Source organism: Melospiza melodia, chromosome 2, assembly GCF_035770615.1.
Source record: "Melospiza melodia melodia isolate bMelMel2 chromosome 2, bMelMel2.pri, whole genome shotgun sequence".
Classification (NCBI taxonomy): domain Eukaryota; kingdom Metazoa; phylum Chordata; class Aves; order Passeriformes; family Passerellidae; genus Melospiza; species Melospiza melodia.
In genome coordinates, this window is record NC_086195.1 from 129,281,402 (window position 1) to 129,337,112 (window position 55,711).

Genomic DNA, 55,711 nt, shown 5'->3' on the forward strand with positions numbered 1-55,711 from the left:
TGCTGAGGTACCTGTGGACATCTGAGCACCACCGTGATCACTGAACTGGCTGACCTTTGCATATGGAGGATCCACGTCATGGCCAAAAAATTGTCCAATCCCCCAGCCCATGGCTTGAATTTTCAGCCAATTTGTGCTTTACACCCTTCCTGTTCAAAGAATTTGCTTGGAAGGGGATGTTTGCATGACAGAGCTTTGCAGACCCTGTTCTCTAGAGGGATTTCTGCAGCTGTGGGCACCTTAGGAGTACAGTGACACATAAAATCACAGAATCACAGAATGATTTAGGTTGGAAGTGACCTTAAAGATCACCCAATTCCAACCCTCTGCCGTGGGTAGGGACACTTTCCACCAGACCAGGTTGTTCAAAACCCCTATCAAAACATCTCTGGGACTTTTGCATCCTGGGACATCCCCAGGAAAGAAACCAAGGAAGTGCAAGCATTTATTTAGCTGGTGGGGCAAAGCAAAAAAAAAAGTGTGTTAAAAGCAAATTTGACTGATGAGCAGACCACTGATGCAAGAAATTGACAAGCAGAGGGTAAAACCCCAATGAGCATGGAATCACAGAATCATTTGAGATGAAGAAGCCCTCTAAGATCATCATGTCCAACTGTTAAACCAGCACTGCCACTAAACCCTGTTCCCTGTGCCACATCCACATGCCTTTCAAACACTTCCAGAGATGGTGATTCCATCACTTCTCTGGGCAGCCTATTATAATGCCAGACAACTCTCTCAGGGAAGAAATTTTCTCTTATAACCAACCCAAACCACACCTGGGGCAAATTGAAGCTGCTTCCTATCGTCCTGTCACTTGTTCCCTGGGAGCAGAGCCTGACCCCCACCTGGCTCCACCCTCCTGTCAGGGAGTTGGGGAGAGTGAAAAAGTCCCCCCAGCTCCCTCAGATGCTCCTGGGGCTCCAGACCCTTTCCCAGCTCTGTTCCTTTCTCTGGGCACACTCCAGCCCCTCAGTGTCTTTGTTGGAGTGAGGGGCCCAGAACACCCCCAGCACTGGAGGTGCCTCAGCAGTGCCCAGCACGGGAGGAAATGCCACATTTCTTCTGTCCTCCTGCTGAATACTGGTCCTGGCTCCTTTCTGATGCCACACCACCTATTAGGTATTGTCTGGGGTAGGTATTGTCTGCAAACCTCCATGCTCAGTGTACAGAGCCACTATTTTTGTAGTATTGGAGCAAAGAGCATTTCCTCAGCAACTCACTGGTTAATTGTGCATCCACTTCAGAGCCCAAAGCTGGCATCAGCTGTTTTCATAGCACTTGCCTTTTTTGTTCAGGTAGTTAAGTTATTTAACATTTACAGAGGCTTTGAAATGGAGCCATTTCTTCCCCTCCCAAGCTGCACTTACACCTCCTCTTTTTCACAAGTGGAAGCAAACTTCAGGCCAAAACTGCAAGAGAGACACTTCACAGTGAGCTTTGTGTTAAAGGGCATTAATTTATTTTTTATTTTAAAGTCTCACCCTCATTTTTCCCCAGCAGACAGATAGGAAGATTTATGCAAGTCAGGGAGCAAAGATTTTGGCTGTTGGCAGCAAGTCATGGTAGAGCTGCCTAGCTGCAGTCTAAAATTAGAGCACCTAAAAATTAACTGTATGTCCAAAGAACTTTGGTCTCTGTGCTGAATGAGCACTACTTCAGCACAGGAGACAGACCAGGTGGAGAATTACTAACAGACAGTTGAGCAGCTCCACTTCTAATCCAATTGCAGGGTGTTCTGCAAAACAAGAATTAGCACATGAACTAAACAGGACCAGGAGACTTCTCCTTTTTAATGCCTTTATTAAAAGTGGTCGGCTCATGATTAGGCGGCTCGACGGGTCTGCAGTACACGTCGTCTCTCCCAAGGCGACTTAGAGCAGAAGGATAAGCGCAGCTTTGTCCACAAGGGGTAGAACCGGGGATCATTCCCTCATGCAAACCTTTGCAGCCTGCTGATCCCTTTCCCGTTGTGAGCTCTCCCAGCCAAGTCGGCCCGGTCCCACCGCCGGGGACGACTCTTGTGGTCAGGGCGAGAGGGACTCCGAAGGTGTTCCGCATCTCTGCAGGCTCAGCACTCGGCTCCTCACGTCCACACATCACTCCAGTCTCTCAACTCTTATTTGGCTCGTTGTTTTTGGGGTTCCTGCACGTTTGGAGTAGGGGTCCCACAGCATGCTGGTCCTTGGAGTCACTTTGCATAGCCCCCCCCACCCTCTCAGGTCTCTTCACCCTAGGAAAAGTACACCTTGGCCTCGGGAAGGTCCCCACCCGTTACAGGCTCAGGAGAAGGGCCATTAACTCGCCCCAGCCAGGGCTTTTACTAATACAAAAACAACCATTAACGACAACGACCCGTGATTACAACAACAAAACGCGCAGAACTTGGGCAGGGCCAGTGATCTGGCTGCCTCTTTGTAACTTTTTTCTCACAAAAAAATATTAACCGAATTTTTGTTCATAACAGCACACGCAGACCAAAAGAGGTGATTTTAGTGTTTTTCTTAAATAGATTTGCTTTCTTTGCTAAGAGGGGTGTGGGAGAATGAGACATTGGAAAGTGGTTAAATATAATAGGGAAAAAAGTTATTATGAAGGGTGGGAGACTTTAATGATCTTTTAGGAAGCATCTCGCTGTACTTCTTTAAAAATGAGCATTTTCAGCCCTTGCCCATGATGAAGATTGCATTTTTATAAAGCCTTCCCTGAAAAATCCACAAACCTTTGTGGTTTTTTTCTGTGTTTGCAACCAGACAGCCATGGGACAGCACCGGTGGGGAAACTGAGGCACAAATCTTGGAAAGGTGACCAGGCACACACAGACCATGCATTTCTGGTGAAGCCAAGGCAAGTGCTCCTCTGCATCTCCCTGTTTCCATCCCAGCTCCCAGCCAGACAAATTCCTAGCAGAAGCACCCTCCATCCCCTGGGCACAGCAAGGGCCAATGCAAGGGCCAATGAGCAAGGCCTTAAAGCTATTAGCCAAGGTTGTCCTTCCCCCACTGACCTTTCAGCCAGCCAAGCCTCTCAAGGGCTCTCCACCACCCTGGGCAGAACAGGAGTGGCCCCAAATCCTGTGGAGGATCCATCAGTCCCAAGATCACAAAGAAAAAATGGATTTAAAAAAGTAGAAATTTACCCAACAGATGACTTGCAGTTTGCAAGGACATATCCAAGAATTGCCTCATGGAATTAGCACATCCTGTGCCTTCCAGCTTCCAAGGATTTTACCGATTGCAGCAAACCTCCCTGAGCACTTTGGGGGCCCTCCAGCACCAGCACCCTTTGCAGAGAAAAGCAGAGACTGGGAAATCCTCCCTTTGCCCCAGACTCCTGCAATCCTCCCTGCAGGTTTCAGCCATGCATAGAGCACAGGATGACTTAGAGCAGGGAAGCAGGAAAGATGCGCCCACCCTTGCAAAGCAGCCTGGTGGTATAGATGGATAATGAGAAGATCAGCTCTCACAATTAAAACATAACTATTGTGTGAATATTAAGAGAAGCTTTAGTGATGTACAGATATGTTACTGTAGTTTAGATGCCCTCTGCTCTCCCCACAGTTCCCTTTCCCCCTGTATTGCTGCCATCACACAGCCGGGGCTGTCCAGGACAGGTACAAAGAAGCTGCACAGGTGTCCCTGGCATGGGGCAGTGGGGAATGGAAAAGCTCAGGGGTTGCTCAGGGGGTGCAGCACGGCAACACCTGACCTCCAATCCAGTTACAAGAGAGCAATCTCCACTGAAATGGCAAAGAAGAGCTGAGTGACAGACTTTGGGAGGGCTGGGCTGGCTGATGCAGCCCCCAGGGGTGTAAAAGGCTGAGCATCCATCTTGAAGAGGAACTGGCCATGTGGTATCCATGAGGGGCAGATCCCAGCACTGCAGCTTTTTCCTTAGGTAGTCCTTTGTTTTATTTTTGTTAAGGTTTAATAAACCTTTTTAAACTTTCAAAGTGAGCAGTTGTTTCTCATACTGGTGAGAAGAGACCACCTTGCTACATGACAGAGAGACAAGTTCCCCACTGCTCACAGGCACTTGGTTCCTCAAGGCTGTAGCATAACATGTTTTGGGTACATCTGCTCCATGAGAAGCAGCTGTGGGCTGTTTCTTAGGAGACTGTCTCCCTTAAGCTGCAGTCTTTCTGCTCCATGTTGTTGGCTGCTTGTCTCTTCCCTCCACTGAAGAAAAGATGTAGGTTTTTAGAATGGGAGGATGGATCTCTCCTATGGGAGGATGCTTGTAGCCTTTTTAAGAGGTTAGGAAGGTTTCCCTAGGACTGCAAACTGGGCGGTGTAGTTTGGAGGCAACAGACTGATAAAAAATTTCAATAGCCAAAGCAAATTTTATTTCTATATCTTTTATTGTAAAGAAAGCAAGCAAGCAGTGCTGGTGGCTGGGGAGTCACCGCTCCACTCACAGCACACACCACTACAAGTTCACCAAAGTATATATACTGGTTTTAAGCCTACAGAACATTTTCCAATGTGCTTGGTTAGTCCGAATCAGCAAATATCAATAAGCTGGGATCAGCAATTTCACAATCTTTTCAGGTGGTCGTTGGCTTCCTGTCCTTCTTGTGGTCATCTGGAGGGAGGCCTTACACTGCTGTCTGCTACATGATTTTGTCAAGTGCATCAAGCTTTTTATTCTACATAAGCATTTAGTCACTTTGTTACAATATTTCTTAGCTTTACCGCAACTTATTTTATTCTAAGCATCAGTCGTCTTGCTACCTCATGTCTTTTGCTCTACTATAATTCTTTTATTTGATGCTTTATTTGGCTATTCGATCAGAAAGTTTCAAAACAGTTCTTTGTGTCTATTTTCAACACAGCAGATACAAGCATTTGCTGATTCCATTGCCAATTGACACGAATCACAAAAACACTTTTCACACGGACATTGGTTTGTTATTAAGTTCATGTCTACGTTTAGGGTTTTCCTCAGTGGGAGGAGAAGAGGTGAAGACTGCACATGGATGACCCCCAGCATGTGGATCTCAAAGGAGAAGAGGAAGGGGATGTGCATGGGAGTACAGAGACAGGGGAGATCTTCCAACAGTGAAGGGGACCTACAAGAGAGGTGGAGAGGGGCTTTGGCCAAGGGCTTGGAGTGATACAACAAGAGGGAATGGTTTCCCACTTGTGGGGGGTTGGGTTTTTTCTTATCTTTCCTTGTTACTTGTGGAATTTTTTCCCATTGAGTTGCAAAGTAGCGCTGATGGCTGGGTGCTTAAGGCTGCTGGGTGGGGGAACTCCTTTGGTTTTTGGGAGTTTCTCTCGAGGTGGGGGGCGGAAACAGAGATACTGCAAGAATAGAAAGAGGCACATAAAAAGACGAGGGCTGGAGAGTTGGGAATGCTCTCTCTCTGCTGGGCTTCGAAGGAGGACGGTCAGACCTGCGGCTTGGGGAAAGGAGTTCGCTGCCACCACCATAACCCAGCGGGGAACCTTTCTTCTGCTGCTGAGCCCCGCATCCCCCGGCCCTGCCAGGACATCCCACAGGCTCCAGCTCTTTGCCGTGGAATTTCTGCTACATCTGATATGTCCACCGCCCCGGGATCTTCTGCTCATCCCTGCGGTTCCAGCCTGCTGCTTCCGACAGCCCAGCTGGGGCACCAGGACCGGCTGCCCCAGGGTTTGGGGATCAAAGCCTCTCCTCCACGCTTTCCCCAGGGCGTGTGGATTAAAGCCTCTCCTCCACGCCTTCCCCCGGGTGTGTGGATCAAAGCCTCTCGTCCACCCCTTCCCGAGGGTTTGTGGGTCAGAGTCTCTCCCCCTGCCCTTCCGCAGGGTGTGTGGATCAAAGCCTCTCCTCCGCCGCTCCCCGCGTGGGACGAGCCGCCATTGCCCCGCGCTGCCCGCGCCGCAGCGCCCCCTGCAGGCCCGGGGGGGATCCCCGCCCCTGCCCCGCCCACCGGGAGCCGCCAGCGCCCCTGCTGGCCGTGAGCGGAACTGCAGCCAAGGGCAAGGCGCCGCGGCCGGGAGTGGGTTCGGGTTCTGTTTGCTGTGAGCGCCGCGCTTGTGGTTGTTTGTTTGCTTTATTATACATTCTAGTAAAGAACTGCTATTCCTGTTCTATATCTTTGCCTGAGAGCCCCTTAATTTCAAAATTCTAATAATTCAGAGGGAGGGGATTTACATTCTCCATTCCAAGGGAGCCTTTCTGCCTTCCCTAGCAGACACCCGTCCGGTAAACCAAGACACCGATGCCAAAGGACAGGGTTAGATGGGATATTGGGAGGAAATTCTTGGCGGTGAGGGTGGTGAGGCACAGGTTTCCCACAGAAGCTGTGGCTGCTCCATGCCTGGAAGTGTTCAAGACCAGGTTGCATGGGGTTTGGACCTGGTCTAGTGGAAAGTGTCCCTGCCCATATCAGGGGGATGGAATGAGATGAGGTGTAAAGTCTCTTCCAACCCAAGCTATTCTATGAGCCCATGATTCTTTGATCCCGAAAACTTCTTCCAGTCTGAGCTGCCCTGGCCCATCCTTGGTCTGCAGGACCAGAACTTCCGTGAGCTTTGTGCTGGGGAAAGGTGCAAGAGAAAACACACGTGGCCATCTGCTGCACCATTTTCCCCATTGTGTGAGATGTGGCTCTGCCCGCAGGCTTGGGAACACACTGTCACCCACCTACTTGTGCTTTATGGATAGTGCAGAGGCCCACGTTAGTCTGTCCAAGCTGCCTTTGAGGTCTTGAACAAAATGGTTTCTGCTGAAGAGGGGCTGGAAGCAAAACAAGGGGACTCAGGAGGGTCTCAGTCTCAGTGAGTCTCCTTCCCAAGAATGCTCTTCCTCCCCAGGCATGTTGGAAGGCTAATTTCACCATTTCTACCAAAAATTTTACCTTTTTCCCCCTGTATTTTCACAGATTTCTCCCCTTGGCAAAGTCTGGCTGCAACTTCCAGCTACAAGACAGGATTGTGATACCAAATCAAACCCCTTGGACCACACATAAGGAGCTCTTGCAACACAAATCAGTAATAATGATATGAAATTTAGCAGGACATTCAAAAGAGGCCCCAGATCTGCTGCAGATGCTCATTTGGAAGCCTTCACCCTTGTGAACAGCTGCAGTGAAACCCCTGCTTGCTAATTATGCCTTGCAAAGATTATTTTGCCTCCTTTCACCCTGTCCCAGAGCTCTCTCCTCTGAATGCAGGACAGCATCACTGTCAGTGGTCTGGGAGACACAAATGCTCTTGCCCTGAAGTACCTCTATTTATTCTCTATGCTACAGAAATGGATGGAGAAAGGTTTTAGGGCTTGTTTGCAATGCTTTAGTTTGCTGTTTTAGAGCAAATGCGCTCACCAGCCACCACAGCAATTAAAATGGAGGGATATTTTAGCACAGAAAAAAAGTTAAATGTTCAATTACAAAATTAGAAATGCAGATGCAAAGAGACAAAGCATAGGACTCTTAGGGCAAAGTGTCAGGACCTACCCGATTTTCTCCTGATGCTCCTTCTGCAGCCTGGTTTCTTCTTAGGCACTTAGAGTCCTAGAGTCATAGAATCCTTCAGGTGGGAAAAGCTCTCTAAGATTATTGAGTCAAACCAATCCCCTGGCACTGCCAAGTCCAACACAAGTCCCCAAGTGCCACATCCACACACCTTTCAGTTTCAGGAATGGTGATTCCACCACCTGTTCCAATGTCCAACTGCCCTTTTGGTGAAGACATTTTCCCTGACATCCAACTTAAACCTCCACAACTTTAAACTGTTTCTCTTGTGCTGTCACTTGTTCCCTGGGAGCAGAGCCCAACCTCCACCTGGCTCCATCCTCCTGTCAGGGAGCTGTAGAGAGTGAGATGGTCCCCCCTGAGCCTCCTTTTCTCCAGGCTGAGCCCCCCCAAGTCCTCCATACACTCCTCATAGGACCTGTGCTCCAGTTCCTTACCCAGCTCCATTGTCCTTCTCTGGACACCCTCCAGCACCCCTTGCTGCTAAAAGAACCCCAAAGACCCTGACTGGCAGGGCTTTGGTGCCAAAACACCTTTTTCTCTGAGTCTTTGACTCATGCATGGTTGGATATTCTATGCTGGCTCTTGAATTTCAAAGCACATCTCTAGAAGCCATGCATGGTTGAGAATACCTCTTCATTATAAATGAAAAAGGATCTTGCAATAGGAATTCCTTTCCTTCCCTCAGGAAGGCAGCTAACACACCATCCCCACTGCACTTTGCATGTTGCATGGCAGAAAGGGTTTGTGGACAACCTGAGGGAGGCTGAATCTTAATTACTCCTGGGTCAGCCAATCTGAGTAATAATCTGAGCCCTCCCAGTGTGTTAGAATAGCTTGAAATGTGGAAGGCATATTATTTCTATAATATTTTTACAGCCCTGCTACTGCAGGAATTGATGTACAGATTACGTGTGATGGACTACAGCTGCCTGAGTGCACCATGCTGTTAAATTTAGCAGGTTGCATCACAATCAAATATAAAACTATAAAAAACTAAGAATCAACAAAGTCCGCAGGAAGAGGTGCCAGCTTTATTTCCCAACTCCTGCAAATCCCAATAGGGTTGTTCCACACATGCATGTGGGCTGTAGGCACCAGACAGACTCAGTCTCGCAAGCCTTTATTCAGCAGGCAGCCAGACTGTTTCTGCTCCCTGTGCACTCCACAGCTGCAGGAACAGGGTAGGAAGAGCAGAATAAGAGTGGTACTTGGTGTCATTAAGGGCTCAAGGACAAAAAACTAACCTGGTCACCTGAGGTTGTCTTTATTCTCTACAGAACCTTTCAATGACTCTTCATCTCATCCTGCATTTCTGGAATGTTCTCAGAAAAGTTTATTGTAGAATCAGAGAATGGCTTGGGCTGGAAGGAACCTTGAAGTATCATCTATTCCAACTCCCACTTCTTCCATGGGCAGGGACATTTTCAACTAGACCTTGTTGCAGGTCTTTGCAGTGATCTGTCACATGAGAAATTTCTTGGCCAAATATGGACCGGTGTTTTGAGGACACCCAAAACCAGATCAACATCTTTGGGGTATAAATGGGAAGAAGGGAAATCCTCCTTTTACAGGCCATTTTTTATCAGCTTTTTTGTGCTGGAGTACTTTCAGACTCATGGAAGTCCTCATAACCCTGTGTTGTCCAATTCCAGAAGTTGAGATGATCATCAAAATATACGAGTCTGTGTACATGCAAGCAACCGTTCTGACAGCTATTTTTACGGAGATTTTAGTGGATCCAACTCATCAAATAAACTTGGTTTAGCCTGAAAAACTGGATTGAGAAGACATGACATGTGATGACATGAAGACAGAGAAGGGAATAACCTTATCTTATTCACATACTGGATGGGGGTAAAAAGCCATGAGCCAAAGTACATCCTTGAGAATTTGAGTTACAATTTGTGTTAGGTATAAATTCTCTGGGAAGGTTGTGGCATCTTTATCATAGAAAGTCTTCAAGAGCATATTAACACCACGTCTGCCTGGTGACATATGACATGGATGGACTTGATCCTTCCTTGAGATAAAGGGCATGCCCCCACTGACCTCTTAATACCCCTTCCCAGCCCTGTTCCTCTGTGACTGCAGTCCTGGGAACTGTAACATCAGCTGCATTGTCACCTCCACTGCTCTAAGAGGATTTCCCTCAGGATGTGCCTCAGCTAATAGGCTTCGGAAGATCTTTCTTGAGGCCAGTTTTAGCATGACCTGCTAGGATGTGATGAATATTTCTTTGTTCTTAACAGACACCAGTGTCCAATGGCTTTGCTTGTTACTGGGTTTCATTACTTCTAATGCTTCTAACACTCCTAATGCTCTGCACTGGTCAATACAAATGAAAGTGAAGTGGGAGATGGCCTCCTTACCCAAATAAAGCTTTCAACAACGATTAACCTTTCCTGCTGCTCCAGCCACAGCCAGCCCTAAAGTTTGGCAAGGGAGAACCAGCAGCACATCCTGTTATCATCAGTGTGGTGACCTCTGTGCTGCTGCACACATGCGAGATGTGAAATCCATTCCATCTCATCTTTGGCCAAAGGATGGGGACATCCCAGACACAAGGAGGTCTGATGCAACACGATTGCAAGAGTTTCTGCAAGGGAACTGAGGCCAAATAGAGTAGCAGGCTAAGAAGGAAGGAGAAGAGAAATAGAGACTAACAGAGATGGCCACTGAAAGAGCAGGTGGGGCTGTCGGGACTCCTGAGACATGGGGCTAATGTGGAGAGGACTTTTCCTGTGTCATATGGACTTTCCAAGGAAGGGAATAATTTTTGTACCTAAATCGCTGTCAAATCTGGTCATCGCTTCTTTATTTCTAATTTTTAAATAATAATTTAGCAATTCTTCTTTTCTTCCTTTAAAATAATTGTAATTTCAACTTGTTTGGCCTTTTTCTTCCTAGATTTATATTATTTTTTCTTCTCCTCTATGCTTAACTATAAGTATTCATAGAAAAGAGAATCGATTCAGATTAGATATAAAGAAGAAGTTTTTTACAATGAGGGTGGTGAGCTATTCTATGATTCAGGAGGATCTGGGTCTCAGCTTTGCTATAGTCTTCCTCTGACCAGCCACAAATCACATGGAACAAGATGATCTAGGAATCTGGGCCACAGGTCATGTTTATTCTTGCTCTCTGGCCTTGTGACGTTCATGGTCTTGGGTTGACAGTAGCCCAGCATCAACAGAGGGGTTAAAGTAGCTCCTGTTCTACCTCTCCAGGGATTATGGATCCTATTTACTTGTAAAGTGCTTGGCAGTTCCTGGAAGCAAGGCACACTGTGGGATTTGTTGGTAATGTCAAAAACACAGCATGGAAAAACCTGGCACCCAGCTCATTCCCTCCTCTGAGGGACACACTGATCCTATCAAGTGAGCATCTCCAGATTTTGAGGTTGCTGATAAAGAAAATGAGGTGCTTAGCCTTCCTTGGAGATCCTGCCAAATGGCTTCTTAGAGGATCTCCCCCTCAGAAGGTACAAGCTAAGCACTTTGTAAATAATTCTGAAATCCTGACCTCACAGCCTGTTTCCATGCTCTTGACAATGCAACACTGCTCTCTCCCAGTTCAGAGCGCTCTGTGATGTGGAGGTGAGTTCCTCAGCACCCTTGTCCATGAAGCTTTTGTTTGCAATGAGCAGCCAAGTTCTGTCCTTGCTGGCAGTGATGAAAACAAAAGCACTGCTTGCTAGCACTTGTTCCCTTTCAATTCTAGGGGATCTGAAAACTTTCTTTACCAAGAAGAAAGCATGAATTTTTTTTCTTTACGTTATTTTTCTTCTGTTCATGCACAATTTTCTGTGAATACATGATGTTCTTTGCATTCATAGTTTTCATAAACCCAAGTGATTTCAAATGCTTTCTATAGTGCTTTCTGTATGTAATCTTCTGTGTGTCTTGAATTGCTCATTAAAATGATGTTTGAGCTGTATTTTGTTGGCTTCTTATAATCTAATGAAATATGAATCCCTTTAGCTCACAGGAATTATTTTGTATCCTGACACCCAAGATGCTGGCTCACAACTACCTGATTTTATAGGTGCTTTCCCACCTGACAAGTGCATTCTCTGTTCTGAAGGTCACATGTTGCCTGAAACACACAAACCCCCTGTGCCCCACAGAGGTGGTGGCTCAGTAGGCTGCCAGCGCAAATTTAATGGCTTAGCATCTCCAAGGGGGCTGGGATCAGGACATGGGTAGGAGTAAAACCAAGCACAAGCTTGAAAAATTGATAAATCATACCAAATAATTTCTTAAATACAGGATATACCCTCCTGCCTTGTTGGTCATTGTAGATTGTTTCTTCACTGATGGGTTTTTATAATCTGAACAGGGGTGGTTTGCCAAAATCCTGTATCAGATGTTTACTCCAAGAAAGATTGTGTCAAGAGGTGAGTTCACATGATGGGAGATGCAGAAGAGAGTTAATTGGTTGCAAGTCAGACAGAACTAACAGATTATTCCAAAAATAAGTGTCGATATTCATGAGGAGACCCACACTTTCTTAATGTTTTAAATGTAATTTTTCCAAATGTTTAAATTGAAAAGGAAAAAAAAAAAAGTAATTTCTTGATTTGGTTTTGTGTTTCTTTCTTTGTTTTTTTGGTTTTTTTTTTTTTTTTTTAATGCAAAGTGATGGGTTTCAGATGCCTTTGCAATTTTATTTTATTGAAAGGTATGCCATAAGAGAGGGATGTTTAGCATACCATGTTTTGGGACTTTATTGAACTAAAGGCAGCAAATCTTTCCCTAAGCAGAAAACCACACATTTTTCTGCAACAGCAGAAAACCTTTTAATTTTGTTTGCAACAGCAGGCAATTTTTTAATCCCATTCTCAGGGCAGTAAAACAATTTTGCAGCACTAGAGCTGCAAAAGGGCAAAAAAGCAATTTTGCTTGGCTTTCCTGCTCTTGGAGAATTAGTCCATATTTTGTATTCATCAGTCATCAGAGGTTTTCTTCTGAGCCTCATGATCTGAACCTGCTAAGTAAGGCAAATCCAGATTAGAGCCTCTCACAACAGAAATACAGGAGAGATCAGGAGGGAAGAGGTGGGAGGAAGAGGCAGGCAGGAGGGGAATACCGAATCACCACACTTTTATTTCTTACTGTATTTTCCAATTCAGAATTTCCACAGAAGTCCCAAAAAGGGTAACATTTGACATTTCTGCAAGAAAGGCAATTGGATATATCTCTTCTCCTTGAGCTTGTTTCTCAGATCAAAACCAGCTGAGTAAGTAGGGAGTGGACATGCTGGAAGGAAACATACAGTATTGTTTTAGCTTTAAGTGGTCCTTATTTGTGACAGCTTGAAGGTCTCTCAGTTGAGAGTGCCTTGGAGGTAACTCCAATTAAGCCAGTTTCAAACTGAAGAGTCAAATCTAAACATTGTTTGGTTTGGTTGATCTGAGCATTTTTCCTTCCTTTAGGCTTCTCCTGCCTTGTGTAGCATCAGAGGAGTTTTAATCCTCCAGACAGCTCTGTGTGAAATATTCACCCCTTTTTGTGCTGAAATAGCAGAAAAGCTTCTTGGCTTACAGTGTTTTGCTCAGAGACAGCTCTGGCTTCTTGAGATGGGTCCTCTCATTGTGCTGAGCTCCCTGAATAGTCCTGGCTGCAAGGATGCCTATGAATTATTGTTCTTATTGTTATATTTAACACAAGCCCAGGCACTGACCTCTCCCTCCTGGGTTATATAGGTCCCTGGGGCATCAAGGGTATTTTCCTGTCTGTGAGATAAAACTGGCCTTGAAGGAAGCCTATTATGTACAGCCAACACTCTCCTCTAACTCCTCCTCTCCAGCACTGTGGTCTTTCTCCACCTTTGGATCTCTCTGACCACCCCAACAACTTTCAGACAGCTCCAGCATCCTCCTTCCCATGCCTCCCTGAGATTTTTTCCTGACCAGCCATTTTCTTCCATTTCTCTCTTTCAGAATGGGCTCACAAGCCAGGAAGGTGATGGGCCAGCCCACCTCTCAGGTAGGTGTGTCTCTGGCACAAGGGCCATCACTTCAACAGCCCCAAAAGGGTAAGACTGAGGCCTCTGTGGCCAACTGGGAACACTCAGTGGGGTAGAAGTCTCTCCTACTGACCAAACCCCTCTTGCCAGTACCAATTTCTGCCATCCTTATCTGTGACCTTGCATCCTCCCCTCTCCATTTCCTACAACCCCAAAATATCACCACATCTCCACAAATCCTCGCCCTCCCCTCACTGCTGATTTCCACCCCAACAGCAACACCTTCACTCTTCTTCCCCTTGCATTGAGATCTCATCTCCTCATCCTCACCTCTGGAGACTTCCCCATCCCCACAGCACACCATGCTGTGACTCTGGAGACATCTCCATCGCTTCCCTCTGGCACTGATCTCCTCTGGGATGTTTCCATAAGGTCATGGCAACATTCCTGAGATCTCTGTGTGGATGGCCACGTAAAAGGAAAGGCAGAAGAAAGGATAAAGAAAAAAACCTGGAGCTAGGGTAAAGCTTGGATGGTGATGAACTCCAAGAGAAAAGGGTGAGAGACACATTTCTTTTTGTTTCTGGTGCAGAAAATCTTCCTCCTGCTTGGGCACCTCTGTCCTTAACTAAGAACAAAAGAAAAAGAAAAATAGAATTCATAGCATGTGACCTGTTTTATTGGACTGGATTAAGTGTGGGATTACAGGAGTGTTTATAGTGTTGAGCAGGGTTCCATTAAATTCTTCCTTGATGCTGCTTGTTTTCTAGGAATGGAAGGGATTTGCAGGGGGTTATTCAGATTAAGAATCCAGTGGAATCCTTGCAACCTTGGTCAGGACAGGAGGCAGAAAAAGGAAATAAACCCCAATGGTGACCTGGTATTGTCAGTTGATACACAGTTTTCAATTTTTTAACAAGTTTTTCTTGTTAAATGCACTTCTTGCAGTTTCAAGAACAAAAATGAAGTGTGTGTGATCTGCAGGATTTTTGGTGGCTGCTCTCAAGTGGGGAGTAGGATGTGAGGAAAAGAAAGAAATGAAGGGAGGGAGAAAGAAGAAGATTAAAGTATCAGCGCTCTGTAAGGGTGAACTGAGCAGATGGCTTCCTGCCACCTGAAACTTCCACTCTCCAAAATCCCATTAAGTGCAAAGTTCAATGAAGTTCTGGATATCAAAAGGAAGCTGCTATTTAGAGCTTTGATCACCTGCCAAATGTGGCTCCCCCAAACCCCAATGGATATTTCCAGCCCAAATCACAATTCCTTTCCCCCATGTCCTAGTCATGCTCCTCTTTCCTAAGAAGATGGTCTCATTTGTAAAACAAAATGCACAGTGACCCTGCTACCATAGCTGGTGACTGGTCATGTTCCCATGCAGAGATGTCTGGGACTAAACAAACCAAATTGGAAGCAGAACTCCTAGAGCCCAGGTATGGTGAACCCTTTGGACGAGTCCCTAGACATTACAAATTTATTTCTAATTTATATTTCTAAGCTAATTATTAAAGAATGGATTCAGAGCAGGCAGCAAGCAGCTGAGGGACACCTGCAGTGCCAGGTGTAGATGGAGCTCTGGTGGCAAGAGCTGGAGGCAAGAGGCCACTGCTGACCCTCTGCAAAACAAAAGGGCACAGGGACCTGTGGCACAGACAGGCACGTGGACACTCCAAGACACAGCAGGAGCCAAGGACTCAGCAAGAAGAGCCCAGACTTTCCCATGCATTCAGATAATAAGGGCACATAAGCCAAGGGTTTCCTTTGTTGGAGATTCCTTCTGGAGGCTCTCACCCCAAGCTGTTATTTTGTTCTTGTATGATTAAATTGTTTGAAGGATCCAGATGTCTGAGAATGTGCTGTGGGAAACCAGGGACTGAGCCAGTAGGTAAGCCCAGTCTGACTGAATGTGGAGTGTGGAGCTGCCAAGGCTCAATCCCAGCTCTGATGGTCGTGTGACTGCCAGAGTGGCTCCTGGTTTCTTTGTATTAATTAGAAATATTTTATAGTTCCAATACACATTTCTAATGGAATTTATTTAATTTCTTTTGTGTGAAAGGGCTATGGCATCGTGCTGCTGAGGGTGCTTGGCATCATGCTGGACCTTTCTGATAAACTCTGCTTCAGGTGGTGAGAAAAGAGCCCAAAGCAATTAAAAACATGAAGAGCACAAAAAAACCTGTGTTCATTTATTGATCTAGATGGATTATATTTTAGAAACCATATGCCTTCATCACAAATTATGGCTCATTGTCCCATTTCAAAATGAAAATATTGAAAAGGAAATAATTTCAATAATTTCAATTAAGAACTGCCTGGAAATATCTGTATAAACTGGCATCCCTGCCAGACTGAAGTGTTATTTTTGTGCTGAGGAGTTTCAGTTGTCCACAGATGAGATTTTTTTTCTTCTGTTTTATATCTTTTATGTCTTCTACATGGAGAAAAAATGAAAAAACCTGGCTCTACAACCATACAATAACTGGGAAAATCAAGCTCTTTTCCCTACACTATATAGACTGTGTGTTAACTGTGACTATGTTGAGGTTGTGAAGTAGTTCCAGAGAAGGAGGAAACTTGGAGCTTGGTCTCCATGGTTTCACCTTGCTTAAGGCACATTATATAAATTCCAGGTGGCTGTCTTCTGGGACATTGTATTTAGCTTTGTGCTTCTCAAAGAGCTTGGACAACTCTTTTAGGTATTTTTCATGGAGTTGATCAACTTCTTCATCAGAGGGTTTGTGCTTCTTCTGCACTGGAATTGGCTTCCCAACTGGAAAAGAAGTACAGGTGTTAGGAAGAGCCAGTGTCAGGCATCTCTGAACACTTTGCTCACCCTAGCACGGAGCTGAGGTCAGCCTATCCAGGATGGACAGGTCAGTGTGACCAGGTATTTCCTGGAGCCTGGGAGATAGCACAGCCAAGGAGGGATGGTGACTCAGATCCTGACCAAGCTGTTGGTCTCCAGGATCACACTGGTCCTGGCCTCAGTTTACCCATCTGCAAAGCTGGCTAATGTCAAAGACCCTCTGTGCTGCCTTTTGAAGTAAGAAGTGCTGTATCCCAATGCAGTCCCAAGAGCTGCTTCTCACATCTCAGATGTGCTGCAGATAAACACAATGTAAAGACAGGATAATATTTGGATTGGGTTTTCCAAGTTGTTTCCACATGGCCCCGGGAATCTGCATTGCAAATGGGGAAAGTGAGGAACAGGGGAGCCCCACACTATTTAAATACACTTGCATTGAAGGTGCTTCCACTTTGCTCAGATTAAAGATTCTGTGAAATATCTGATTTTTATTAGGAACCAAGTACTTACTTATCTTTTAAAAATCACATTTTATTCAACAGCAAATCAGTTATTTTGATCCCTATCTTTAGAAGAGTCTTTCCATCTCCCAGAGCTACGAGGAGCAGGGGACAGTGAAAATCCATGAGATACTTCCTTTGCTCTGGTCTCTTACTCAAATTGTTTTTGTCAAGTGACGGAGGGTTTCAACATGTTATAAGGCTATTCTTCATCCAATTAGTGAAGAACCCATGTGATACTACACAGCTCATAAAACCATTGAGACAATCCAAACAGGTTCTAATACAATTAGAAGTAATTGCTCATTGTCAAACTTAATCAGTGGTGTAAGCTCTAACCATTCCAAACAGCATTTTAAACTAAATTAATTCACAGAACATCAGCCACACTGGTGGACCAAGTATGGAGATGTTGGAAAACTTATTCAAAACCAAAGATTTTCTTGAAATCTGGTCTCCCACGGACATGGTCTCTGCCAAAATGGGTCACCTTCCTCACATGCAAATAGGTTTGGATTTGCAGATGTGAGCAAAGCTGCATCTGAGTGCTTGGGTGTTTGGAGAATCACAGAATGATTTGGCTTGGGAGTGACATAAATATCCTCTCATTCCACCCCCCTCCCTTGAATAGGGACACTCTCCACTAGACCAGGCTGCTCTAAGCCCTGTCCCAGCTGCCCTTGAACACTTCCAGAGAAGAGGGGCTAGCCACAGCTTCTCTGGGCAACCTGTGCCACATCCTCACAGCCAAGAATTTCTTCCCAATATCCATTTAACCCTGCCATCCAGTTACTCCATGCCCTTTTCCAAAATTCCCCTTCAAATCTGCCCTTCAAGTTCCCCCTTTCTTGGAGGCCTTTAGGCACTGGCAGAGGCTCTAAGGTCTCCCCAGAGCCTTCTCTTCTCCAGGCTGAACATCCCCAGCTCTCCCAGCCTGTCTCCCAGATGCTCCAAGCCTTTGGAGCTTCTCTGTGGTTTCCAGCACCTCCATGTACTTCTGATGTTCTTGCCCTAGAGCTGGGGGCAGCACTGCATGAGGGGATCTCACCTGAGTGGGGAAGAGGAGCAGAATCCTCTCCCTTAACCTGCCGGTCCTACTTGTGTTTGTAAAACTGCCTTGGCAGATGTTTCATGCAACACTACTGCAGTGTTTTTTGTCACCACGTTGTGGTGTTGGGGCTGTCTGCATCTCACAGGAGCGATGAGCTTGGCCACATTTGATCTGGGGCTTTTCACAGCACAGCCCAGATGGGCTGGGATCTGTCGTAACATCAAACCAGATTGCCAAAACAGTGAGACGCATGAACAGTTTGGAACACTGTTTTGCAGCACATTTCTAGCCTACCCCTGCTTGTGATCTCTGGCAGAGGCTCCAGCCTGGCAGGAGGATGACACAGCCCAGGGACTGTCCCTGTTTCCCCAGTTTGGCCAGCTGAGTGTGTCTGGCATCACGTCAGAGTTCTGTGGATGGACTCACCCACGGTGCAGATGGGCCGCCGGTAGGGTATCACCCCGAAGCTGTACTGGAAGATGCCTCGTGCATGGAAGAGGGGAAGGGAGATGCCCATGATCTGCTGGAGAAAATGCTGAATCCTCCGCAGCCAGGAGCCCTGGGGATTCTTCACCTGATCAAAGACATCATTCTCCCCAAAGGAAAAGGCAGGGATCAGGGGGGTGCTGCAGGGGACCAAAACCAATAGGGTGTCATGATTAGCAAAGCCCATTCCAAAACCCTTCATTCTTCTCCAAAACAGAAACACCCCATTGACCAGCCACAGGGCCGAGCACCCCTCCCTCATTATCCCTTGACTCCATCCCCTTCCTCACCCATTCTGGATGGCCAGGCGCACAAATCCCTTCCTGTTCTTCAGCAGCAAGGTGAAGGATCCTGGACGGGCATCCAGAGCCTCCTGGGCCCCACCAACAATGATGGCCAGCAAGTTCCCACCCCCTGGCTTCTGCAGCACGTAGGATGCACTCTCCTTGTCAGAGGGGATGAGGCCTGGAGAGCAGGGAGAAATTAAAAGTAAAGTCCACCTGTTTCTGGTTTGCTCTGCACCTTTTTCCCCCCATAATCCGTCTCTGAAGAAGTGCTAAAAATTTTATTTATAAATTTTGACCTGAAAATCTCAGGTCAACTCCCTTAAAAGGTGCTAGATTTGCACACAGTTCTGCTGGGTGAGTACACAATTATCTATCTGCTGTCTGGCTCAGAAGTGAGAAGTGAGAGAAAAATTAGGAAAAAAAATAAACACAAAACTAGCTGCACTGAAGTCCTAGAAAAAATCAGTTTCAATTTGTTGTCAATTGAGACTGTGTCAAATTCTAAATAATTCTGATGTCAGAGAAACATTTGCTTTAGGTCAAAACACACACGTGTTTCAGTGGATTGTGCTAATTCAAAGTGGAATTTGATGAAGGATTTGGTCCTCTGGTATTGTTTACTTGAATAAGATAGAAATCTTTAATTAAGAAATTACAAAGCAACATTGTTTTACAATATTTTTTAATTTAAAAAAAATCCTTGTTTCAGGGGCTGAAATAATTTGCACATTAAAACCTCATTGTGAAATGGATTCAATTAACCTAAAAATTAGTTATGCACCCAACTCTGACATTACAGTGACTAAACCTTCCTTCACCTGGGTCATAAGTGTCTCATATATCTCACTGTTTGGATTTTGCACTCTCCATGTAAATACTCTGGCAGCAGGAGCCAGTTTATGAGGAAAACAGGGTAATGGATGCCCTGGGGTGCATCAGATGGAACTGGATGCCTATGTTTAGCCTACTGAATTCTGCCCACATTCAGCTGGAAAAGTGACCATTGCCAAGCCCACTTCTGAGAGATGGAGGTCATCCTGCTGGTGTCCAAAAATCTCTCAAAACTCTCTCAGTTGAATTTTTACCTGTCCCTTTTCCTTTTCTTTTTCACTACATCTTCCCCCCTGCCACATTCCATTTCAGCAGCGTGAGCTACTATTTTTATCCTCTGTCCCTGGATGCTGCTTCCCTGGAAGCAGCAGATCCTTCAGAAAGAGCATCTTTTTCCTCACAGTTTCAGGCCTGAATGTAATTTTTATGGAAAGAAATACAGGAACATCCTGGCCTGCAGCTCTCAGCATTTCTGTTCACAATTTGCTCCACATTTTGCTGTTCCACAGCACCAGCACAGTGATGCCCTGAGCACAGAGATCATTTATGGAGTTGAACAACAGAGATAACAGCAAGGAGGGCAATTTTTAACTTCAGAGGTTTTGGGTTGCCATCTCAAATAGCTATGTCCATGAATGGGATCCAATTGGCCCCAGGTGAGGGAAAACAGACCCTTGACTCCTCCTCCCCATGCATTTTCACTCTGTGTTCCTCAAAAAAGCACCACACATATTACTGCTGCCATTGGCCCATGCTCCTTACCTCCACTCATCACATAGTCCCTGAAGAACGGGAAGCGAAACCACAGGGAAAGCAACATCAGGTGGGGGGTGATGCCTGGGAAGAGTGTGGAAAAGCCAGATGCCTCTGTGCAGAAATTGATGAAGGCTCCAGCTGCCAGCACTCCGTGGGGATGAAACCCCACCAGGTAGTTCTGCCGGGGGTCCAGCTCTGCTGTCTTCACCAACTGGACACAGAGATGAAGCCAAAAAGTGGTCAGGGTTAGTGCTGTAACCTCAGCAGGGAGGGACACTGGCTATGAAGAACAGATAAAGTATTCCTGGAGGCGAGCGTCATGCACCCACCATGCCTTTCTATTGGAAAAGGTTAACTGGAACAACTCCCCCATTTTTCACTGAAATGTATTTCATTGCCCATATTTCCATCTCCTCCTACCCATTGGCCTAAAATGACTTTTCTAATGGCACAGTTCATTATATTGCCTTGAACTGGTCTAGGTGCTATTGGGAACCAATTTTGTTTAAAATGTTCTCCTATAAATTTTCTAATATGGGAGGGAAAGCAAGAAAAGGGTGATTTCTTCCACACAGTACCTCTTGATCCCACAAGCAGAACAACAGAGGGAGTACATAATCGCTCTGGTAGACCTACTACACAGCACAAGCACATATCCCACCCAACAGCTTGGTGTGGATCAAAGGTTTATCCCATCCTGAAGCATGTGCCAGGTGATTCCTGGATGTTTTCACACATGGTAAATTGAAATCTTAATTCCTAGATATCTAACAGAGAAGCTGATGGTTTCCTTGCCACTGGGGAAAGCCTGAAGGATGCCAGATGTTTGTTTGTGCCTGTGTTGGGTGCCCAGGTCCATCAAAGAGCAGTGGATGTCTGCCCAAGGCTGCTGCAGCTTTGGCAGGAGGGAACAGAGAATTCCCATACCCAGCATTTTAGGGATGGGCAGCATGGATTGCAGACACAGTGCAGCTCATGGCCAGCCCTTGAGGGCTGACTAAGCAGCTTGTTAAAATCCTCAGCCAATCTGAAAATGATATTCAAGCCTGGGATGTACCACATGGGAGAATGGGTACCACAGAACAAGAGGGGATGGTTAAAGGGAGATAAGGGACAACTGGGATTTGATCTCCATTACACTTGTTATGGACTGCCCAGGGGAGAGAAGCTGGTGTGACAAACTCACTCTCCAGTTCTGGCACCAAGAAGACCTTGCCATGCCAACACCAACCAGCATGTGCATAGCCCAGGCAGAAGCAGGCAAAACTGACTGCTGAAATCTCTGCACCATTTCTGTGGATGCTGAACACTCACAGCAGCAGGGAAGGATGAACTTTCCAAGGTTAGTCATCACAGCATTTCATCACTGAAAGGGTGGTCAGACATTGAAACAAGATGACTAGGGAAGTGGTGGGACCACAGTCCCTGAAACTCTTCAAAAATATGTAGATGTGGCACTCGGGGACATGATTAAGGGGCATTTGCAATAGTGCTGGGAACAGTTGGACTCAATGGTCTCAGAGGGCTTTTCCAACCTGAACAATTCTGTGATTCTGTTACCACAGAGTCACCATGCCTATCCAGACAACTCAAAGGCATTTGTGCTCAAGAACAACCAGAGCCCTATGCATTTAAGTGTCACCACTCCAAGTACCCTGATTCCATCTGCACTCAGGGTGCAGTTAATGGTGCATGTGTTTTCCTAGAAGCTGCAGAACTGCAGGTTAATAATGAGAGTATATTTTACTTTCTTCCATCGTGACTCATTTTCCACCTGTCTGAAAGCACTGTTGACTGTACATGTGCCCATACAAGCTGCTCCTAATGAGGGGAATGGACAAACCAAGTCCCACTACTGCCCAGGAAGAGAGGCAGATGGCTGAATCACTAAGTGCCCACCATTTGCTCTTTTTTGAGTAATCTCAGCCTGCATCAATGTTTCTGCATTCATCCTCAGCTTCCAAACAACGCTTCATCTCCAAGCGATTTATAAGCAGGGAAGCAAGATGTTCAGGCGTGTTAGAAACTGCTAAATTTCTGTCTCTGTGCATGCAGGGAGACACAGGAGGGCAGCCACTGAGCGGTCAAATTGCCTCAATGGGAGAGCTAAGACACCACACATCTGTAAAAACACTCCCTAAGAAACATCCAGCTGCTGTCTTGGTGCTCATCCCAATGAAAGAGGAGGGAGAACAGGAAGGAAAGAACAAAGGTTAGTGCTTGGAGTGATAAGACAAGGGAGAGTGGTTTTAAACTAAGAGAGGGATAATTAAAACTAGCTATGAGGAAGAAATTTTTTATTATAAAATTAGTGAGGCCCTGGCACAGGTTGCCCAGAGAGGCTGTGGCTTCCCCATTCTTGGAGGTGTTCATGGCCAGGGTGGATGTTGCTTGGAGCAATCTGGTCTAGTGGAAGGTGTCCTTGTTCCAACAAGGATCAGTTTTAAGGCCCCTTCCAACCCAAACCATTTTGTGATTCTGTGGTAAGATGTGGGCAACTGGCTCTGGGCAGCCCTGCTTGAGCAGTGGGTTGGGCATGTTGACCTCTAGAGTTCTCTTCCAAAGTCACCCAGTCTTTGAATCTGTGATTTTTGACGCCCTACTCTAAGCCATGGGCAGCTGGAGGGTAGCAGCTGAGTCCCTCAAGTGTTGGTGGATCTGGGTGATTTTTCTGCAAGTGCTGTCCCCTGCAGTAGCCCTGAGGAAAGAAGGTCCTCGTTTTGTCACAGAGCCTTCTCACATTGGGATGATTTGGCCAAAACTCACCGAGAAACCAGAGAGCTTGTACAAGACTGAGAAGGAAATCTGTAGCAGAGGAGAGACTTAGGCAAAGTCTCTAGATACCATAGGTCTAGACTCTACACTATCCTTTTTCCCTGGAAACTCTTCAATAGAGGAACTCCATCTTCCCTTCTGGATTGTTCCCACTGTCTCACTCCTTCCTATAGTAAATCAAAGGCAACTCCGACGAAGGGGAGAGGGAATGATGCATCAGACTCCATCATCAGAAGGCTAATGATTTACTTTATTATACTATACTATGTACATTTCATCTAAACTGAATCTGCCCTGCACTCACTCTTGCTCACAACTGCCCAGAACTGCACTCATCTCCAATTCTCTCGTGACTGTCCCGTGACAGTCTCACACACACACACACACACACACACACACACTTCTTGGCCCTAAAAGGCCAAGTGAACAAAACATCCTCACTTTGGGTAAACAATCTCCATATTGCATTCTACTTTAGCACAACACAGGCACAGCAAGGGAGATAAGAATTGTGCTTTCCTTCTTCTCTGCTTGTCTCACAGCTTCTCTCTGTTCAGGAGGGCATGTGAATACCACACCTTCCCCCTCCACCTGGCAGAGGTCAGTCTCCATTCCCAGACTTCCAGGAAGGTTAATAATGTGACTCTGCACAGTCTCCCCCTCCTGCTGTCCAGCCAAACTGCCTAAGGGAACTGGGTTTGAGGTGCCCAAGGAGTGGGACTATCCTCCATCCTGCCTCAAATGAGTTGTCTTTTCCACACCCTCTGGATGGCATTCGCAATTCCAGTCTTTATGAGTGAACTGAACATTTAATAATTGTCAAAGTATTGAAGAGTCCAAACAAGCTGGTGTGTGCACGAGCATGAGAAAACCCAGGGTTTTTCTGGTGAAATAAGAGCAGTTTCTCATCTCAGAGGTGTCTGAGGAATGCCAAGTTAATGTGTCTGACCTGTGGTCTGGAAGCAGCTGTTAGCAGCTCAGGGTTGTGCTCTCCAAGCTGAGCCATGGGTTTGTTGACTTCCCTGAGATTCCCTTTGGCATGGTCAGGATGCCTTGGCTGCTGACAGCACTAATGATTCATACTCAAAAGTGTTATGAAGCCCTCTGGATCCCAGGTGTGGGATGATCTTGGCCTTCCTAACAAATAAAATTGTTTAGGATGGAAAAGCCCTCTAAGATCATGGAGTCCAAATGCTCCCCCAGCACTGCCAAGACCACCACTAATCCATGTCCCCAGCTGCCATATCCACATTAACATCCCGAATAGGAGACCTGATCAGCAAGCTCCTGGCTTCTTCATTTAAAGTCTCCCAAACTGAGTTGCTACTGCTTTTCTATCCTTCTCTGGTCCCAAACTCTGTTTCCATGGATGTCATAGTCAGTAATCTGCTCTTAAGTAGGATAAACCTTTCAACTTTGTACTAAACAAATCCTCATGTCTGTAGCTGTCCATGGACACCTCCCAAAATCATCTCTTGCAGGATGGAACATGCAGCCAGTTTCTCTGTAAGAAGCCCAACAAAGATATCCAGGAAACCCAACCAGATCTGAAGAAGGATAAATTGTGCCAAACTGAGAAGAAGCAGGTCACCCACCCAAGGGTGTCTGGATGGGAGACCAAAGGAAGGGCAAGTTTCTGAGTACCACCAGTAGCTGCTGAGCAGGATGGGTTTCAGGTCCCAGCAATGGTGAGAGTTTGAGAGGTGCAGTGGGAAACAGTGAGATCTTGGAGCCCTGGGGTTTTCTCCTGGTGCCACAGTGTCAGGTCAGAGCTGCATTTGCAGCAAATATTGGAGAACCTGACCAGCCAGGTGGATTTAAATTGAGTTTGGATGGGACTTTACCACCCTCACTCCCAAAGCGGGGTAAGGATGGAAGCTCCAAATTGCTCAAGTCCTCCCTTCCTCTTGTAAGGCTTCCTTTATCCAGTGGATTAGCAGTGCAAACGGTGGGACATAGTCCTCCAGTGGATCTCAGCCATTGCCCCCCTTGTAGTGGTTTTAGTTCACCAATTTCAGATTTCCCCAATTTTGAGATTTTCCTGGCCAATTCACGAAAGAGTGTGGCAGGTTTGGTGCTGGTCAATCACCAGTGCACTCATTTCCTGCTGTGAGACAGGATTAGGAGAAAGGCAAAGCAGGCTCCAAACTTTAAAAGGGTGTAAACAAAATTTTATTAAAAGTAACTAAAAGAAAAAGGTAGTAAGAATCAAAACAAACCCTTCAGAACACTTCTCCTCCCCCCACCTTTTCCTTCCCACTGACAATGTAAAGAAACAAAACCTAAAATTTCCAGTCAGTTTACCACCTCTAAAATAGTCTTTCTGCAGAAGCCCTTCCCATTGCCACAAAGCCTTTCCACAGCTTGTCAATGGGCCATGTTGACTTATGGGGTATTGTTTTAAAGATGAGTTATTCAAAGGCAAAAGTTCTCATTATCTATCTCTAAAATAATCTTCATCCCTGAGAACAGCGATCTTCTTTTCCTGGCAACATCAGACTACTCTTATCTCTTTCTCTGTTCAAACTTCTCATGGGATCACAACTGCTCTCACATCTGCTTTAGCATGGAGGCCTTTGCTCAATATCAATTTGAACCCTTCATCTCCCCATAGGCATTATAGGGAAAAAGAGTCTTTTTCTCCATAATTTAGAAGAGGATTTCAGCCCCAAGACCAAGGCATCTCCTCATCCCTCCCATCTGTGACTATAACAGTGAAAAGCAGCTCGAGAAAGGAAGATGAACATCAACTCAAGGATTAATAGTTTCGACCAAGGGAAGCTGGACATCACTGTTATGAGATTTATAGTCCTTGCAATCAAAAGGTGGACCCACATCTGGGGAGCTGGACCTCACCAGATGGGATACTTCTTCCTTCTTTTGGAAACTGGACCATCACCACGTGGGATACTCCTTTCTGTGATGCATCCTGAGAAAAACTAAATCACAATAGTGTATAGAATTGTGATGTAAAAATTGGGAATAGAAACTGCTGATGAGTAAAAATTGGGAATAGAAACTGCTGAGAAAGCTTATGAGTACCCCTATATATACCTGTAAGCCCCAACTATCGGTGTGCAGTTGGAGGGGAAACTTTCCCCACTGTACCCAGCACTGTATTGCTCATACTTTGCCATATTAATTAATAAATGGATTGCTGCTTGAATATTGGCCTAGTAAAGCTTCTCATTTATAACAGGGGGATTCTCCTTCCCCCTGCCTGATGGTTGCAGACAACTCCCATGGGATAAAATCCCAGCACTGACCCGGGGCTGCTCCCAGGGCCCGACGGGCTCGGCTGGGCCCCGGGCTGAGGTGGGTGTGTAGCCAGCAGCCAGATGTTAGCAAGGCCAGCTCCATCCGGCCCGGAGCACCCCCCTCTCTCCCTACTTGGGAGCCGATGTGGGAAGAGGGGGAGCCAGCAGGCGGCACGGGGAAAGGGGCCCAGCCCCGCGGCAGGGCTGGCCTGGGCCGGGACAGGGCCCAGTGGGCCTGGGCGTGCCCCCTTCTTGCCGGGCAGGAAAGAAGGAGAAAGTTCCTGGGTTTCTTTGGTCTTCAACATATGTTTTTCACAGAGGCGTGTCCAGCTTCTCAGTGATTCAACAGACTGTCCCCAAATTCCTCCCATGTCAAACTATGATGCCCCTCTTAAGGACACTCCAGAACAGAAAAGAGAGGGCCAACACATGGAGCAGAGAAGTCCCTCAGAAAAGGATAGCATGGGGGCTTTGGGCCATTTGGCCATGCTTTGCTTTTTCCCTGACAATCTCTCTTCCAGCCAACAGAAGGAAGCAAAGGAACAGTCAAGACTTCTGGAAATCAGAAATTGTATTTGATGTCATGGGTTGTGGCACAAGTCCTGAGTTGCAAATAATACCATTCTTCTGTGAAAAGAAAGGAAACATTCCTGGCAGGAATTGGTTCACATGAACTGGAACTGTCCCCTCTACAGTGCCTTGCAATTCCCGAGAACTGCAACACACTCAAATAACCTCCGTCAGTGTTTGTGCCATTGAGAAATATGTTATACAACAATTTGTGCAAAGGAAATTGAAACCACAGCATCTTGTGTACCAAGCCAGTGTCCGGCAAATAAACCATGGAGATTCAAACACCAAGAGGACACTGTCTCCCGGGATGTATGTTTCAGGGGATTTTTTCATCTGACAAGACCCCAGCAGGAGGCATTTGATAGGCATCATCAGAAGTTTATGCCAGGAAGTTTTCAGCTGACAGGATTCCAGGAATTATCCACCAGTTCCAGGAAACGGCAGCAAGAAAGAAAAACTAGGATAATATGCTAAAATATGCTAAAGAAGAGCCCCTTTCCAGAGCCCAAAACACTGTATAAAACGGATCCCTTTGAAATGACACTTTGGAGACCCATAGGGACTTTGGTGCAATAGAGGCCAAATCCTAAGTCTCCCCGACTCTGATCACCTGGCTCAGATTCAATTCACTTGTGGCTTTTTCCAAGTTTATACTCTGATAATTTAATAAATTTCCTTAAATGTTAAATTGGAGTATTCATTTATAGCACCATGATGAGAATGAATGAATCATGGGATGAAGTCTTCCCAAATTACAGTTTCAAAGGTTTAACGAATTCTCCAGTAACTCATTTCAGTTATGCTAACAAAAGCCAGTAACACCAGCAAGACCACAAGCACAGTGACAGAGGTTTCTGCAGACAGCAAGGTCCACCTGGCACTTAGATATAATCCCAAGGCTTGTAAGAAATATCAAGGAGAAAACAGCGTGGCAAAGACCACAGGGACCTTTCCTGTACAGCGTGTTCTTTCCAGGCTGCCCTGAATAAAGCTGGCATGATTATCCCTACTGGGGTGCTCTGAGTGACGACCGTAGTTGAAAACAAAATATGTACATGTCTTGATTTAAAAGACAAATGTCTGCCGAGGAAGGTAGGAACCTTCCTGGAACGGGAAGAAAACACCCCTCTCTCCAAATTATTGTAATTTGAAAATTACACGGCTTTCAAGGAAAAAAAAAAAAAAAAATTAGAAAAGGGAGTAACAGTTCGCTGCCCGCTCTTGAGAGGCCGAGAGAGGGAGCCATGATCCCCTCAGCCGGCGCCGGGAGGGAAGGAAGGAAAGAAGGAAGGAAATTGCTCCTTTTGCAAACTCAGGGGCATCGTTCGGCCTCAGCACTACAAGGAGCAGCTGGCAGAAGCAGGGGAAGCAGGCAGATTCGACCGCAGTGCCGAACTGCTGCGTAGCAAAGTCCTGGAGCCGAGGACACCAAGTCCCTCAATGCCCTTATGGAAGGAGGACAGGAAGGTCGGACCCACCCGCAGCAGTCTCAGGTCCCAGATCACAATTTGTGGTGGGTGGCATCACGTCACAACTCCCAAAAAACGCTGAACAGAAAAGCCCATGTCCTCAGCCAAAAACTCCCCATACCCACAAAAACTCTACTGGAATGCCAGGAGACTTCCTTTTGTGCCTTGATGGCTAACTGTTCACCCAAAAAGCCACTCCCTACCTTTCCAGCGTCTCCCTGATAACAAAGGGAAGAAATTCACTGAGAAACCTGAAAACCCACAACAGTCCTCAAAATTATCTGAGACCTTAATTTGCTAGAACGGACTCATAACCCAAGCTGTGTGATCCAAAGGTGAGATGTCTTGCCTAAGCCAAGTATCCAGCCCCAATTTTCAGTCAGCAAGATGGTGACTTCTGCTTGAGGACCGAGGTAAAAATAGATATTGTCAAGCTAATGCTTACACTTTCCCCATTTCACCTTCCTCATCTGAGATTACCAAAGCACCATGGATGTATGAGGGAGGATGGGATGAGACTGGTGTGAAAAAGCAGTGATGTCCATTCTCTTGGCATGGGGACAGAATTTGTTTTTTCTGTTAAGCTGGGTATATCCTTCATTGTAAAGACGCACTGATAAATGATGAGCAAGGGATTTTGAAAATGGAGATAGGGTTTGGGCAGCAGCAGACAGATTACAGACTGCTTTTTGTACATAGCATGGATAAAGCAGTCCACTGCATCCAAAATCACTCTGTAGGCAACATCAACACAGCAGGCATCACAGGTTATCTATTCAGACATACTCTAGCTCAAACAGATTAATTTTAAACTTTTTGGTATATTTTCCATATTATAATGCAGCTGAGCTCAGTCATGTATTGGAATTGAAGAATCATAGATTTGTTTAGGTCATAAAAGCCCTCTAAGACCATCAAGTCCAATCATTACCCCAGCACTGCCAAGGCCACCACTAAACCATGTTTCAAAGTGCCACATCTACATGATTTTGAAACAGTTCCAGGCACACTGAAGAACTATAATAAGAGTATATTTAAAAATAAATAAATTAATAAATAAATAAACAAACCGATTAGAATATGTTTAAAATGCTGGGAAATTAAGCAGAAATATTTCCCTGGGCAATGCATTGGATCCTGACTTGATTTCTCACTCATCCCACTCTTCAAAACGCTCAAGCTCATTTGGGTCCTGCCTAACTGATTCTCAAATCATTAATTAAATTGCAGTCAGTTCCAAGGGGGATAAATGCAGCACCAAAGTGGTACTTGTGCAGGGGTGGTATCAGCAGAAGGTGTGCCTTGCACACACTGCAGTGGCCTGGCTCAGCTCAGCACTGGCAGGCTCCGTGTACTGCAGCACACTGCAGATTCACACTGCCCAGAAAACAGATGCTCATCCCAACCTCTCTATGCTTCCATGACAGCAAACATTCACAGGGATCCCTTAAAAGCAGTGTTTAAAGCTGTTTCCTAAAATAAGACAGCAGGCAGCACTTGCTGCCTCCAAGCACTTGACCATGCTAAGTTTGCTGCTGGGATCTGGTAGGATTAGGAGTCATACTTAATCTTCCCAGAACGCCTAATTCTCCAGGGCTTAACAAACTCTGTCTGTACACAAATACAGTCCAGAGTCCTGGATATCAACCCAGCCCTTGTCCCCAGATGTCACTTCCTTGTGTCCCTTGTGCTGGGACTTTGGGCAAGTGAGGTTGTTCAGCCTGAGGAAGAAAAGGTGAGACCTTAGAGCCCCTGCCAGTGGCTTTAGCCCTGTGCTAAAGGGGCTCAAAGAGCTGGAGAGGGATTTTGGGCAGGGGCCTGGAGGAACACAACAATGGGAAATGGCTTCCCACTGACGGAGAACAGGGTGAGATGGGATATTGGGCAGAAATTCTTGGCTGTGAGGATGCTGAAGCACTGGCACAGGTTGCCCAGAGAAGCTGCGTCTGTCCCATCCCTGGAAGTTTTCAAGACCAAGCTGATCAGGGTTTGGAGCAACCTGGTGTAGTGGAAGGTGTCCCTGCCCATGGTAGGGGGGTTAGAATTGCATGATCATTGAGGTCTCTTCCAACCCAAAACATTTCATGATTCCATAATTCTATGACTGAGAAAATATTTTGGAGAAATAGTATTACGTGATTGCTTGGTTATAATGCTCTCTATATTAAATCTCTTTTAAATTTTTCTGCAGTCCTTTTGTGTTACTTCCTCTGTTTTGTCCCAGAGAAGTGGGGAGGAAAGCTCCATGGAGCCCTCTGGGCCCCCACCGAGGCAGCTGCAGCCAAACCCCATACCATGCTCCCTCTGCTGGTGCTAGTGTCCTCCTGCCAGGAAGGACAGACACGGAACACAGTCAGGCGTTCAGGAGTGGGGTTCCATGTTCTTTAGAAAGAAGCAGGAGAAGGGTCACTGCTGGGCTGAGCTGGCACCAAAATTTCAGCAGAGAGGCTGGTCCAGCACTTCACTAAGTGGCGGCTTACGGCCACAAATAATTTACAGATTATATATTGCATATAATTACTGCAGTCACATAAATAATTTAATTACTTTATGGTTTGGGTTGCAATGTGATAAATAACATAGAAAATAGAAAATTTCAGTTCCTTAGAAGTTGCTGAATAGAGCTTAAAGACTAACTACAAACAAAGATAAAAGGATGTAAAGGTATGCACACTGGGTGATAAATGTTGCTTACCAGTAGAAGAACAGATAAAGAGGGCTACAGTGGTTTTTTTGCAAGTTAGGTAACAAGAAGCAACAGCACATGCCCAAAGAAAAAGTTCAAGGAGAGGTCACATTTAAAACTGAAATATTCACTGAATGGGATCACCAGAGATCCCTTTAGAGGACCTTCCAGGAACATAAAATGATTTCTAGTAGGAGGAAGTTGCATGCAAATTAGTTCTAGGAAAAGTGATGTTTATGTATTAGCTAGGAGACACACTTTAATGAATATATATGATTATAATGTTGTAAAGCCTCACCAAACACACAGGATTAAACAAGACATCCTTGCAATGTGTCCTGCACAGGTAAAGAATGCCTGCTTTCTAACACTTCAAATTGTATTAGAAAGTTTATTTCCTGGCTGATTTCAGTATCAAAGGGACCTTAAAATTCCATTCCCTGCCATGGGAATGGACACCTTCCACTAGACTGGATTGCTCCAAGCCCCGTCCAACCTGGCCCTGGACACTTTCAGGGATGGGGCAGCCAAAGCTTCTCTGGGCAACCTGTGCCACAGCCTCACCACCCTCACAGCCAAGAATTTTTTTCCTGATATCCCATCTAAATCTACCCTCTTACAGTTTGAAACCGTTCCCCCTTGTTTCATCACTATAGTTCCTGATGAACAGTGTCTCTCCATCTTCCCTGTAGGGCCCCTCAGATGCTGGAAGGTGCTGTGTAATGTCCTCACGACATTCTCCAGGATAAACAGCCCCAACTTTCTCAGCTGTCTCCAGTGGCAGGTGCTCCAGTCCCCTCACTGACTTTGTGGCCTCCTCTGGACTTGCCCCAGAAGTGCCATTTAACCTTCTTAAGATGGAGGCTCCAGAACTGTGTATTCCAGGTGTGATCTCATGAGAACAGAAAAGAGGGTTATTTCTGTTTGAGCAGCAAAGCTGATGGGCATGTCATCTCTGATCCTCACTTTGCTCTGGCCCCCCCTAATCCTTATCCCAGGCCCTACTCCGTTCAGGATGGACTCATCCCAGGCCCTACTCCATGCAGGATGGACTCTTAGGCCGGGTTCTTATTTTTTCCTTTAGGCTGGTGTGTTTTTTGGCTTTTTGGGCTCCCAAATTCTTTATCCTGGACTGCAGCGCTCAGCTTCTGACTCCAGATGATCTCTGACCAGCTGGGTGCATCCCATCTGAGTTCTCTCAACAGGCAATGTATTCCTAAAGGAATTATCTTAGAAATTCCCATTGCCTGGTCTATCCTTGAAGCTCTCTTCCTTGCACAACCCATGAGCTCTTCTCCTGCATTGCTCAGATTTGTTCCAACTTGTGACAGGTCTGAGGCAGGATTGCTGCTCCTCCATGTAGGAAAGACATTCTGTGCTGTCCTTGTGAGCTTGCAAAGGCCTTCTGAAGATAAGGAAAGCCCTGTACCTCTCCTGAGGAAGACACCAATGTTGTCACCGTGGAGACGTGATGAAGCAGAGAAAGTTAAGAGATACGGACTCTAGCTCAGTGGGCTCCCTGATCACCCACTGAGAACTTTGTTTCTTTCTTATAACCAATAGACAGTGAATGTGTATGTTGAGCGAATGTAAATATCTTGAAAGAGTATAAAAGCAACATGTTGCTATAATAAATCTCTCTTGCACGCTTCTGAGGGAATTGTGGTACTTTGTGCTGTGTCATGCTCTGTAACGACAGCTCCGTGCATCCATACCATGACAAGGGGACACCAGATAAAAGAATAAGGGCAAAGGCCAGCCACACACATTAAGTAAATCGGGGAATGTCACAGAAGTCCTTCTCAAGAGAACAGCAGTTCTCTGAGACTGCCCAGTTCACCCCCAGCTTTACCCATCCATCCCCCTCCTCAGCAAAATGGGATACTGACATTGCAGACCATCCAAGAACTCTTGGATTTTGGTTAAAACTTGGCCCTATGCCCACTGGGTAAATTCTGAGCAACCTGAAGGGCAGGAATGTTGCAATATAGACATGGAAAATGCAGGTGAGATTTCCCTAGCAGCTGGAATGCAGCAAGATTAAATAGGTATGGAAAAGCCAAGTGATTGAAGCTTGCGGTTTGTAAAAATGGTAATCCCCATTTGTTACTGTGTCTTTGAGTAATCTGGGAGCTGGAAAGGTTATCCTTCAACACCAAGCTCCCAGTGCCCCACGCCATGACTGCTGGCCCCAGACTGTATCCAGACTCCAAGGACAAAGCTGGTCCCTGGAACGCCGAAGGGCCGACGGACCAGCGGCACTTACCGTGACGGGGAAATAGTCCCTCATGTACCTCCAAACGGCGCAGTTCCGGAAGATGTGGATCCGCCGCCCGCCCTTGCTGGGCTTCTCCCTGTCTATGAACCACCATGCAGCATAGAGGGCACTGACCAGCCAAAAACGAGTGAAGAGGAGGCCGATGAAGATGGCAGTAGAGCACTGTGCTGAAAGAAAAGCCAGCAGTGACTTGATAGTTGGATTAGGTGGATTTTGGGAGGAATGGTTCGTTTGGAGAGGCATTTTGGTCCTGGGATGGAGCCTCCACTGGGCTTGCTGCTGAATTTGTCAGTGTGAAGGCACCTCTGATGCAGATGTGGTTTCTTTTCTATCTGCCCCAGGGACATGAAAAGACACCAAGCACCTCCCTTGTAGCAACCACCAATTTCTCCAAAGGCCACCACATCCCTCTCTTCCCAAAATGCTGATGAATCTCACTCCATTCACAGTGTTCTTATGGATCAGCTCTCTATCCCTCTGCTGTCTTGCTTTTCTCTGGAATCAGACTGATCTTTGCAACAATAATGGCCTTGTTTTACCCCAAAACTCCTGTTTATACTTCCTGATGACACCTGATATTTTGCAATGGCAGCAAGAAGGGTCCTATGTCCCGTCTGTACAGTCCCCAATAGCTTTATCTTGAGCTAATGATTCCCCATTTTAGTTGTGTCCATGGTATATACCCATAGATAAGATTTTACTCTTTAGTGAGTTTTATGTTACTGATTTTGGACCCTTTCCTCTACTTCTAATCTTAGACTCCAGAAGATTTTCAGTTCTTTCAGCTTGGTGTCATAATGGATTTTATAAGAATGCTCTATTTCATTCTCTATGACTTCCATGACTTGGGACCTTGTCCAGTTAGTGCCAGGTTTGACCTCTACCTCCCACCTCCCTTATGCCCTGTGTTTTGGCATAGAAACAAGAGAACAAAAGCATTTGTGCAAACCAACATCACTTGGTACATAAATTCCCACCCAAGCCCAACACTGTGTGTCTGCAGATACTGGAAAGTGATGATGGCCACCAAGCTGCCACCTGGCACAGCAGATGTGTGCCCGGGAAGAGCTGTGTCCTCTCCATCTGTCCCTCTGGAATCCTTGGTATTGCTTTTGAAGGGAAAGACTGAGCTGAAGAAAACCCAAATATTCATCCAAGTCCTTTGCCTTCCCCAGCTCATGGATTACATAATGTTTTGTATACTTTGCTCTACTTTGGGTCTTCATTTCAGATCTTCCACCCAGGGCTGGAACACATGAGGATGGAGATGCCTGGCTCAGCTTCAGCTTCAGCTGTGATATAGATGCATCCACACCCTCATGCTCTGAGACATCTTGTCCACCTTTGGGAGCCACCTCATAGCTGCTCTCTCCACCTCCTCTCAGCTAAGGCCTGTCAGAGACATGGAATAGGGTGCTCTCATCTAAGACCTTCATGTACCTCCTTGTTTGCTTTCACTTAAGGATAAATCAGTAGATCATATTTGTAGCATTTTTTTTTTCGTGATAAGTCACCCTGATAACAAAACTTTGCATGAAAAAAGTAAATTCTTGACCTTTTTTAGAACACTGTCATGATGGTACCAATAATTCCTATGGGGAAAAAAAGTGCAATAATCTAACAGGATCCTAAATCTCCTGAAAGCTGAAATAGGATTGCACGTCTTCCTGTAAGTAGAGACACTGCAGCAAGCTCCTGGGTAGGCACTAAGAATTTTGCAGTGGGAAAAAAACTGCAGCTCTTGGCAAAGCAGGAGGTCGAACCTGTACTGCATCACGCAGGTCAGAAAGAACCACTGCTCACACCTGGTGCCACGCTTTTAATGGAATCATAAAAGTCCCCTCAAATCTGGCCTTGGACACTTCCAAGGATGTGGCAGTCACAGTTTCTCTGGGCAACCCGTGCCAGGGCCTCACCACCATCACAGCCAAGAATTTCTTCCCAATATCCCATCTAACCCTGCCCTCTGGCAGCAGGAAGTCATTCCCATTGTCCTGTCCCTCCAGGCCCTTGTCCAAAATCCCTCTCCAGCTCCCTTGGAGGCCCTATAGCACTGGAAGAGACTCTAAGGTCTGCCCGGAGCCTTCCCTTCTCCAGGCTGAACACCCCAGCTCTCCCAGCCTGTCTCCAGACCAGAGGAGCTCCAGCCCTTGGAGCAGCTCTGTGGCCTCCTCTGGACCTGCTCCAACTGGAGTCTCAGAAAAGTGGAAGGGATTGAGGGAATTCCTCCCTCAACCTACTGCTCACACTTTGTTTCCAAATGCCACAGACACAGACTTTGTAATTCTCAAGAGCTGCATAGAACATGAGCTGCAGCTCCAGGGTCCACATGATAAACAAACACAATTTTACTCCACCTAGGAGCCTGGTCATCAGGTCTGCTGCGAAACTACAGTGCCTAATTCTCCTTTTATCATAGTGTGCAAAGCTCAAAGTACATTCTCTAAAGTGAAGGAGTAGTTCTGGACCAAATCCATGCTTTATCTTATAATTATATAATTATTAATTTCTTCCTCAATTCATTTGCAATTCAATTTTTTTTTCCCCAGAGCAAAATTTGCACTCAGTGACCTTCACTCAATTTCAAGATTTGGGATTTTTTGTCCTTTTGAAACCTTTTGGTGCTCTATGGGAAAGGGCCCCATTCCTGTCTGAGAATGGACTGTCAGTCTGAACGTTACTGTGGATGGCACCAAAGAGATAGGAACATTCCAGAAAATGTAGAGTTATATCTGCATCCAAACAAATTCCAGCCTTAGGCAGGCATCTGATTATTTATGGTCTGTAATTTGCTGAGGAGGAACAACTCCTTACCACTGTCTGGACACCAACACTTTGTGGGGCACTAGCACCAGGCTGGAAATTTTCCACAGAGCTCTATTAGTGTGTTCCAAAAGTCATGTCAGGTCCCCAGGCTAAGTCCACCACCACTGGTCCCACTGCTCAGAAGAAATGGGCAGGTTTGAGTTGCAAACAGGTTTGAGGTTGGAAACAGACATGATCCTCATCTCCTCCTTCTGCAGGTCTGGATATGGCTCCTCCAAAACTTCACACTAATATTTTCACAAAAAATTTTGAAAGCAAATCAAATCACATCAAATTTGATCCCTTATTGTCCTGAAACACCCTTGGAACCCCAAGAATTAGAGTTCCTGGGTTCTGTGAAATTGGATTTTTGTATTGATTTTAAATGCACAGATCAGGAATCAGTCTAAAAATGTTTCTCCCTATCACCCCGTGTAAAAGAATCAAACATTTTACTGCAATTATACTTTTGGCAGCCTTTCTAAATGCAGTAATGCCTCTGCCCCTGCAGCTGCCATCAGGAATGTTTTAGTTTATAAAGATTAAGCCTGAGCCTTTTAGGGTTGGAGTTTTTTAACTAAAATATTATTTTTTGGATAGGTATGTATGTGATAATTTTGATAATAATTGTATTAATTATGATACCTTTCAATTTGTGCATAGATTAATTATGAAGGCCATTAAAGGAGTGCTTTTTGTTGAAAGGAAAGGGGGAGATGTTGGGATGTTGGGAGACACAAGACAGGTGAAGGTCTTCAGGCTTGGTTAACATAAGTGATTTGATAACAGGATGCCTTGGCAAAAGCAAATGGAACTTTGAAAATTAGACCTAGATTGCAAGAAGATTCAGACTGGTTTACCAGAAAAAGCAAATCTCATTAAACTCTGCAAGCAAGAGATGTTGTGATATGCATAAGTTTGTGTATGTGATTTTAACCTAATCACTGTAGTACAAATTGCTAGGCTCCCCTAAAACAGTATATAAGCATCTGTATCCCACAATAAAATCAGATTCTGATCACCAAATCAGTCTTCCCTATCTCTCTCCATCGTCAACATCTGGACTCCTGTGATATAGCCCAACAGCATATGCTAATTTGCTATAAAATGGCTTAAGCCCTTACACAGAGCTCTTTCAAGGCAGACAAGGGCTGTAAGAGCAGGGTTATGGGCATCATGCAAGTCATTGCAGAGTCATCAGTTCTGTTATCTGAAAACAGGTAAATCTGGGCTGAGAATAGCTGCTGCACTGTCTACACTGTCATGGAGAGTGGAGACTGCTTCAAACCAAAACTAAAACCAAAGGGTTCCTGGCAAGAAGGAGTGTGATATGCAGGCCCTAAATCTTGCACTTTCTGATGAGTCCAGATTCAGGAAGGTTTCTCTATAGTTGTCCATGCTGAGGTTTGGCTCTGGATGAAGCATTCATAGGATGGTCCTGGACTCTGCAGTGCATCTGTTGAGCAGGGGTGCAGCAACTTTTCATGGTCTAGGACCCAGCATCTCGCATCTCCATGGCTGTATGAGACTCAGCAAAGACATATCCATGTGTATTTGATGGTTTGTTTGTTTGTTTGTTTGTTTTCCCACAGGTCAACTGGTTTTCTGGGCTGGATTCTTTCAAAGAAGCTTGTAGCTTCTTTGCTTCAAAGAAGCAAAAATGAAGTGGTGTGTTTCTTTTGCTGAGTTTTGCTGTGAGCTGTAAATCCCTCTCTGGACAAGAAAATGGCCATACCACAGAGAGCACAAATATGCCATGGGCTCCAAGTAAACCAAAGGAGCCACAGGTTTCAAGGCACATGGAGAACTTCTCTGGCCAAGTCTAAGCAGGAACCATGTCCCATCAAAGTGCTCCTAACCCAAAATTTGTTAATTCAGCCTGAAATAGGGAAAACTGCAGCCCACAGAAAGAGATTTTTGTCATCACAACAGCACAAAATTGAGTCAGATTCATACTGCACTTGCCAGTAGGGCTTGCAAGATCACTGCAGAATCACAGAATACATTGGGTTAGAGGGATCTTAAAGACCATCCAGTTCAACTGCCCTGCCATGGGCAGGGATAGCTCCCACTAAACCACGTTGTTCAAAGTCCCATCCAAACTGCCCTTGAATGCCTCCAAGATGTATATTGCTGAGGTCCTCAGTGCCAGCCTGCAGTCCTGATTGTGGCCACCTACACAGATAGTGCACCCTTGAGCACAGCTGATGTGGGCAGGCTGTGGACTACACTCAGCTGCCAGGGAAGCCTGATCTTGCTGGTACCCTGTGCCCTTTGAGCCAGCCCTGATGACTCCAAGGTTCAAAGTCTGGGTGTGGTGTGCTGGGTCTGCAGAGGCAGCATGCCCAGATCTACTGGCCCTGCACTGGGTTTGTTTGCCAGGGTTCAGCTCTGCACTCATAGCTTGGCATGGTATATCTGGACGGGTGTCCATGCCCCGTGGAGAGTGGGAATGAAAGAGGAAGAAGGAAGCAGTGCAGCAGGCTTGGGCACCAGCCTGCTGATTTCAGCTTTCTGCAGTAGCCTGGTTCCTCTCCATTACAAGGAGGCACTGGTCAGTGCTCAGATCATGTACTGGGAAGGCAATAGGATCCCCACTCCACGCCCTGCAACACTTTCTTACAACCTGCACTCCTCCTCCAGCCTCTGAAATAAACAGAACCTTTTGTCTCCATGCTCTTGTCAGGATCATCCTCAAGAAAACCAGCAGTATGCACAATGCCTGCCTGTTGCAAGGGATGCTGGAGCAGAGCTCCTTGCCGGCACTGGGGCCAAGCTGCTGCCCTCACCCAGCATCCTGCAGGGATACATGAGTCCCTCCCACAGTGCGTGGCTTCTCAGGGGATGCATTTGCACAGCCATGGCAACAGCTGCCCGCAGTCAGGGCTGCTGGCATCTCGGGCCAAATGGGTGTTTCAGAAGCCCTCTTCTGGCGGCAGAAGCACAAACCTGTCTCCCAAACAAAGGAGCAGCTGACAGCTAAATCCTGCCCACAGAAAGTCTGAGCTCCGTGCCTGAGGATTGTAACAGTGCAACAAGGGGTGTTTGGCAGCTGATGGGATGAAAATAAAGGTATCTCTTAGCATCTGGCTTATGCAGTTGTTAAACTAGGATATTTTGGTTGGAAATCTCCAGGCTTAAAGAAACTTTGTAAAATGAACAAAACCAGCTGGAATTGCTTCATAAGGTTTTGTTATCACCTTTCTAGTGCCCCTCTTAAGAGCATTTTTTAACTGCTTTTGGTTTCAGATTGTATCACCAAAAGAAACCCAAAACAAACGCCAAAACAAACCAAACAAAACATGCAAAACCCCAAACCAACAAACAAACAAAAAAACCAAAAACACACTAAAAACACCATACAACAAATCAAGTTCTTCCCGGGAAAGACGATAAGCTCTTGAAGGTCAGCCATGGGAGGATGAGTGGGTTTGGGTCTCATCCTCATTCAGAGCAAACTGCATTTCCCTGCAGGAGGTAGAGCCTGTGTTTGCAAGTAACTCCTACAACTGCAGAGGATTCCTCCCTTCTGACCATTTGCTGTCATTCTGCTGGCTCCAGAAGTAATTTCCATCTCTGGAAAGTCAAGTGCCAGTTTGCTCCCAATACCAAGAAGGGAAAAACCTCCAGTACAAATTGTTTTATTGGAAGCTCCATAAGCCCCAACTGTGTCCATGCTGAGAATGGGGATGTGCTGTTGGAGCGCCTGTTAACACTGTGACCACGTCTCTACCTCAGCCCAACTGAATCATGGACTGTGGAAGGAAATGCAGATGCAGGGACAGAGAGGGAATCGTGGAGCACTCCAAAATGTCCCATTCTGGCCAGCTGTGTCCTAGACTGCATGGCTATTGCCAGATTTTCATCTCTCCTGCTAGGATACATTGGTGTCTCCTCCTGCCAGGTGTTCTATGGTGGCAGAAGGTTGATCACATGTGGGATCTGTTCTCCACTAGAATGTTGATCACATGTGGGATCTGTTCTTCACTACAACAATGACCACAAGTGGAATCTCTTCTGCTCAGGGAGACCCCCAGGGTTTATAACACAAGTACACAATGGCACCAAGTATGGCTGTTTGGCGCTTCTCTTCCAAAAAAAAAAGGGCAGTTTCATCCATCCTGGTGACCAGCAATGGCCCCTGGCCTCTTGAATTGCACAAACTGGGATAAGGTGTAGTTCAGAAGAGTGATACTTATGAAAGGAATGAGGGATTTGTCTTTACAAAGAAACAGTGAGTCTGCTAGTAGATAAAACTGAAATAAAAGCAACTCAAATGCCTAATTCACAACTATTTGCAATTCTTGCAAAACTTTTTAAAAGGGAAATCAGTTAGTAATCAAGGTATATGATGATCTAATTAGAGAAAAGTGGTCAATTGATGCATCCCTGGATGGAAGGAACACCCAAAAGTGAGGAAAAGATGAATGGCCGCCTCAGTGAATCATGCAACACTATGGAGCCGACACCTGGAATCCCAATGTATTAATATCAGATGCCAGAGAACCTATTTATAATTTAAATTGGATAATTAGGTTACAAGCTGTCTTTGAAATAATAACCAACCAGACAGCTACAGCTCTTGACCACCTTGCTGACAAATCCACTCAGATGAGGAATGCAGTATTTCAACATCAGATGGTATTAGATTATCTGTTAGCAGAAGAAGGGAGAGTGTGAGGAAAATTAAATGACTCAAACTGCTTTTTGCAAATAGAAAAGTGGTGAAACAAATCACAAAAGGAATTAGAAAGTTAGCTCATGTACTGGTCCCAGTGTGGAAAGGATGTGAATGGGACATGTGTTTGTGGCTACCTGGTGGACTATGGGTTAAACAAATGCTTTTTCCTCTTTTGTGCTATAGCAACTCTAATCTTTTTACCAGGCATGATCCCTTGCTTAGTGCAACTTATTCAACATGTGATCAAAATGATACAGGTAGTAGCCATGCCCACTGATCCAGAAATAGCTACAAAAGGACAGAAAATTATGTTGCTGCAAATAATTGCAATACCAAAAGAGATCCAGGAATAGAAAAACAGGTAAATTATAACTTAAGTTTGTAAAGACAATTGCTGAGAAAATAAAACAGGAGAGATTGAAAGGAATGAGGGATTTGTCTTTACAAACAAGCTGTGGGTCTGCTAGTAGATAAAACTAGCACTGAGAAAGCTAAAAGAAACAATGGGAAAGATTCCACTGATTGATGAATGGAAGGAGATAGATTTGTCTTTACAAATAAACTGTAGGTCTGCTGATAAATCAAACTGAATACTCAGAGGTGACAGAAACAATTGGAAAAATCATAAATTCCTTAGGAATTCCACTGATTGATACAAGAAAAAAAAAGGGCCTGGGGAGAATATATTAGAAGGGTGTCTTAAGTATTAGACATTTCAGGAAGTCTGTACCTCTCAAGTACCTCAGCCAATGGGGAAAGAGAGAGGGAAATGTGCCCAGGAAATTATGATAAAAAGGAGGCTGTGTCCTTTAAAAATTTGAGAGACCCCAGGGGAATGTCTCATGGCCTCTCCCTTTATTTGAATGAAGTTACAGGACTTCTCTGTCTCCTTTTTGGACATAAACCTCTGGTGTTTGTGGAGTAATTTTCCTGACATTTAGCATAAGCCAATCCTACACCAAGAAGCATTTAAAGAGCTAAAGAGAGGAAATCTGGACCAGTATTTCACACTCCTCTGGTCCATCAGATACTGGTGCAAAGGCGGCCATTCAGGCTCAGGTCTGTAGCAGATTTTGGAAGGGCCCATCTCAGAAACTGAGTGGGAGTCTGAAGCACAGCCTGTGCTTTCTGTGCAGGTATAGTTCTGGAGATGTTTGTGTACAAAGATCTGCTGTGTTTTGAGCTAGTCAGCAGCTGTCCTGCCCCAGCAAAGGAGGAGATTTACACACACTCCATCTGAGATTCACAACTGGCATAACAATGGGAAACTCTGTGATGTTACCTTTCATCTTGGCTCCTGATGGGCTGTAAATGGCCCCAGATATTTTATACTGATAACCTACCCTCTGATAGTTTTATTTCCATAAAACTAGGAAACACTGCCATGTTCCAGCCTGATGGGCTGTAAATGTCCCCAGGCAGTTTTTCCACTCCACTGATAATGTGCCTCTGTGTCTCCCACCATCATTTCCCTGTGCATCCCATCCAAAACAGCACCTGTGTCATTTTCATCAGCACCTGATGCCCTCCACCAGGCAGTGACTTTGTCTGTGTCTCAGTCTGCTGATGTGTCTTTTCCTCAAACTGTTTGGGTTTTCTTGGAAAAATGACCTTCTAGAATGTGCAGGGGCATCTGTAAAAAAGTGAAGTGTCTGTTCCCAGGGCTAAACAAGCAGAGTCACCAATATTCCTCCTATGGTACCATTCCTCAAGCATGGTAATTCAATTTCTCATTCCTAACACCAAGCAGACCAACACCTTAAACCACGAAAACTCTATACCTAAAGAGCAAGAGAAGCAGAAAACCCTACCCGGTTTAGATGCTGCAAAAGACCTGTAAATATTCCCATGCATAGGCAAGCAGCCATGCACTTCCTTTGTGCCACCCTGCTCTGATCAGGTGGTGAGAAGAAGCCAAAAATGCTGGCACAGATTGCTCAAATAAGTTGTGGCTGCCCCATCCCTGGGGCCCTGTTCAAGGCCATGCTGGAATGGGGCTTGGAGCAACCCACAACCCACTCTAGTGAAGTGTCCTTGCCCGTGGCAGGGAGTGCAACAGAATGATCTTTAAGGTCTCTGTCAACCCAAACCACTCTGTGATTGTATGATCGTGCTAAAGGCACCATGGTGTTGTACAAAGCAGAGCAGCACCAATATTTTGCAGCCTCCAAAATCACCACTGACTTTGAGCAGAGCACCAGGCAGAGGTTCCTGGTCAAGCACCCCCTGTGCAACAATAACCAGGATGTTTTGGAAGCTGATTAATAAGGTACCTGATAAACCTTCTTCTCCTGGCATCCTCACATGAGGGAGTGGCATCCTCACAGGGCAACTTTCAGTCAAACTTAAGCTATTGGAGACCATCCAGGGACACTTTTGATGGCTTCTGCTGCATTTTGTGATGGCATGAACAGCAAGATGACTGGCAATGACCATGAGAGCAGATTTTTCTATCTGTGCAGGATCCAATGACAAAGGTGGACTGCCTTCCTTTCTCACACCACCAGCTGACATCTCATCACCTGCTGTCTGTACACATTCTCCCCCACACCCTTTACACACATATCCACCAGTTCTTTTAGGAAATAATGCTATGGCATTGTGAGAACAGCACAGCAAAGCTCAGGGCAAGACCTCTAGGGAGTGCACTGTGGGTTTATTCAGGGAAAACACCCTGCAGTGGTAGCCATCACAAAGGCAGGCACCTAACTCCTTGGTAATCACTGATGAGAGTCAGAGGCAGGGGATGGCAGCTCATCCCATTGCTCCCAGGAGATTGCTGACAAAAGCTGGGATGAAATGAAAAGGAAGAAGAAAATCAGGTAGGAGCCTCACATCTTCTTAGGAGCATTTTCCCTCCATTTTATAGGAATGGAGATGCCCTGGGCTAAAGGCAGGTGAGACTCCATCTCCAAAGGCAGAGCCAGACCACACTTGCAGCTCCCTCTGTGCAGAGTGCTCAGCTCCACAGTGCCCCAGGGAGATGCAGGAAAGCTCCATTTGCTCTGCCTCTTCCAGGCACTCCCTCTGCTCTGCAGGACATGTCCTGGCACCAATCACTCCCATGGCTAACATCTATCACCAGGCACAAGAGAATATGACAACACTGCAGGTGACAATTTAAAGGGGAGTTTTAGTGGCCTCTCACATCTTAAATCATTTTATGATCATGCACAGCTTCTTCCTGGTGGGTTCACAGGGTTCAGCCTGGGGTGTTCTCGTTTTCACTGCCAAACTTTCTTATGGTTCATGTATGTTGTGAGAGTGTTTTGAGGCCAAGTGGGACAGGAGCCAAAGCAAATCCATATCAGAGTGCTGCAGAAAAATGTAGGGGATTGTAACTGGATGATCTTTAAGGTCCCTTCCAACCCAAACCATACTGCAGTTCTATGGAAAGCTTCTCTGGTTTCTCAGCAAAAGGAAAGAGAGATGTCTCTTACCTAGACCCAGGAAGCTGTAGACCCATTGAGCCACTGCTGCTGTCTGAAGCCTTCTCTGCAGCGGCACAGACCGCGGAGCAAACTCAATTTTCATCTTGGCCTCTGCATGCACGGCTCGCAAGGAGAAGGAAGCAAGTGGTGAATGCAAAGTGCAAGGTCAATATCTGCCCAGTGTTACAGTAGAAGGGATTGTGCAACATCCTCACAGTGGTGGCTGCACTCAGCACCATTCCATACAGGGAGCAGAGGGAGGTGTCATGGACTTTATACCATCATGACTCACAACATTGTTCGATGGTGACAATTTCATCCTTCTGCCACCCAAATCTGGAAAGTAAACTCCATTCAAGACCCAATCCTGCTTTCAAAAGATCATGTCTCTTTCAAATTTTGCTATATTTGGATATTGGCAGAGACAGTGAGGCCTATAAGCCAGTTTTATTTTCCCCCTTCCCCTACAAATCACCCTGTGCATGGCAGGAAGGGACAAGCAGAAGGGATGAGCACAGACAGGTCACTTTTGTTCACAGGTGATATGAAGGAGATGGGGAGATAAAATGAGGGTGTTTCACTGCTGAGCACAGGGAACATGAGGCTCATGCCTCTGCCAGGACATGGGTGGATGGTGGATGGAAGGGGCACGTGAGTTTCCATGTGCATCCTTGCACACATTTGTATAGAGAAAGGAAATACTCCTCCTGATTTGCATTTGTATCTCCAAGCAGGTGCACAGTCTGAGCCTCTGCCTTTTGTCATGTGCAAAGAGATGCAATTGACTATGTGGGGAAAAAAATTAGAAATTTTGGGGGGAAAAAAATCCTCCAGAAACTGACAAGCCCCTCAGGTAAGCAACAAAATCATCTCATCAGAGGGCTGGGAAACCCAAAGGTCTCATTGTAACCAGGATAGAGAATAATACTGTGAACTAAACAATGAGCACTGTGAAAGCACTGGCCATCTACAAAGGCTTCACTCACATGTCTAAGGGGCATTTCAAATCCCAAGATCACTGCAGCCAAGAATTACAGAATAAAACTAAAAAGAACCTTTGGCAGAAGCAAATCAGGGATGTTAGCTGAAAAATAATCCCTCCCCTTTGTCAGGCCTTGGAAGATGCTGGACTTCAAGGCATCTGTTAGACTCAGTTTCCCCAAATCACTAGGATAACAGGGCTCTGGTGAAACCCCTAGGGATCTCTTCCTAAAAGTATTGGTTGCTTTAATTGAGCTAAAACTGGTTTAGATTTCACTCAAATCTCTCCCCATCTTTTGTTTTCTACTGCAAATGTCAGTAGGCTGACTGCTTCAAGAAAGCAAAAGAGGTTTTTACTTCTTTCAGCACTGTTACCTGGAGACAGGATGTTTTCTGATGAGAAACCATCTGTGATTTCCAGAATTCTGTGGGGAGATCTGTGGGCCCAGGGCTCCTGGTCTTCCTGGAGTCTGTAACATCAGCATTGTCAGAGAGGTGGATGGTGGGACCAAGAAGGGGTTAGATTGCTTATTAGGGAAAATTCCTTCCCTAAAACAGTTTTCAAGCCCTGGAACATGCTGCCCATGGAAGATCTGACCAAGGAGTCAAGCAATGCTCAGCTGGGTAGTAAATATTTATGTCCTGCCATGCTGTGGTTATGTCATTTGCTTTTTGTCTTTCTACTTTCTTAATTGAGGAGAGAAAAAGAAATACTTATGGAGGACTTTGAAAACTTCTGCTTAATTAAGAGAGAAATCACAGATTTCCACTCAGGAGGAACTGAAAGAGATGCATCACCTTGCTGAGTATAGATAAAATAGAACTTAAATTCTCTGAATCACAGAATAATGAATAATTTAGGTTGGAAAAGATCTCTAAGATCAGGGAGTCCTACCATTCCACCAGCACTGCCAAGGCCACCACTAACCCATGTCCCCAGGTGCCACATCCACACATCTGTTAAATCCCTCCAGTAATGGGGACTCCACCACAACACAGATTGTTGAGCAGCCTGTTCCAGGGCCCAACAATCTTTTTGGGAAATAATTTTTTCCTGATTTTCAATTTAAACAACTTGAGGCCTTTTCCTCAGATCCTGTCTCTTGTTCCCTGTGAGAAGACTGACCCTCTCCTGGCTCCCCCCTCCTGTCAGGAAGTTATACAGAGAAAGAAAGTGTCCTTCCCCCCCAGCCTCCTCCTTCCTGTTTTAGGGAAGAGCAGAGCTGTGCCTCAGGACTTGCTAACCACTCAGACATGCCCAAACACTGAGCTCTGATCTCTGAATCTTATATCCTGATAACTTAATCAGTCTTATTTCCTAACCCACTCAGGCATTTGCACACCTTGGGCCATGACAAAGCTCCAACCACATTCCCCTCGGCTTTTCCCTTTTCAGTTATATACAGGCATTTGTTAAATCTCCCATGGCTTGCATTTAGTTTGGGAAAATTACGCTACTTTTATCTCTCAATAAGTCATCTTCTGTAACACCTCTCTCAGTGGCCATTGTTACTTAGTGGAGCAATCTACCTGTGATGAAATCACTTCTTATTCTGGCTGTGTTATGCCAGTGATTTCCATTAAAGAATTTGATGTACTTTGGAGCACTTGATTTATTGGTCAATTTTTTTTTTTTATGCATTTCAATTATTCTCTTTATGCAACACTCTGATATGGATTTGCTTTGGCTCCTGTCCCACTTGGCCGCAAAACACTCTCACAACACACATGAATCAAAGCACATTTGGCAAGGAAAACAAGAACACCCCAGGCTGAACCCTGTGAACCCACCAGGAAGAAGCTGTGCATGATCATAAAATGATTTAAGATGTGAGAGGCCACTAAAACTCCCCTTTAAATTGTCACCTGCAGTGTTGTCATATTCTCTTGTGCCTGGTGATAGATGTTAGCCATGGGAGTGATTGGTGCCAGGACATGTCCTGCAGAGCAGAGGGAGTGCCTGGAAGAGGCAAAGCAAATGGAGCTTTCCTGCATCTCCCTGGGGCACTGTGGAGCTGAGCACTCTGCACAGAGGGAGCTGCAAGTGTGGTCTGGCTCTGCCTTTGGAGATGGAGTCTCACCTGCCTTTAGCCCAGGGCATCTCCATTCCTATAAAATGGAGGGAAAATGCTCCTAAGAAGATGTGAGGCTCCTACCTGATTTTCTTCTTCCTTTTCACTTCATCCCAGCTTTTGTCAGCGATCTCCTGGGAGCAATGGGATGAGCTGCCATCCCCTTCCTCTGACTCTCATCAGTGATTACCAAGGAGTTAGGTGCCTGCCTTTGTGATGGCTACCACTGCAGGGTGTTTTCCCTGAATAAACCCACAGTGCACTCCCTAGAGGTCTTGCCCTGAGCTTTGCTGTGCTGTTCTCACAATGCCATAGCATTATTTCCTAAAAGAACTGGTGGATATGTGTGTAAAGGGTGTGGGGGAGAATGTGTACAGACAGCAGGTGATGAGATGTCAGCTGGTGGTGTGAGAAAGGAAGGCAGTCCACCTTTGTCATTGGATCCTGCACAGATAGAAAAATCTGCTCTCATGGTCATTGCCAGTCATCTTGCTCTTCATGCCATCACAAAATGCAGCAGAAGCCATCAAAAGTGTCCCTGGATGGTCTCCAATAGCTTAAGTTTGACTGAAAGTTGCCCTGTGAGGATGCCACTCCCTCATGTGAGGATGCCAGGAGAAGAAGGTTTATCATGTACCTTATTAATCAGCTTCCAAAACATCCTGGTTATTGTTGCACAGGGGGTGCTTGACCAGGAACCTCTGCCTGGTGCTCTGCTCAAAGTCAGTGGTGATTTTGGGGCCTGCAAAATATTGGTGCTGCTCTGCTTTGTACAACACCATGGTGCCTTTAGCATAATCATACAATCACAGCATGGTTTGGGTTGACAGAGACCTTAAAGATCATCCTGTTGCACTCCCTGCCATGGGCAAGGACACCTTCCACTAGAGTGGGTTGTTCCAAGTCCTGTCCAATACTTCCAGGGATGGATTAGTCACAGCTTCTCTGGGGAATCTTTGCAATGCCACCCTCAGAGGGAGGAATTTCTTCCTAATAATAACATTTTTGGTAGGATCGTGCCCCAGACTGATGCAGTCTGATGCTGTATGACACCTATATCCTTGGCCACCCCATGTCCCTCAATGTGGCATCACACTAGGCCACATCCTTTTCCCAGAGGAAGCTAGAGTAGGAATTCCTCGTTCCTGCCATGGTGGCTGTCATTTAAAAACAGATTTTTTTTTTTTCTAATTTACTCTCATCCTCTCTCAGAGATGTTTGCAGCCAGCACATCAATTCCGCTGATTAGAGCTAATGGATTTTACTTGATGATGCTTTTCCATTGCTGATGCCTGAACGAGAATTGTCTTAGGTTGCAAATGCAAGATGTGGCTGGGGGTGTGTATTCTACTGCTGTGTGTTAGATGTGGGGCAGTTTCTTCTGTTAATTGGGCCACCTGTTAAAACCAGGTGGGGCAGTTTTCCTTTATCTCTTCCATGACCCATCCTCTCTCTGGGAGAGATCTTCTGTTATTGGGCCATTGAGTGTCACTGCAGGACTGATAAAATTACAGCATCCCATTGTGAGATGCCCTGCCCAGGGGTTGGAGCCAAGCATTCCTACCCGGATATTACTGTAAGTTGGAACACCACAGGCAGACTTTTCCCACTGCATTCCCAGAGGAGAAGCTTTCTTTTCCACTGGATTCTCATGGAAGACCAGGCCTGTAGGAATGTGCCCCCTGTTGACGGAGTGACAAAATTGTCCTTTGTCTCCTTGAAAAGGAAAAAAGATCCGAAGTGACTTCACCTCAAACTTAAGGATAGCCAACTGGACAGAAGCCAAAAAGTCCTGCCTAAGCAATTTACTAGAAAAATAAGAGAACAAAGGAACTAATGGCTGTTGTGAGGTGTTTTACCAGGAGCAAGAGGAGCCAGCAGGAGCAGGGAGGTCATTCTGCCCCTGCCCTGGGCACTGGTGAGGCCACTCCTTGAGTGCTGTGTGCAGTTCTGGCCCCTCAGTTTGGGAAGGACCTTGAGATGCTTCAGCACGTCCAGAGGAGGCAACGAGGCTGGAGAGGGGCTGGGAACACAAACCCTGTGAGGAACCCCTGAGGGAGCTGGGGGTGTTCAGCCTGGAGAAAAGGAGACTCAGGGGTGACCTTATTGCTCTCTACAACTTCCTGAAAGGTGGGTGCAGTCAGGTGGGGTTGGTCTCTCTCTCCATGCAGCAATGGACAGAATGAGAGGACACAGGCTTAAGCTGTGTCAAGGGAAATATAGATTAGATATTAGGAAAAAGTTTTTACGGAAAGGGTGAAAAAATACTGGAATGATCTGCCCAGGTAGGTGGTGTAGTCACCATCCCTGGGTGTGTGTAAAGAAAGACTGGATGTGGCACTCAGTGCCGTGGTTTAGTTGAGGTGTTGGGGCATGGGTTGGACTCAATAATCTTGAAGGTCTCTTCCAACCTCGTGGTTCTGTGATTCTCTTGTCCAGTCTGAACACCTCCATCTCTCCCAGCCTGTCTCCACAATAGATGGGCTTCAGCCCTGTGATCATTTTAGTGGCCTCCTCTGGACTCATTCCAATAGGTCCACATCCTTCTTCCCACAAAACTTCCCTGTTATATTAAGAACAACTCATTTCGCTAACAGCTCTCAGTGCAGCAAGTCCTGAAACAGCAACACAGATGCACTTCTGTATGGTGAACACCCCAGTCATTTAAAAATGAGGCCAATTCTTGTGAAGCATATGAAGGGACATTACCAGTTTTAATTTCTTGAGGGACACCTAATGAGGAAAATGCTTGTGAAAAATGCTGGCAAACATGCATAGCTGTTTCTCCTGTATGTACAGAAGCAAACTGCATTTGAAAATGTGTCAATAGAGACATGGATATTTTTAAGCTTCCCAAAAGAAGGGTACTTTATGACATCTGTTTGCCATTTCTGCAAACTTTCCAACCCTCTTGGGTTGGTGATTCCTGTAGAAGGGATAGGTTGGACAAGTTGGCAGTCAGGGCAAGCCTTTACAATGGCTTGTGCTTGCTGTAGGGAGATGTGAAAATCTCGTCTGAGGGCCTGTGCATTTTGGTGAAAAAAGGCATGACTCAATTTAGCTTGTTCAACAATGTTAGGCAAGGTAGCTGCAGGAAGCACAGAAATGCAATCTTCAATATCTCCTGCAGTTCCCTCATCACACGCTGTGGATGCCAATGCATCAGATTGTGCATTCCCTTCTGCCATAAATCCTGGGAGACCACAGTGAGCTCTGATGTGAGCAACAAAATAAGGATTAGTTCTGTGTAACAAAATTTGAGAAAGACAGGTGAGCCAAAACACAATTTGTGGTTGCTAACATCTTTTAAAACAGCCCCTTCGATCCTCTTTACAATGTCAGCAACATATGCTGAATCAGTGACTAGGTTAAATGGTTCTGGGAAGAGCTGAAATGCTCTTACAACTGCTGCCAATTCAATAATCTGAGAAGAACCTTGGACTTTGTGAACATCTGGTTCCCAGGATTGAGTGTTTTTATTTTGCCATGTAATTAGTGCTTTGTGTGTTTGTCCTGACCCATCAGTGAAGAGAGTACCTGCATCTAAAGGCTCTTCAGTGATCAGGGGTTTCTCTTTGTAGCGTAATATATAGTTTTGATCAAATTGTGTGCTGGATAATAAATGGAGCAAGCACATGGAAAATCTAACAAAGCATACAGCAAATCTTCTGATTTTTGCATTGCCCAATCAAAATAGGATTCAATCACAGGTAAACGGATGATTGCAGATTTGTGCTATAGAAAAAAGCCTTGCCCTTTGATGTTAATTTGAGAAATCATCTCTAAAGATGGGAAGATTGTCTTTGGTGACCTGTAAGCAAGACAAACCCATTCAATTATCAACAAAGGATCATTTTGAGAGGAGTCCCATTGAAATATGAGGCCATACAGTCTCAGCGTTTCTCCTAAGACTGCAAGGAAAGAAGGTTTATCTGGAACATAGCGATGTGTTTGTCTATTCTGCAGAGCATTGGTAATTTTCTGTAAAGCCTTGCTAGCTTCAAGAGTAGGAGATCTGGGGGGTGATTTTTTGGCTCCCTCGGTGATTCTTGGTGGTGGTGGCTGTGAAAAATGGCAATCACTTGTTTTTAAAATTTTAAAAATTTAATAGTAATAAAATGGTTATAAAAATAGTAATATAATTAGAGTAATAATAATTTGGACAATTTGAATGAGGGCAATATGAGACAATAAAAAAACAAAGAGTTACAGACAGTCCGGGTACCTCTTTCTGGGCAACATAAGCCCAAAAAAGGACACCCGTTAACAGAGGATTAACTCTTAAAAACAATAGCCTGTTGCATATTCATACACCTCATACATGATGCATAAATTCCATTCAAACACAGGATTCTGTCTGGTCAGTGTCAGCTTCTTCCTCTGAATCCTGACGGCGTCTTCAGGGCTGAGTGAGGTGGGAAGAAGTTAGTTTCTTCTGATAATGGGGCAATAAATTCTCTTTCTCTGAAAGATTTAGGTGTCCTGTGGCTGCTATCTCAGTGCGAGTCCTTTCTTTACAAAAAGTATCTTACATAGCATAGTTTCTATTTTAACATTATGTTATAACCTAAAACTATATTTAATAATACAGCATAACTTGCTCACATAACACATAAAATATTAATTTTAATATTTGCGGAAAGCCAAGCATTAAACACGCATTTTTCACAGTGGCGGGTCCTGCTGTCCCTACGGATTCAACTCCCCGCCCCACCCCGGTCCTCCCCGCCTTGGGTGCACCGGAGGGTCGCGGTGCCCGGGCCGTGGGGGCTGCCCTGGTGTCAAACCCGCTCTGTAATTTCCTTAATTTCCGGAGGGGCTCGGCATTTCTTTTGGGGTTGAAACCTCTCCTGTGGGCACTGGGGAGTGCCTGGGGTCGTTTTTAAACAAATCTGGTTGTTTCTCGGTGTTTCTTAGTCTTGTATTTCAAGGCTCAGCCTCATCTCCTGAGGCAGAACAGTTTCCAGGTTATTTCACCTCCGCCACCGCAGCCGCAGTTGCGGTTTCCTTCCGTCCCTGCCCCCGCTGCCCGCGGCTGCAGAACCTGGGCGAGGCTGGAAAGTGAGGGAGCGTTTCCTCCCCAGAACCTGGAAACGGGGAGGAGGATCCAGGTGGAATGGCAGGGGGAAAAGGCTGCAAAAGATTTCTACCAGCGTGCGGTAAGCGGGGGCTAAACCCGCTGCTGCTGCTGCTTTGTCGCGGCGAGAAATAGCATTGGATATTTTGACCCCTACGGAGTCCCGGTAGTCTCTGGTATAGAGACTGGGATCGGCATTTGTGAATTTGATCTCAGTGCATGGGAAAAACGCCAGTCACTCGTTTTTAAAATTTTAAAAGTTTAATGGTAATAAAATGGTTATAAAAACAGTAAAATAATTAGAGTAATTAAAATTTGGACAAGTAGGATTAGGACAATATGAGACAATAGAAACAAAGAGTTACCGACAGTCCGGGTACCTTTTCCTGGGCAGCATAAGCCCAAAAAGGACACCCGTTAACAGAGGATTAACCCGTAAAAACAACAGCCTGTTGCATATTCATACACCTCATACATGATGCATAAATTCCATTCAAATACAGGATTCTGTCTGGTCAGTGTCAGCTTCTTCCTCTGAATCCTGACGGCGTCGTCCTGCTTGAGCGAGGCAGGAAAAGTTCGTGTTTTCTGATAATGGGGCAATAAATTCCCTTTCTCTGAAAGATTTAGGTGTCCTGTGGCTGCTATCTCGCTGTGAGTCCTTTCTTTAGAAAAAGTATCCTGCATAGCATAGTTTCTATTTTAACATTATGTTATAACCGAAAACTATATTTAACCCACTACTTAAGAAAATTAATACAGCATTACTTTCTAACATAACACATATAATATTCATTTTAATATTTGCGAAAAGCCAAGCATAAAATATGCATTTTCCACAGTGCATGCTAGAAGATTTTTAACTTATTTTTTTGGTAATTTACTTGGACTGGATTTAATCAAAGATTTTAAATGCTGATACACATCCCTCTGAGTGACAGACCTATTCTGCCCTGTTATTCCCAGTGCTCACCTTCTGTCCAGCTATGCAGCAGGTGCTGCACACTGGGGCTCTGATCCAGGTACTGTCCAGCAGCAATTCCTGTCCGGGCTCTGGTCACCCTCCTTCAGGTGCCTGACCCTTCCAGCTGCTTCCTTCTGAGTTCACCAGGAGGTCTCTTACTGCCCATCAGTCAGAGTTTGCCAACTAAAACGTGGGCGCCATTAATATGAGCTTGAATGAGGGATGCAGGACTCCAGGCCACTCTCCAAAATGCAGTTTATTGTATCCAATACATTACAGCAGTCCTGTGCCCACAGCTGCCAGCTCCAGCTGCAGGCAGGCCTGGAGACCCTTTGGTTTTGGTTACAATGCATTATATACTTTTCTTTGCTGAGCATCTTAATACAGAAGAACCAATTTATACTTTAACTTTTATCTATAGCCTATCATAACTACTATAATTATCATATTCATGTTACTATTCTCCAATCACTAAAAGTTAGTATGTTACAGTTTAAGCTAGAAGTTGTGTTTCAGTTTTCTTGTAGTGGAGAATTCTGAGACCTTTTTTCTACTTGCAGTATTGGCAGACTTGTTTGCCTGTGCTATCTTTCTGCTTGGTAAAAACATCTTCTTGTTTGAGGTGGGTTTATCCTTTGCTCTAAGTCATAAAAACCCCTTCTAACTAACATACCCTTTGCTTTCTTGGTTATCCAGTAAGACTGGTTCAGCAATTCTTTCCTTCTATATCAAAACTTGCTTTCATTTCTATTCTTTCTTCAGACTCTACATTTAAAAATCTTTCTGCCAAGCATACATATCTGTGAGACTTTCTTCATCCTTCTTAACACACTTCGAAAGGTTTTCTGCAGGAAAGTCCACAAACATGCACAAGGCCTCTGTGGGCGGCAGTTCTCAGAGCAAGACTGGGTTCACACTCTCAAAAATCACCATGGCAGCTTTAAGATAAATGAAATTATTGAGACCATTTAAAAATAAACACAGTCTTGAACTTCACCAGTCAGAAAGCTTAATCCCATTGCTGTACTTTGATTGCACATCTTCCTTCCAGACCTTGGGTCACCATCATAAGGTCATTCTTTTCCAATTTTCCTTGTTCCTGTTTCTATACATATATACATTTTTTTTGTAATACCATAGTCCATTCAATGTGTGAGAAACAACCACTCACTTTTAAAAATTTCAAAGGTTTCTTAAACATTTACACAACACAACAAAGGACGGAATAAGGAAAAATAGCAGCGAGCTGGGAGCGCATTACCAGCCGCCATGTGCTCGTCTATAAAATGGCTGCTCTGCCTTTTATGCCCCAGGGGTTGCACTAGGCAACCCTGGTCCCCCCGCCAAAATCTACCAGTTAACTTCTTCTTCATCCTCCTTTGGTGGAGACTTTCTTGCAACTTGATTAGAGGTCAGGTGTTGTCATGGTGTGCCCCCCAGCAACAAGCTTTCCCCATTCCCAGCTGCCCCATGCAAGGGGCTGGGTATGCTGTAGATGGATAATGAGATGATTGGCTCTCACACAATTAAAAGATAACTATTGTGTGAATATTAAGAAAAGCTTTAGTGATGTACAGTTATGTTACTGTAGTTTAGATGCCCTCTGCTCTCCCCACAGTTCCCTTTCCCCCTGTATTGCTGCCATCACACAGCCGGGGCTGTCCAGGACAGGTACAAAGAAGCTGCACAGGTGTCCCTGGCATGGGGCAGTGGGGAATGGAAAAGCTCAGGGGTTGCTCAGGGGGTGCAGCATGGCAACACCTGACCTCCAGTTGAGTTACAAGAGAGCAATCTCCACTGATAAATGGCAAAGAAGAGCTGAGTGACAGACTTTGGGAGGGCTGGGCTGGCTGATGCAGCCCCCAGGGGTGTAAAAGACTGAGCATCCATCTTGAAGATGAACTGGCCGTGTGGTATCCATGAGGGGCAGTTCCCAGCACTGCAGCTTTTTCCTTAGGTAGTCCTTTGTTGTATTTTTGTTAAGGTTTAATAAGCCTTTTTAAATTTTCAAAGTGAGCAGTTGTTTCTCACAGGTACATGCCTTCCCTCCCCATATCTTGGATAGCCCTGACAACCGAGGCTGTCTGGTGGCAATGATACCAGGTTGGAAGGGAACTGTGGGCAGAACAGAGGACATCTGAACAACAAACCACAATAACATAACTGTACATCAATAAAGCTTCTCTTAACATACACACAATACTCATCCCTTAATTGTGAGAGCCAATCATCTCATTACTCATCTATAACAAATGCAAAAGATGTTTCCTGTAGTGTGCATGGAAACACAGAGCTGGGATCTGACAACAGCAGTTCCATGATGATTCTATCATTGGAGCCCCCACAGCTCCCCTGCAGCTGCTTGAAAACTACCAAGGGGTGCAGGCTGAGAGTGGCTAAACATGATCCTAGGTGTGCCCAGATGGGCAGGAGGACAAGGGCACTCCACCTGTGTCAGCAATGGTGTGTCCAAAAAGGACCAGGGCAGTGACCATCCCACTGTGCTGAGCCCTGCT

General features: G+C 45.5%; 1 protein-coding gene across 1 annotated transcript; it reads right to left on the bottom strand.

Moving 5' to 3' along the window:
* Positions 1–15,587: 15,587 nt before the first annotated feature.
* Positions 15,588–44,240, bottom strand: MOGAT2 (monoacylglycerol O-acyltransferase 2). The gene is made up of 6 exons (XM_063150534.1): positions 44,111–44,240; positions 33,173–33,351; positions 20,153–20,357; positions 18,563–18,737; positions 18,213–18,412; positions 15,588–16,199 (listed from the first exon to the last, which is right to left on the bottom strand). The coding sequence occupies exons 1-6, from the start codon at positions 44,202–44,204 to the stop codon at positions 16,045–16,047; spliced, it is 1,008 nt and encodes a 335-aa protein (XP_063006604.1). The 5' UTR covers positions 44,205–44,240; the 3' UTR covers positions 15,588–16,044.
* Between the last annotated feature and the right edge of the window lie 11,471 nt (positions 44,241–55,711).

Bases quoted from the DNA above. Each gene is read 5' to 3' on its own strand.
- MOGAT2 (XM_063150534.1), bottom strand. From the start codon at position 44,204: ATGAAAATTGAGTTTGCTCCGCGGTCTGTGCCGCTGCAGAGAAGGCTT. The intron at 33,352-44,110 runs GTAAGAGACATC...CTTTTCTTTCAG, and splicing joins CTACAGCTTCCTGGGTCTAG to CACAGTGCTCTACTGCCATC. The intron at 20,358-33,172 runs GTAAGTGCCGCT...CTCTGTGTCCAG, and splicing joins GGGACTATTTCCCCGTCACG to TTGGTGAAGACAGCAGAGCT.